General features: G+C 38.4%; 5 protein-coding genes and 1 pseudogene across 7 annotated transcripts; 3 read left to right on the top strand and 3 right to left on the bottom strand.

Moving 5' to 3' along the window:
- Positions 1-1,073: 1,073 nt before the first annotated feature.
- LOC111799138 lies at positions 1,074-8,116 on the bottom strand. Its single transcript, XM_023682553.1, has 3 exons — positions 7,940-8,116; positions 6,145-6,303; positions 1,074-1,513 (listed from the first exon to the last, which is right to left on the bottom strand). The coding sequence occupies exons 2-3, from the start codon at positions 6,290-6,292 to the stop codon at positions 1,362-1,364; spliced, it is 300 nt and encodes a 99-aa protein (XP_023538321.1). The 5' UTR covers positions 6,293-6,303; positions 7,940-8,116; the 3' UTR covers positions 1,074-1,361.
- A 24,569-nt stretch (positions 8,117-32,685) lies between these two features.
- LOC111799226 lies at positions 32,686-38,755 on the top strand (annotated as a pseudogene).
- Positions 38,756-42,664: 3,909 nt separating this feature from the next.
- On the top strand, positions 42,665-43,945 carry LOC111798973 (transcription factor MYB86-like). Its single transcript, XM_023682336.1, has 3 exons — positions 42,665-42,828; positions 42,969-43,098; positions 43,173-43,945. Exons 1-3 carry the CDS (start codon positions 42,696-42,698, stop codon positions 43,675-43,677), a joined length of 768 nt encoding a protein of 255 aa, XP_023538104.1. The 5' UTR covers positions 42,665-42,695; the 3' UTR covers positions 43,678-43,945.
- Positions 43,946-45,387: 1,442 nt separating this feature from the next.
- LOC111798842 (protein NRT1/ PTR FAMILY 4.5-like) lies at positions 45,388-51,938 on the bottom strand. The gene is made up of 6 exons (XM_023682187.1): positions 51,851-51,938; positions 51,231-51,448; positions 50,137-50,559; positions 48,869-48,996; positions 46,880-47,243; positions 45,388-46,044 (listed from the first exon to the last, which is right to left on the bottom strand). Exons 1-6 carry the CDS (start codon positions 51,936-51,938, stop codon positions 45,388-45,390), a joined length of 1,878 nt encoding a protein of 625 aa, XP_023537955.1.
- Positions 51,939-57,321: 5,383 nt separating this feature from the next.
- LOC111797968 (germin-like protein 5-1) lies at positions 57,322-59,907 on the top strand. Its single transcript, XM_023680888.1, has 2 exons — positions 57,322-58,024; positions 59,148-59,907. The coding sequence occupies exons 1-2, from the start codon at positions 57,913-57,915 to the stop codon at positions 59,681-59,683; spliced, it is 648 nt and encodes a 215-aa protein (XP_023536656.1). The 5' UTR covers positions 57,322-57,912; the 3' UTR covers positions 59,684-59,907.
- A 7,783-nt stretch (positions 59,908-67,690) lies between these two features.
- On the bottom strand, positions 67,691-70,538 carry LOC111798795. Of its 3 annotated transcripts, XR_002815736.1 has the most exons (4): positions 70,060-70,532; positions 69,753-69,866; positions 69,613-69,669; positions 67,691-68,331 (listed from the first exon to the last, which is right to left on the bottom strand). XR_002815736.1 is itself a non-coding variant. In XM_023682129.1 (3 exons), exons 1-2 carry the CDS (start codon positions 70,258-70,260, stop codon positions 69,614-69,616), a joined length of 564 nt encoding a protein of 187 aa, XP_023537897.1. In that variant the 5' UTR covers positions 70,261-70,537; the 3' UTR covers positions 67,691-68,331; position 69,613. The 3 variants fall into 3 exon arrangements, 2 of the variants coding, with proteins under 2 accessions (XP_023537897.1, XP_023537898.1); XM_023682129.1 differs by having other exon boundaries at positions 69,753-70,537; XM_023682130.1 differs by lacking the exon at positions 67,691-68,331 and adding an exon at positions 69,314-69,445 and having other exon boundaries at positions 69,753-70,538.
- Positions 70,539-71,899: the final 1,361 nt, after the last annotated feature.

Below are 71,899 nucleotides of genomic sequence, written 5' to 3'. Positions count from 1 at the left end.
TCTAACCTCTTTCACAAAGTTGTGTGAAATCCCTCCAATATCAACGTACGAAAATTCATAACTTAATTCCAAGAACAGCTTTTGAATTTAAAAAAAAACCAAAATCAAGAACTTTTACCTTCGGTTCTTCCTCGATTATTAAAATGGTTCTCCCAATGCTTCCGAGCATTTCTTGTGAAGGAACTTTGGTGAAATTCTAACCCTAAACGGTTTCCGAGTAGATTTCCACTTTCTCTCTTTAGAAACCCTAAAACCTTTCTTTTCCTTTCTCTCTCTTCTCTTTTTCTTTTCCCTCTTTATTAACTCTCTAAGTAGGGTTCATAGTCACCTAATTAGGTAAGGTGGGTCAAAATGACCAATTTATCCTTTCGGGTTGACTGGACAGATTTTTTCCATTTTTCATTTTTCTATCTCATATTAAAATTTAGCATATAAGACGCTCAGTAAAATTTTAGAGTTTAATAGGAAAAAATTAGGTATTTAATACCTCGTTAGAACTCAAGTCTATAGGAACAAAGTTCTAACTTTCTCCAAATTATAAGTGTGAGGACCCGACTTTTTCTTTTAAAACAAGACCTTACTACGTGCATGATAACAGTGTACATGTCCGTACGTAACATACTAAAGAAGTAATCCAATGTTGTGTGACACGCAACATATGTTATATTTCGTATTAAAAATCATGATTTAGTGGAATGATGCACATAGTACTTTTATACTCATCATGACCAAGAAAACCCTATAAGACGAGCATATATATACACATAGCGTTTCATACCTGCTTATCACATATGATAATTATAATGTCTCACATGACAACAACGATAACCGTATCGTATATTTTTATAGTTCTAACAAATATAAAATAAAAATGAATATACTTGAATTGAGATCATAATCATCAAATGAAAACAATTTAGGTCAATTCCGGTTTGGTAAGAGAAAGTGTATGGACTATGATTCTTATTGGACAAAATAAAAGGGACATGTACCTACATCATGTATGAGTTGAAAAAAACAGTTAATTATACTTTCGAAACCACCCCCAACAAGCAACTAATGGGGTCGGAATATATAAAGCTCGATACGACATCTAAAATTAAGTTACCAATTTAGTCCCTATGAAAATACATTTCGCAAAGCCATTGTCACATTGTAACATACTCCGTCCAATAATTTCTCCTTAGCTATGACAAGAGTCGAGAAACTTAACAATAACAACGTAATTGAATACATGGTTGTATGGAGTCATGAACGAACCGAGTGCGTGGCAAGATAGTTAACTATCACGTACTCAACCATAAACACAAAATTGTAACTTCAAAAGCAATACACTATGATCATTGCGGTTTGAATGTCAATTACCTTGCAGCTTTCCCTTTGTCATATGCAGCAATGTTCTGAGGTTCACATTCTGGACTAAACAATCGAACAAGCAAAGCCGAGGTCGCACTCATTGATGCTGCTCCACAAGCTGCCCAACGCAGACTCCTAGGAACTGTAATTCTTGGACCTATCACACAACAGAATCCAGAAGCCCACAAGCTTAATAAGTGCAATATTAAAACCCTCTGAGATCACAGGCAATCTACTTCAATACTGTAAAGGCGCCACCACAACTGATGCTTTGCATTGGATTTGAATCTAACCTTGAATATTGTTCTTGATTTAATCAAAGTTACATGAAAAAGTGCTTCAATTTGCTTCTACGACATCCAGAAAGTCATAGAAGAAAGGCAACAAATGTAACGAATCCGGCAGAGAAATGTCATGTGTGCATACTATGTTTGAAAGTAACTTAAAAGTATTCTTTTATAAAAAAAAAAACTGTTCAAAACACTTGAATGATTCGTAAGAAAACGCTGATAAAGTGCATTTTCCCCATTGGCTCAAGTGCTTGATGAGAAAGAACCTAAAGAAAAGTATTCTTAAAATGTTGGACCAAACACGAATATGATCCGTCATTAAGCACTTCTTTTCGAAGGTGCTCGTGATTAAAGACTTTTTGTGAAATCCCACATCGGTTGGAGAGGGGAACGAAGCCTTCCTTACAAGGGTGTAAAAACCTCTCCCTAGTAGATGCGTTTTAAAAATCTTGAGGGGAAGCCCGAAAGGGAAAGGCGGAAGGAAAAACCCAAAGAGGACAATATCTACTAGCGGTGGGCTTAGACCGTTACAAATGGTATCAGAGTCAGTCACCGGGTGGGGACGTTGGCCCCCCAAGGGAGGTGGATTGTGAGATCCCACATCAGTTGGAGAGGGGAACGAAGCCTTCCTTACAAGGGTGTGGAAACCTCTCCCTAGTAGACGCGTTTTAAAAACCTTAAGGGGAAGCCCGAAAGGGAAAACCCAAAGAGGACAATATCTGCTAGCGGTGGGCTTAGGCCGTTACAAATGGTATCAGAGTCAGTCACCGAGCAGGGACGTTGGCCCCCCAAGGGAGGTGGATTGTGAGATCCCAACGAAGCCTTCCTTACAAGGTTGTGAAAACCTCTCCCTAGTAGACGCGTTTTAAAAACCTTGAGGGGAAGTGTTAGTGAAAGAGGGATTGATTGAATAATTGATGAGAAGATTGAATTTTGGAGAGCAAGAATGCTCCATATTTATACAGAGAATACAAAAGATATTCAGAAAATCTACCTAAAATATCGGGAGAAAATCTGGTAACAAACCAGTAAACAAATCAAAATCAAATCAAATCAAAACTAAATCAAATCAAAAACTAAATCTAACTCCTAACACAGAGATTTAGTTAGATACTAACTGACAGCAATCTAAACAAATACGTGATCTTTAACACTCCTCCTTGTTTAGATGCTGTGAACTCCAAGCTTTTTTCTAAACACCTATCTTGCTCCAATTATCTTTCTGTTCAGAGGTCGATCAACCAAACTCCAGATTTTGTTTTTCTCGATCACGAAAAGCTCCTCCTCGGACAGGTGCATCATCAACCAAAGCATCTTGTCGTTCATCTTTAGACTCTTCTAACATGCTACCAAAGATTAAATTGTTTGGTGCATTAGAAATCTGATTCACCTTCGTCAGTTCTTCCCAATTCCATTGCTCATTTCCAGCAAAATGAACATCTCGGTTCACAATAACATGACTAGTGTGTGGTTGAAAAACTTTATAAGCTTTGGATACAGTGCTATACCCAACAAAGATGCCAACTTCTGACTTTTTGTCAAGATGCCAACTTCTGACTTTTTGTCAAGCTTATCACGCTTGACCTGTGGAATGTGAGTGAAGCAAAGACACCTAAATACTCTAAGGAACTTTAAAGAACGTTTGTAACCATACCAAACTTCAAATGGTGTCAGATCCTTCACAGCTTTTGTTGAAATTCGATTTTGCAAGCACACAACAGTGTTTGCTGCTTTTCCCCAAAAACGTTTTGGAAGATCCTTCTCATGAAGCATGCATCTCATCATCTCCATTATGAATTTATTCCTCCTTTCAGTGACGTCATTCTGTTGAGGAGTGTATGGTGTTGTCAATTGATGTTCAATTCCAGCCTCTTCACAAAACCGGTTAAAAGTTTCTGAAGTGTACTCCTTGCTATTATCTGATCTTATAGTCTGAATCAAGCATGCACCTTCATTCTCAACTTTGGCTTTGAATTTCCAAAATACACCCGCAACTTCTGACTTTTGCTTCAGCAAGAATATCCAACACATTCTTGTTAGATCATTAATAAAAGCAATGTAATAAAGATTACCATTTAATGATGGTGTTCGCTGAGGACCACAAAGATCAATATGAACCAGCTGCAGTTTTTTCGAGACTCTCCATGCCTGTTTAGGAAAGGGTTGCCTATGTTGCTTCCCAAAAATACAAGCACGGTAAGGAGGCATGTCATCATCAATGTTAGTGAGTTCTTCTACCAACTTCTTTGACTGCATCTGAAGCAAACCTCGATGATGAAAATGTCTAAGTCTTTTGTGCCAAATCTCAGTGGCACTAACTCTGGATATAAAGGCCGTCGGATTTAGAGCAAAGCTTTTTCCTTCCATTTTGACATGGAACAAGTCTTTGCCACTAGCATCTTTGATCAAGCACGGCTTATTCTCAAACAACACTTTATAGCCTTTATCAAGTAACTGACCAACACTTAAGATATTTTGATCAATTTTAGGCACAAATAAAACATCTGGAATAAATTTTGTACCTTCATAACTTGTTATAGCTACTGTGCCTTTACCCTTGACTTCCAAGTGTTCACCATTGCCAATGCTCACTCTCTTATCTTCTTCGGTGTCTCTTAATTCCTCAAAAGACTCCTTGTCATATGTCATGTGATTTGTGCACCCACTGTTAATCAACTAGCTCTCGCTTGATTCTTTGCTTGAGGAAGAAGTGACCATACACAATTGATCTTCTTCTTCTTCTTCTTGATCAACGACCTGTGCATCTACTTCTTTCACCAGACCTTTGGCTTTGCAGATCACAGCTTCATGTCCAAGTTGATTGCATTTGAAGCAGAAGGCGTCAGGTCTTCTCCAACACTTGTATGGTGGATGACCTTTCTTCTCACAATGGCGGCAAGGTGGATAGGATTTTTTGAAACCTCCTCCTTTCGTCTTCTGATAATTGGCAGATGAATCTCCATACGTCAATTGATTTTTGAAATTTTTATTGTTTTTATACCTGCTGCTGTCTTGATGCTTAACACGTAAGGCACCTTCAATCACCCCTTCTTGCCTCATCGACCTCCTTTGCTCTTGTGCTTGTAAAGCATTCAAGAGCTCTGTAAGAGAAATCTTTGACAAGTCTTTGGTGTTCTCCAGAGTAGTAATGGTGGCTTCAAACTTCTCTGGAATAGTGACTAGCAGCTTTTCAACGATCCTTGAATCATTTAAAACAGAACCAAGCAATCTCACCTTGTTGGCAATGCTGAGAAGTCTGTCAGAGTACTCTTTCACCGACTCTGACTCCTTCATCTTCTGCAACTCGAAATCCCTAATCAAATTTAGGGCTTTCATTCCACGAATCCTCTCATCTCCTTCATATTCGGCCTTGAGATAATCCCAGATTTCCTTTGCTGTTTTGAGGGACATTATTCGCATGAAGATCATTTGTGATACAGCGGCAAATAGGCAAGCTTTCGCCTTTGATTTCCTTGTCTTCTTTTCCTTCTGTAATTTGATTTGTGCTACAGTAGGATTTGCTGGAAGCGGAGGGACCTCGTAATCCTCTTCTATTGCTTCCCAAAGATCCAAGGCCTCCAAATAAGTCTCCATACGAACTGCCCACATTTGATAATTGTCTCCATCGAAAACTGGTGGTGCAACAGCGGAAAAACTGGATTCTCCTCCCATTTTGATCTCACAGATCCCTTAAGAAGATAGCTCTGATACCAATTGTTAGTGAAAGAGGGATTGATTGAATAATTGATGAGAAGATTGAATTTTGGAGAGCAAGAATGCTCCATATTTATACAGAGAATACAAAAGATATTCAGAAAATCTACCTAAAATATCGGGAGAAAATCTGGTAGCAAACCAGTAAACAAATCAAAATCAAATCAAATCAAATCAAAACTAAATCAAATCAAAAACTAAATCTAACTCCTAACACAGAGATTTAGTTAGATACTAACTGACAGCAATCTAAACAAATACGTGATCTTTAACAGGAAGCCCGAAAGGGAAAACCCAAAGAGGACAATATCTGCTAGCGGTGGGCTTAGGCCGTTACAAATGGTATCAAAGCCAGTCACCGGGCGGTGTGCCAGCAGAGACGTTGGCCCCCAAGGGGGGTGGATTGTAAGATCCCACATCGGTTGGAGAGGGAACAAAGCCTTCCTTACAAGGGTGTGGAAACCTCTCCCTAAACGACACGTTTTAAAAATCTTGAGGAGGACAATATATGCTAGCGGTGGGCTTGGGCCGTTACACTTTTGTTATAAGCATTTATTTTAGAAGTTTATAAGTACTCCCAAACATACTCGTATTTAGGCAACTTAACCTGATACCTATTCGAACTTCAGATTCAGAATACTATAGCTTCCATTTATATGGTAACTAAATAGATTAGAATCAATAAGGAAACTCATTAATCTTCACTAAGAGATGAACTGGAAAAGGGAAAAACATGCAACTTCATTATGCATTTAAAACCAGATGAGAAGAATACTTAACAGACCATAGTGTAATCTGCAAAGAATCCAGAATGCAAGTCCTCCTCCAACAGTACATAATCCAGCAGTCTGTTTCATCAACTGTGAACACGGTTTAGCGTCCGATCTCATTAGATCACCATCAGAAAAACCAAAGAACCGTCTAAGCGCCATCTGCTAAATTCCTGGACCAAATCAAAATTGATAGCTTCATAAATTGAGTTTAAAATCTTTGCAGAAACCATAATTCAGTCAGTAGAATAAAAAATGAGTATGGACCCTTTCTAAAACATCACTAGAGGCAATATCCCAATTTTCAATCAGGCATGGACCATTTAGGGGGTAATAACCCCCCGGCTTCATGCACACACCTGCTGTATTCAGCACAAATTTGACCAAGTCAGGCGTCGGACGCTGTTGAAGAAAGAGTTTCATAGGTAGCTAAGGAAGGGAAGGAAGTCAAATCTGTATTCATCATAAGGTGTAGTTAAGCGTTGGATTATCATTTAGTATGAGCTCTGTGCTATTCCTTTGTTTTGAAACTTTTCTTTGACTGCTCTGCTCCCGCAAAAAACGGGAAAATACGTTTTGAAAATCTCCGGCGGTTAGTCCGGACATGGGACTTTTTGGGCGTCAAAGTTTTTTCTGATGAGAAACTGAGCTTTCAATCACAAAAATTAAGTAATGTACAAGAGCATATTCAAAAATCAACCCAATAAAAGGAGTTTTTGGTCAGTTTGATTTGAGAACACAAACACATCTAGAGCTTTAGGCTACTTATCCAACAGGCTAGAATGCAGAGGCTTAGGATTAGCCAGGAGATTAGAAAGAGTTCAAAGTTGATTGTGATTCTGGTTTGAATCTTTAAACAAATCATATGAAAAATTGGAGCCTGATGGAACCTGAGCAGAGGGAAAATGAACCAACAAGCCAACCAATACAAGATTTCTTCTCTCTTATCCTATATAGGAAATGTTAATCCATCCATTTTAGATGCAATTTGTTGTACCGTAATGCCACAACCTTCAATGCTCTGAGATACCACTTGTTGTGTTGTAATGCCACAACAAAAAATGTTATGATACCAAATTGTTGCAGCAGAAGTGGAAGCAAGATCGATCGCACTCACACACTCACAAACAGAAATTAAACAAAGAGACACAAAAATTTACGTGGTTCGGAGAGAAGAAATTCTCCTACATCCACATGTGGTAGCCAATCACTATAACCAAAGTGTTTACAAGCCTCTCAACAAAAGTTCCTCCCAATTGCTTTTAGGCAAATACAAAATGATAATGATTCCACTCGACTCCACGCCTCAAAACAATGCTAGACAAGCATTTATATAAACATAATAATACTAATTCTCAGACATAAACCAAATAAATGAGAATACGAAACAAAATGGTTATAAACTAAATGAAAGTTAATAACCAAAATAAATGAGAATATGAACGTTATGAACTAAATGAGCAACACAATCATGTTCGAGGTTGAATTCGTTACTGAGAACAGAAGAACACAAGTTAAGTTTTGTTTAAGAACCTAATCACAGAGGACTGGAAGACGAAGAACCCAAAGACAAAGGCCTAGGAATGAGCACAGAGGCGGCTACGGTTAGGATCAAATGCCAGAATCGCCAATCACCAAAATGAATAAAGGAGGCAAGGGATTAAATCAAAGGGGTTTCGATTCGGTTTTCTGGGTTCAATATTTCGGGTTGTAACAAATTGCAAGCACTCACATAGAGAGTTTACCAGTAATGAATCATGAGACAGAGAAATTGAAATCAAAAGAAAGATAAACGAAGCGATATAATACCTGAAGAACAACGGCGAATGCAATTTGGGCGTAGCCGGTGCTTCTGCCGCCGCCGGTCCCAGACTCTGAGCTTCGGAATTACAGAGAGGACTGAAATCGAACGCGTAATGGACTAGCGAAGAAGAAGATACTAGCGCAGAATTTGGGGGCTGCGCTGATGAACTAAATATTTTTTTTACAATTTTTTTTTCTCCCTTATTATTATTTTTAGGGCTTATACAAATGACTCGAATACAAAGATAGACTGATGCTGTGGAACGACCCTCTTGTAACTGAATAACTCTCGAACGCTCCTCCAACTCGACTGACAGCCTGTGAACACCTGAAAGAAGAAAGGAGAAATGGGTGAGTATATAAATATAGCGAGTAAGCAACCTACTTGAAGATTCTCATTGCATCCTTAACTTAGTAGTTATCCACGAGCATTACTTTGGGCTCTAGGAAGTTCAGGCCTAGTCTCTACTGCTATCTGAGCATTTGGGGTGCCTCGAAATTCTGGGCGGTCCTTTAGCAACTCATGGACCCACTATGGGTATGAAAGGGGTGGTTCACCCATTTATGGGCGATAAATATCTCGGGAGTGAATTACTTTTCTATTCTTAAACTTAGGTAGTGTGTAACCGATGTCTTGGGTTAAAGCGCGACCTCATAAAACTCTCTCTCTTTAGTGGAGACAACATGGTGTGTGCTAGTTTGCTCTCGTCGTCTAAGGGAGGTTAGTTTTGCAAAGCATACCCACAGGACCATATAATCACCCAAGGTTAGAGGAGCGACCCCCGGTGCTTGTCAGCTACTAAGATTACCTGTGTAATCCTACATCCCCTCTCAAGATAGATCTGTTGTGCAGGATAATCCAACTAAACTATAAGTCACACAACCCTAACTGACCTAGGCCTGGCTCGACGGTAATGGTATCAGAGTGGAAAGGGAAGTGGAAACTTTGTTGACACCATACCAATTGCTAACGACATGGAGGCTACATTTAACTTGCTGAATTGCTACAATCTTTCTGCTCTTTCACCTTGGCAGCCTACTTTGATTACATAGTGAATGATCGGTAACTTAGGTTGAGGTGTGACCTCGTACACTCTGTAGGGACATATGGTGTATGCTAGTCTGAACATCATCCATAAAAGGGACCATAAAGTCACCAAAGTTTGTTGGGAGCGACCTCCCATGTGTCAACAAGCTAATAGGTTAACGTATGTAGTCTCACGCCCTCTCCTCTCAGGAATGGGTTTACAGCACATATGCTATGTCAAGAGATTGTTGGCCATTTCCACATGGTTGAGGCACCTAATCTTCTTGACACACCTTTCCTATCCAACCTATGCCTACCTCGACAATATGGGTACTAAAGTGGAACTTCGACGGAATGTGTACCGAAGTAGATAGGTAGCAAAGATTCTAATGATGCTATCACATTGCTATCAGCCTGAAGAGCTACCTTGGATGTCGTGGAGGTCTACTACGTTCTTAAGGTCTTATAAGTGGTTTAAATCTCATCTCTCGTTTCCAAGATATTCAAAGTTAGCTCCTCGGGGCTAATCCAAATCTTTGGGTGCACTTAAGTCTAGACCTTTAATTGCCGCTCACATTTGGTGGTGCAGGGTCTACATGGAACGTTTTGACCTAGGTCAATGTGTACACTGCACTAGTTGTAACACTATAATCTTAACTCAGTTCTCTCATGCATGCTTTGTTGGGGAGATATACCTAACGATTACCTAAGCCCTTAATCCATAATTTAAACTTCACCTTAGACCCTGCTCACAACAGACCTCTGGGAGCTGAGGAGGTCTGTTGGATTTCTAGGGCAGCTAAGTGGCTTAACACAGACTTTTAGCTCAATACTACTCTGTGCTGACTCATTGAGTCTTTCTTCGTCTAGAAGCACTAGGGGACTCACTGACTTTTGCTCACTCTGTGCATATAAACAAGATCTATAGGGAGACTACACAGTCAAATACTGAAGTGAAAACATACTATATCATGCAAACATACAAGAAAACTAGATCAACAGGGAGGTAATATTCATAAATCATTCGGAGCACATATCACAATAACCATCCTCTTTCCTAACACAACAAAAAGTACACAAAACAACGTATATCACAAATCTCATCACAGAGGTATTTTGATAATTTTTTACCTAATGAGCATACTCATCCATACTGCTAAACTCATACTCTAGTCATGTCTCGGAAATCTCAATCTAGGGGCATAATGGTAATTTTATCATAACACACATGCAATACATATTCATCCAAAAACGCTCTGTCAAAGTCCGTAACATGCATTTTCTAACCATCTAAAGTAAGGAACGCTCATGCTATTACGTCCTAATGATCCCTAAAATCTTAGTCGTTACTTGGATGACGGGTGTCTTCTCGAGTTAGTTTTTTCACATTTTAAGAGCTCAAATTTCAAAAATGTCTTAAAAAGGTTCTAATTCAAGTCAAAATAGTGTTAGTATCGAAATTGAAACGAGAAACAGTCGAACAGAGGTGTGGGATAGAGAAAAAAGAAGCACCACGCATGCTAACATGCGCCGTCACACGCGAATGTCTTGGTTCCACGCGCGTAGCCCACGAGTGGATACAGCACGCGCTACGAAGGAATAGGCGCGCCCGTTGCATGACATGTGGCGCCTCCTAATTGGCACTTCTGTGCCTCCGATCTCAGGTTCGATTCTTGAAAGTGTTTCTTCTGCGCTTCATTTTTCTCCGTACACCGTGTGTCCACCATTTCTACCTGACGCGCGTCTTGTATATACATTTTTTTCGTAATGTTATATAATCTTATAATAAAATAAACATGTCTAAATCTCGGCAAATTTTTTATATTTATCGAAACACCACCTTTCAGTCCAAAACAATTCCGACTTCTATCACAAAACGTACGTGGAATCCTTCGAATATCAACGTACCGAAAATTTAGAACTTAATTTCAAGAAAAAACTCTCGTAGTTGAACGAAAATCAGAACTAAGATCTCGAAACACTTAGTTTCAATTTTTCCTCAATTCTTGATGGATCTGAACGAATCAAGTCTCTAATTGTTCTCCCAAAGTCACTGAGCTTCTTAGGACGATTTTGACTATAGACCAATATTTGGAGCGATTTTCCGTCGGTTTGACTTTGACTTTTTTTTTTTTTTCTTTTCCTTAGATTTTTCTAAGCAATTTTGTCATGTACCTCATTTTCAAATTCGACCTCTAAGATCCTCAATAAAATTCTGGAGGTTCCATTTTTAAAAGAAAAAATCATATATTAATACCTTCGGACTCACACACACTACTACACTCTATAGTTTTCTTGAAATATTGTCATAATTATGTTTTTTTTAACCAAAACGTAACTTGTAAGTGCGAGTGTAACGGTCCAGACCCACTAGTAGATATTGTCCTCTTTGGGTTTTCTCTTTCGAACTTGAGCTCAAGGCTTTAAAACACGTATGCTATGGGAGGTTTTCACACCCTTATAGAGGTATTTCATTTTCCTCCCGAACCGATGTGGGACATTACAATGAGAACTAAAATAGACAATAACGAACCCAGATCAAAATAAGATATAAACTCGAGTATAAAAGAATATTACATTTTCAAACGAGAAGGAATCGAATTAAATATCTTTGAAAAGTAGGACAAAATAGGTTACTATTTGGGAGACCAATTGGAAAGACAAAAAAAATAGTGAAGACCAACCTATAGATTCCCCATAAGTTCATATGAATCACTAACAACATTTAAATTGGAGGATGCAAATTAAAAGAGGAAAAAAAAAAAAGTGAAAGAGTTGTAGGGCATAAATTCAAATATGACCGTGTTTCTCGAGCGCACGTTTTAATTTAGGTCTTGTAGTCGTCGTTTTTTAAGTTTTAGTTTTGATCGGTGTGGTTTGGTTAAGTTTTATTTTTAACCCACCTCAAAAAATGTTCATTTTCTTCGATTTTTGCTCTCAATCGATAGCGTTCTGATTCAGTCAATCAGATGAAAAAAATATAATATCAAGTAGAAGATGATGTGTTCAAGTTTCGATATGTGAAAAGTTATTTAATAAAGCTGCTATAATGTTGTTGCGTTATAAGAACTCCCAGATATAAATTCAAAAATCTCGGTGATACTAATAATCGTTAGATACAAATTGAAGTACTTTGAAAGTTTCTTCAAACGTGCCCACTAGAATGTGTTGGTCTCTACTTGTTAACCACTGGACATTGTGCGAATATTCGACCCCATAAGAGTTGTCAATTTTTCCTACCCTAAGTTATATGTTATTTAAGTCGTGATGTTTTTTCTTTGCTTATAGTTAGATGATTATTGGTTAAGGACGCAAGGTGCCCCTGTTTTCTCAGGGTAAGAAGGGTAGAGAAAATACCTCGAGCCAATGTTCGAGTACCAGACGCTACGACGCTGAAGTAACCCAAGCCATACTCCCAGGAAAAGCTCGAACGACCTTCAACAAAAGGGTACTTGTACCCAAAACTGACACAGGTGGGTAGGTAAAGAATACCTAGGGGTGCGAGACAACTCTCTTTAAGGAACTCGGCAAAATAACCCCGTAACTTCGGAAGAAGGGGTGCCTCCTCACAAAGGGGGTCGCAGTGACCAGGCCCAGGCGACTGTTTACCAAAAACACAGGTCTCCGCAAAGTCGTAAGACCATGTATGGGTCGACACCTGCCCAATGTCGGAAGGTCAAAGAAGTTGGTGACTTGATGATAGGGGAGCCGGCGACCGAAGCCCCAGTGAACGGCGACCGTAACTATAACGGTCCTAAGATAGCAAAATTCCTTGTCGGGTAAGTTTTGACCTGCACGAAAGGCGTAACGATCTGGGTACTATCTCAGAGAGAGGCTCGGTGAAATAGACATATCTTTGCTTTCTTCAAACTCTCTTTCTAAATTCTCTCTGTCCCATTTTTTAAAACTTTCTTTTTAAAGCAGGGCTATAGGCTTGGGTATACGTCGCCAGGTCGAGGGCAACACGATTTCGAGTTAGCTAATTCATGCAGTGGTGAGAGTGAGTATCGCATAATCACTCACAAACGTCCTGTAAGCACACGATTGTGACAAAGGGGAGTGAACGTAAAACTCCTTCCTAAAAGAGAACAATAGTGTCAATTCCTATAGGTTTTCACAATTTCAATTGTACTTTTTGTTAGGTTTTCAAAGCACCCTTTTAGATTCTAAGCTTCCTTTACAAGAAACCACACCAAAATTCCTTCTTTTTTTCTCTCTCCAAACTCTATAAAATGCCTCATCACAACCAAACAACAACCAACAAATTCACTTGTAGCTGTTCTAGCCATGGCCTCAGCCACCAACAAGAGACAAAAGCCGAAGTCGCCCTCGTGCTTCTTTTCGATCTTCAGCTTATTTAGATCCCGAGATGGTAGAAAGAGACGAGATGAAACGATAGACGATACGAGAAAGGTGTGGCCGAGCGACGAAGACAAAGGCCGATATTGGGTGGCTGAGCCTGGCATTGATAGGAAAGCTAAGGCTTACATCGACAAGATCCATACCCAAATCCGCTCATCTGGAACTGAATGAAGAACTCACTCCTTGCCTATATCTTGTTAAACTAATTAGTGAATATTTTGAAGTCTTGTTAACTATAATCTTGTATTGATGTCTTTGCTTACAAGTTTTTATTTATACTTTTGATCATTATGTTCATGTAATAGTTTTAATGAAGTTTTTTAAATGTGAATAATTATGATCTTGGGATGTTTAGATAATCATGGTTTATTAATATGATTAAGTTTATATTAAGCTATTACATGTCCTTGGATCTCCCCAAATGAAATGTAAAAAATATGATAAGTTTGTGTTTGATTTGTATTTGGTTCATGAGTTTATGATAAGTTAGTGTGCAATATAAAAGTGATACCCGAGTACATGAGGAGCATTGTAACCGCTCAAACCCACTGCTAGCAGATATTAACCTTTTTCGGCTTTTCTTTTCGGATTTTCCGTCAAGGTTTTAAAACGCGTCTGCTAGGAAGAGGTTTCCACACCCTTATAAAGAATGTTTCATTCTCTTTTCAACCGATGTGGGATCTCACAATCCACCTCTCTTTGGGGTTTAGCGTCCTCGTTGACACTCGTTCCTCTCTCCAATTGATGTGGAATCTCACAATCCACCCCCCCTTCGGGGCTCAATGTCCTCTCTAGCACTCCACTCGGTGTCCACCCCCCTTTGAGACTCAATGTCTTCACTGGCACATCGCTCGGTGTCTCACTCTGAATTTGTAACAACCCAAGCCCACCGTTAGCAGATATTGTCTTGTTTGAGATTTCCCTTTTAGACTTCCCCTGGAAGTTTTTAAAACACGTATGCTAGGGAGAGATTTCCACACCATTATAATGAATGTTTCGTTCTACTCTTCAACGGATGTGAGATCTCAAAAGTATATGAATAAACTGATACCACATCTGAATGAAAGTGATACTAAGAACCGGATAGTTGAGAAAAACTTAAAAGAATTGAAGTTGCTTATACTAATAGGGCAAACTTTTGTTTTCGGTGGCTCAATTATAAAAGCTTAAAAGTTATTTTGCTTGATGTAATTTTATGGTGGACGACCTTCTCAATTTTTCTTAAGAAACATGTGAGTGAGTACAAAACATGTTGAAACGATCCGTGTTAGTTTTTGGAGATAATCTTCCCTCTTAGAAGCACCTCACCGAGATTTTTTTCTCTCTCTCTTTTAACTCTTGAAGTTTCTCTCTTAGTGAATTTTGGTTGTGTCGTTCTTTATCGATCGCTAGAAGTGTTCTCATCATGGCCTCACGCCACGGTAACCGTCGGCCAATGTGTAGTAGTTTTGAGCAGGTTTATATCTTCAATGATTTGTTACACTCGTGATTACAGTCAACGTGGGGCATCAGTTTAAATTGAATTTAAGCGGGTTGTCAATTATACTCATTTGGTATCCAATCCCCATTCTCGTTCCCTGTTTGTCAATAACTTGAACAATACCTATTTTGTATTATTTTCGATTATGGTGTTGTGTAATTATTTTTTTTCGTGTCCAACTTTACCATATTTTTATACTGTTACGTTTATTTCCTTTCGTCATGTCTTTTAGTCACGGTCTAAGATTCGAACCCAAAAAAATCAGGTCATGACTTCTTTTCCGTTTCAAATTACAAAAATCCCGAATTTAAATAACACCTCTGATTCATACCTAACAGAAATCTAGTCGTTACATTAAAATTCAATATTAAAAATTCAACAACGAATCATATCTTATTCTTATCATTAGGTTCCTAAATATTCAATACATGAACGAACAAGTCGAAATATAACGAACTTCTAATTCGATTCCTAATTCTTTTCGCCTTAAAAAAAACAAATTAAAAACTAACTAAATGCACATATACAATGTACAAGTACTTAGTTTATACATTATCAATCCCTTGATCGTTAAAAGTGACCGACAAATTTGTGGTTGAATCCTACCCGACAAAGACCAAACACATTTTAATAAACACAAAGTCATTACAAGACATTAATTTGACAAGACTAATGAGACATGTCCTAATTCTAATAGGGAATATTTTCAACACATTTATAATAATATATGAATTTTGATTCTTATATTAAAAAAAATATTCTCTGATTTTTATATTATTTGGGGTCTTAAGTTTAATTTTATGATTTGAGTGTGACTAATTGTACCTTTGTTCTATTTCAAATCATTTAAATTAATGGTGTATAGGCTAAGATTCTTAATTAATTATATACTCCTTTATTCCTTCAATGTTCTTAGTTTTATTCTAATTATATATTATTGATGTGTTTATTTGACCATCACTTTTTCAAATTATAATATTCTTTTCTTTTGTTTTTGTTTTTAAATTTTGACTAGAATATATTTTTTATATTGATAAAAATATTGTCGTTTTACTTCCACGAGTATATAGTAAAATATGATAACGTGTAACGCCTATTAAATTGGATTTCATTAGACGGGTTAGGAAGCGAGTTTTGAGGTTTGGGTGTAAAGGCAAGTTAAGTTCACGCATCATCGGAAAAGCATGCACAAATTCTAGCTCGAGAAATAAAGATCTTATGTTTTTGCTCAAGCAATTTGGACTTCCAAACGTTCTAGTGCGAGCAGTTGCCACACTATTAGGAATCATGGATCTCCACAAGAGATAGTGTTATTTACTTATAAACCCATTATTTTTCTCGTAATTAGCCAATGTGGGACTACTTAAAATAATCCTCAACAATCCTCTTCTCGAACAAAATATATCATAGAGCCTCCCCTTTAAGGCCTATTTCTCTAGAGCCTTCGAACAAAGTACACCATTTGTTACACCTTCGAGGCTCACAATTTCTTTGTTCGACACTCGAGGATGTTAGGAATCACGACTCTCCATAATGGTATGATATTGTTCACTTTGAGCATAAACTCTCATGGCTTTGCTTTGGGTTTCCCTAGAAGCTTCATACCAATGGAGATGTATCTCATCCATGATCATTTTCTAAGTTAGCCAATGTGGGACTCCCTCCTTGACTCAACAGAGGATTCATTGGCATGACAAAGTTAATGACATCTCTAATACCATGTTAGAAATTATGGACCTCCTCAATGATATGATATTGTTCACTTTGAGCATAAAACTCTCTAGTTTTGCTTTTAGTTTCCCGAAAATGACTCATACTAATAGAGATAGTATTCCGTACTTATAAACTCATTATCTTCCTCCGGGCTCAATTCATCCATTATCATAATCTTCTATACGTGATAATCTACCTTTTATGGAACTTTTGGCCATTGATCAACCACTAGAAACACCAAAATTTGTAACTTTTGGGTGAAAAAGAACAAGCTCATGGGTCACCGGATTAGATCAAGACTTGAGTTGCGTCAAGCCTTTGGAACCAGCAGCCACTGATATACAGCCGATAGCCCCAGCCACGTGAACCCCACCAAGCCCAAACAAGGTATCCCATCCACGCAGACGCATCCTCAGCCCAAACGAAGGCGTTCTTGGCCCAACCCACAAGCTCATGCAGTTCACCAGCCCTGCAAGTTTCCATGCTAATGTCAATGCATAAGCTTGGAGCGATTTAAGCTAGAACGCCCTATGATAAACTTGCAGCAATAAAGTTGTCCCGATTCGACATAGAAACGACTGAATGGTTAAGAAGATTCGTTCGAAGTGGACAATACCCTGATATTGTGGAGGTATATGTGATTCCTAACAAGGTATGAGAGTGATGTCTTTAACTTATTTTATGTCAATAAAATCCTAAAGTGAGTAGGTTAAACATTTGTATCGTCTAAGACAGAATCTTGAAGTGTTGAACAAAGGGTGAGTAGGTTAAACATTTGTATCGTGTAAGATACACCACAACTAGGTTGTGGAATTGTGAAATTAGTTAAGATGGGTGACCTGATTTCATTATAACATGTTTACCCTAATTTCATTCGGAAGCTTTCGATATTTGTGAGATTCCACATCGATTGGAGAGAGGACGCTGAGCCCCAAAGGGAGGTGGATTATGAGATCCACATCGGTTGAAGAGGGGAACAAAACATTCTTTATAAAGACGTGGAAACCTCTTCTTAGCATACGTGTTGTAAATCTTTGAGAAGAAGCCTAGAAGGGAAAGTCTAAAGAGAACAATATATGCTAACGGCGGGCTTGGATTGTTACAATATATCTCTCGTTTTCTCCTAGCAAATCCCTTGTCGTGATGTTTAGTTATTTGTAGTTTTTGGCTGTCATTTGTGCAACCATTCTATAGCACCAAAAGGGTTAGAAGGTGTGAAAATCTCAACTAGAACAAGTTGTATTTTGTGCCCGAGTATTTTCCACTTAACCTAAGTTCACTATTGTACATATATAATGAGCATTTAGAGCATAAATAACTCAATTGAAAAGGTAATTGAATTTTCACATTAAATTTTCATGATATGTGTACAGTAGCGAATTTAGGTTAATAGAAAATTTAGGGTCGTTACAAATAGTATCAGATTCAGAAACCGAACGGTGTGCCAACGAGGATGTTGTGCCCCAAGGGGGTAGATTGTGAAATCTCACGTCGGTTGGAGAAAGGTATGAAACATACCTTATAAGGATGTAGAAAGCTCTTCTTACCAGATGCGTTTTAAAAATCTTGAAGGGAACCCTGAAAAGAAAGCCCAAAAAAAATACAATATCGGCTAGCGATGAGCTTGGGCTATTAACTTAAACAATCATAAGTCAGTTCGATTGTTAATAAATTTGGTATAAAAATATAAGAGTTCGTAGAGCTTAATACTCTTCTCGAAAGAATTACGAATGGACTAAGGATTGGGAAGGTAGAACAGTAATAGCACCAACTAGACACAGGTAAGTTGGCCTTTTATATCCTATGCCCTAGTAACAACTAATGAACTTTGAATGAGGCCACAAATAATAAAAACCAAGATTAGTGGTAGGCCGCATCGATAGGAGTATGATTCCTTGACAAAGAATCAAACTTGGGTTCATCTTGATAAAAAAACTAACTTAATATTTATATCATGATCCCTAGTGGTTCTACCAGATATCTTCTCTTCGAAAAACCTCCACAATCAATGATTGCAGCTTGGATTCTGATGTCTTAAGCAACAATTCATGTGATTCAACAACTACATGACCTACGACATGTGACGTCTTCATCCACGAGCCTCACGACATTGATTTTTTTGACAGTTTGTGTGAAAAATAGACGTCGATGACCATTGTTAAAGCACCCACGCATCGGCGATGCTCTTACGAGTAGTATTTTTTGAAATATCATCACTAGCCCAATAGAGTCAATCATTAGCCCAATAGAGTTAAGCCCAATAATAGTACGAGCGCATTGTATATTTATTTTAGTAGAGATTTTAGAAAAGATACGATATTTTTAGGAAAAAGATTTAGATTTGTTAGGTTTAGATTTAGATTTGTTAGGTCTGTATTGGGTAGGGTCTAGTATAAATACCCCTCCACCCTACCTAGGTTATTCATCCAAGAAATCCAAAAACAATAAAAAGCAGTTGTATTCTAGAGAGTGTCTTGTATTCTCTTCTCGATTGGTCTTAATAAAGAGTGCGAGTGTTTCCCAGAGAGTTGTGTTCAACATTTGGTATCAGAGCGAGCTTAATGTAGGTTATCTGATCTCTTGGTATTCTTAGTATGCTGGTTGCAGCTTTGTCTGATCTTCCACATCAGAAACGATTTCTTGAGATTAGTAGTGAGTGAGTTTCTTTTGTGTCGTGAGTAGTCTGTGACTCTGCAAGTCTTGTGTCGAAAGAGCTTGTTTGATATTACTGAGGTAAGACCAACACGATGGGTGATTTCCAAATCGTTGGAGGAATCAAGAAACTCAACAACAACCACCACAACATGTGGGCAACATGCATGATGTCCTATTTACAAGGACAGGATCTTTGGGAGATTGTTGGCGGGTGTGAAACTACGCCGCCAGAGGAGGATTCTAACGGCGCCTTGCGCAAATGGAGAATCAAAGCAGACAAAGCAATGTTTGCCTTGAAGACCACAATCGGAGAAGAGATGTTAGAACATATTTGGGATGACAAGACACCGAAAGAAGCATGGGATACGTTCGTGATGTTGTTCTCAAAGAAGAACGATACGAGGCTACAACTTCTGGAGAATGAGTTGTTGTCAATTTCACAACGTGACATGACGATTGCTCAGTACTTCCACAAGGTCAAATCAATCTGTCGGGAGATTACTGAACTAGACCCAAAGTCCGCCATTGTAGAATCTCGAATGAAGAGGATTATACCACGGATTGCGACTGGAATATCGAAGCTTCATTACTGCTGTACAAGGATGGCCCACTCAACCATCACCTGTAGAATTCGAAAATTTGTTAGCCAGCCATGAAGCCATGGCTAAACAAATGGGAGACATCACATTGAAGGGTGAAGAAGAAGCACTCTACACAAGTGAAAGTCGGAGCAATAATAGACCGTCTACCAAACGTGGATACAATGGTGACAAAAGAAGAAGCCACCAAGGAACTACACAACCTGAGAGAGCTCAGAAGAACGACAATAAGAGTTTCCAAGAAAAGAGATTTGGAGGTATTTGCTATAATTGCGGGAAAAATGGCCACATGTCTAGAGATTGTTGGTCCAAGAAAAAGTCTATTGAAAGCAATGTGGCAATATCCAAAAAGAAGATAGAGGATGAATGGGATGCAGAGGTACTATGTCCCATAGAAGAAAACGAGCTAGCACTCATGGCGACAATGGAAGACCATATCAATTATGAGAATGACTGGATTGTTGATTCAGGATGTTCAAACCACATGACGAGCGATCAGAGAAAATTGCAAGACAAGAAAGAGTTCAAAAGGAAGTCATATGGTACACACAGCAAATAACACACAGTTATCAATTNAGTCAAATTTTTACTAAATATCTACAATATATATATATGACAGATTCTTACAAAATATCTCCTACATGTATCTCTACCAGATTTTTACTATATATAGACATCAGACTCTATATCCACATGTGAATAATTGTGTGCAAAGCTAATGATGATGTTGTTATAACACATGCGTAAGCAATTTGAATCTTAGGTACTCTAAGTACATCAATTATAATAAATTAGCTAGCATGTTCTTAAGCATTAAAACTCAAGGAGTTTGAGTACTTACCTTTTGTAGTTCAAATTCCTTTTTCCTCACGAACCGGTTTTGAACCACCATTAGTGTCTTCCCTACTATTCTCTGGCCTTAGAATGAGATTGTGGAATCTGGTGAGTGACTAAACTTGGGAGGGATTTTGTATATATGAAGAGAGTGTTTGTGAGAGGTTTTTCTCAAGGTTTTTCTCCAAGAAGACCTTTCATGTTGCATGATCACTCTCTTTATAGAGTTATGTTTGCATGTTCATGCAAATTTGAGATCTCCAAATTTTGACACTCAAAATTCCACCCAAATGCTTGGGATTATGTGGCAAACATGCATTTTTGAGTTAACCAAATTTTGACACTCAAAATTCCACTCAAACTTGTGGGGTTTATTTGGCAAGCATGCAAGTTTGGTTAAACCAAATGTTGACACCTCAAAATTCCACTAACATGGATTTTTCCATTAAATGAAGTCAACATTTTGACTTTCTTCATTTTAATTCAACAATTAATTTGAATAATTAATTTCAAATTAAAGTAATATTAAATGATTAATTAAACTATTTAATTAATATTTAATATTAATTCAAATGCCGATCCTAATCAATTCCGACATATAATTGATTAAGATATTTAAATCTTATTTAAATATCTTAGATTCTCTCTTTTTGTTTAATTTGTAAATAAAACAAAAATGCGGTTAAATATATCGTATATATGTAGCGCATACTCCCTAATTTGAATTCGAACACTTCGAACTCACTCGTCACACTGTTCTATGGTTTAGTCCGATATGAGCTAGCAGAGGGACCTAATGGACCTATAGATCATGGGCTCCAACGATCCAAGATTAACCGGTTAAACTCATTAACCTTGTTAACCAACATTCGTTAACTACTAGGACACTCCACTATAGCCTAGTAGTTGCACTCCCCTCACTATAGATATATTTCTGTCCATTTGATATAACCATGATTAGTAAGTCGATCCTTCACAGGTTGTTCGTAACTAGAGCTGGGTCAATTTACCGTTTTACCCCTAAAGTTACTTCTTGTTCCTTATGTCTCACTGATCCTCTAATGAACAATTGGTTTGTGGTCCAACCAGTAAACCGAATCCCTCTCAGGCCAATGAGAGGGTGGGGCCCCTTGTTCAAGACCTGGAGTCAGTGCTTAAGGGAACTACCTTTCTTCTATCCCTAAAAGTGGGTAGGAGTGAATTCCGTCTTGCACCCCACGTCCCCAGCCATTCACCCAGTCTTACCCCTGAAATGGGAGGCCTATTGAGTCGGCGAACTAGAGCCACTCTCACCCATGCAAATCTAAGGATAATTCCGAATAAACAGGAGTTCATGGTTAGCTCAGGATTAAAACCGAGTTACCTAGGTTATCGAATGAAAAGAAAATCAGTCTCAACAGTAAACGACTTTATAAAGTGAGAGTGGTTTTCTTCATGGTCCGATCTTATGCAATACTCATTGCATAGGACGCCCCCACTCACATGTCTCCACATGCACAATTTAGTGATCACATTGTTTATATCATATACAAAAGTGGGCCGCATCCATAGTGTCCCCAGAATAAGGTACTCAGCCTTATCCTTATACTATAGATCATTTTAACTATATACTTGAACTTGATCCACTCTTATGTCTCTACATATAGTTCAAGTAATCATACTATAGCTAGAGTGTTCTTAGTTTATTGGATTTAGATTAATGATCGTAAAGTTCACTTTATTCAATAACAATATTTACTGAATAAACAACAATAATAACTTTATTGAAAATAGCATATGTTTTTGTTTACAATCTATGAGTTTTAGGATATAAAACCCAACAATATTAGCTACCATAAGTTGATGCTGATTATGGGGAAATCCATGCTCAAAGGTCTACCTCAACTTGAAGTCAAAACAGACGTTGTCTGCTCTGGATGTCAATATGGTAAAGCTCATCAATTACCATACAAAGAGTCAAGTTTCAAAGCAAAGAAACCATTAGAGTTAATTCACTCTGATTTGTTTGGCCCAGTCAAACAAGCATCGATCAGCGGAATGCAGTATATGGTGACATTTATTGACGACTACTCAAGATATGTGTGGATTTTCTTTATGAAAGCAAAGTCTGACACGTTCTCAAAGTTTCAAGAATTCAAGATGATGGTTGAAGGAGAAGTAGGAGTGAAGATTCGTTGCCTACGTTCAAACAATGGTAAAGAATACACGTCAGATGAGTTCGATCAATATTTACACGAGTGTGGGATACGACATCAATTTACATGTGCCAACACTCCACAACAAAATGGTGTAGCAGAAAGAAAGAATCGACACCTTGCAGAAATCTGTCGAAGCATGTGACATGCAAAGAACGTTCCAGGAAGATTTTGGGCTGAAGCTATGTGAACTGCTGCCCATATGATCAACAAACTTCCTCAACCAAAGCTAGGATTCGTCTCACTATTTGAGATACTATGGGATATGAAACCTACCGTTTAGTTACTTCCGAGTATTGGGTTGTGTTTGCTATGTATTTGTGCCTAACCATCTACGTAGCAAGTTTGACAAGTAAGCAGTCAAGTGTGTATTTGTTGGATACGACAATCAAAGAAAAGGATGGAGGTACTGTGATCCAACAAGTGGAAAATACTATACATCAAGAGATGTAGTTTTCGATGAAGCATCTTCATGGTGGTCCTCGGAGAAGAAAGTCTTACCAGATTCAAACATCGAAGAAATTCTAGAACAGAAGATGGGGGAGCAAACTACACAAATTCAATCAATTGTTGATGCACCTGAAAATCCAAGTGACATTGATATTGACAAGCAAGAGGTGACTCAATCAAGCGAATCTGATAAAAATGAAACGACACATCAACAACTTAGACGATCAAATAGAATCCGAAGGACAAATCCTAAGTATGCAAATACAACTATTGTAGAAGATAGAGTTTACGAACCAGATACATATGAAGAAGCATCACAAAACTCGGTTTGGCAGAAAGCGATGGAGGAAGAAATTATAGCCCTGGAGCAGAATCAAACTTGGGAACTAGTGTCAAGACTAGGAGATGTCAAACCCATCTCTTGCAAGTGGGTCTACAAATAAAGCGTCGACCGGATGGATCAATTGAGAGATACAAGGCTCGATTCGTGCTGAGGGAGAGTGTTGAAATATCATCACTAGTCCAATAGAGTCAAGCCCAATAATAGTACGAGCCCATTGTATATTTATTTTAGTAGAGACTTTAGGAAAGATACGATATTTTTAGGAAAAAGATTCAGATTTGTTAGGTCTAGATTTAGATTTGTTAGGTCTAGATTGGGTAGGCTCTAGTACCCTTCCACCCTACCTAGTTATTCATCCAAGAAATCCAAAAACAATAAAAAGCAGTTGTATTCTAGAGAGTGTCTTATATTCTCTTCTCGATTGGTCTTAATAAAGAGTGCGAGTGTTTCCCAGAGAGTTGTGTTCAATATGTCTTGTATTCTCTTCTCGATTGGTCTTAATAAAAAATGCGAGTGTTTCTCAGAGAGTTGTGTTCAATAATATTGACGCTCTTGAATTTTCCATGAAATATAAGAATTGTTGAAAGGAAAGGTATAAAAAAATATGTGTTGGCAATATGATGAAGATGAAGGGTGACAATATGGTCCCAACTGAAGATTTCATGGTGATATGTCTTTTTCTCTTTTCAAATCTAACCTTATTTTATTGTATCTTCTTCGTAAAATCTTCGATCTTCAAGCGCCTTGTATAGGTTGGACAAGGTTGGAGATCCTTACTCCCAACAAATTTCTGGTTGGGATCGTGAAACTCTCGCTCGAAAAGTAAGTAAGTTGATCTTATTAAGTCAGGGGCAGTCGATTCAGGGGCTACTCACAATTGATAATAACATAACGAGAAGAGAGGTAGAGAATTAACATGCATGTAGTAACATCCTAGGTGATTGAAGTCAAAAGTGTTGGGTTGTTACATTTCTTATTCACCAAATGATGTTATTTATGTTCATTTACATTAAAAAAAAAACGCCATCTGTAATGTCTAAGTAAAGGAGTACATAAATAAACTGATACCATATTTGAATGAGAGTGATCCTGAAGTGATGATAGTTGATAAAGCTTAAAAGAATTTAAGTTATGACATATACCAACAATGTGCAACGTTCTTTGGTGGCTCACTGATAGAAACTTACATGTTTAGCTTGGAACAATTCTCAGGCGACCTCTTAGAAAATTTTCTAAGAATCATATGAGTGAAGAAAAAGTAAGGGGAAAGGATACGTGTTACTCTTAGAAGAACTTTAAAACAAAAAGGTAATTTGACCACATCGCAGGGGATGCATAGACTGTAACAGCCGAAGCCCACCGCTAGTAGATATTGTCCTCTTTTGAGCTTTTCTTTTCGGGCTTCCCCTCAAAATGTGTCTGTTAGGGAGAGATCTCCACATCCTTGTAATAAGAAATGTTTCGTTCCCCTCTCCAACCAATGTGGGATCTCACAATCCACCTTCTTGGGGACCCAACGTCCTCGCTAGCACATCGCCCGATGTTTGGCTTTGATACCATTTATAACTGCCCAAGACCACAACTAGCAAATATTTTCTTCTTTGAGCTTTTCATTCGGGGCTTCCCCCAAAGTTTTTAAAACAAGTCTACTATGGAGAGGGTCTAGCCCTATTTGGATAAGTGCCACGCATCGTCGTCCAGTATTTGACTCTGATACTATTTGTAATATCTCAAGCCCACCACTAATACATATTGTCATCTTTGGGTTTTCCCTTTTGCGCTTCCCTTGGAGGTTTTTAAAACGCGTCGATTAGGGAGAGGTTTCAACACCCTTATAATAAAGAATGTTTCATTCACATCTCCAACCGACGTGGAATCTCACAAAGGCAATCAAATGCCGAATCCAGATTCCGATTCCTAATATGAATTCTAGGCATGAGTCATTACACCATCTTCCTCAACATGTTTAAAATGATCTTGTTTGCCATTAAAACTAAACGTTACAACATGGCCTTTGAACAAGCAAAAGATTTTCTAACCTCATACATGTTCTATTATTTCAAAAGAAGACCGATAATATCTCATTTGCTCGAACCAATTTCGTCACAAAAAAAAGCCGAATTCTATCCTAACGCCTACCTGTTTAGCTATATCTTTAGTCGTGGGTTGTGATCCTTTTAAGTACAAAGTTCCTTTCATTTTTTCGCATATTAGTTGCACATTTTTGTGGCTTTGATCATCCAAAAATTTCAACCAAGTTTGATGATGCTCAACTAAGACCAAGAAAAAGAAAAACTTAAAAGTGTTAGATGAACACGACTCTGATACCATGTTTGAAGAACACGACTCTCCACAATGGTATAATATTGTCCACTTTGAGCATAAGCTCTCATTGCTTTGCTTTGTGCTTCCCAAAAAAGCCTCAAACCAATGGAGAGAATATTATTTGATTATAAACGCATGAACCTTTTTTAAATTAGTTGAGGTGGGACTTTTCATCCAACCATAGGTACATGATAATGGATTACGTCAATAGAAAAAGAAGAATGAAGAATGAAAGCTAATCCATTCTTTGTCAAAGGAATCTATAAGCACAAAATGGACAGACTTAGAAATTTTAGAACATAGATGGGCCATCATTTATGGTGAAGTCGAGTCAAATAAGTGGACAATCAACATCCAAAAGACTTATATTGGGTGGACACTAGACATTGCTCATGTCACCTTGAGAGAGACCACAAGAGTGATGATAATATGGGTATCAAATTGTGATGTTTATGAGACGAGTATAAGGTTTCGAAATGTCGATGTTGATATAAATTTCAACGTTCTAATTTTAGGTAAAACGTCGATAAAGTAACGACTCTAATTGGAATTATAAGTTTCGGGTTGAGATGGAGAAAGGGAGTTATGGAAAGAGAGGAAGTTGGCCGAGTGAGAGAGGAAGTGTAACGACCCTACTTCGTTTTTTAAAAAAACGAGACTGCCACTACATGCATGTGATGTTTACTATATACAAAAATCATTTAAAAGAATTTCATTTTAAATGTTATCATGGAGCTAAACGTTAAGTTTATTAGTAGTTTCATATAAATAGAATAATTGAAAATTGGCTACGTTTAAATGCATAAATTTAACGGTCGTGATTGGATTTTCATGAGCTCTTCAAAAGTTGTCATCCATACACGGGAGTAGCCTTTACCTAGAAAATAATAAATATGGTTTGAGTAGTTAAAAATACTCACCCGTATTTAAAAATATACAATCATATGGACCTAACTTTTTCTGACCCTAACAATATTTTATCTTTACCTAAAAAAAAAATTAGAGAAAATCATAGCCAGACACATTGGTGTACACTCAACCCGACAATCTGATAACCCGAACTATAAGGGTTGGGTTGGATTGGCAATTCAGGTCGGGTTGGATTCATTTTTCTGAACTTGAACTGATTCGGTTCAGTTTCGGGTTCATGGGACGAAACCTTCGGGTTGACCCGAGCCAAACAAAAAATATATAAAACCCAAAAATAGAGGGTGGGATTAGGTAAAAAAAATCCGTCAACCCAACCCAACCCGGACCATGTACACGCCTAGCCAGGCATTTGATTGCATTCAAGGAAGGAAACATGTCCAAAAGGGCTTATGTTAATGACTTTCTCTAAACGATGTTCTCTTCTCCATGCAAGGTCGGGTCTGAGGATGTAGTTCGAGATATTTGTTTTAGAATCAATGGAGATCCAAGGATTTGGAGAGATAAATGAACGTTTAAGATAAGATCTATTAAGAGAGTTATAAAAATCGAGATATTTAAGAAGGTTCAAGAGTTTATTTTTTCTTACTCGAATTGTAGAGATTACCAATATTTCTCAATATTTTCTCGACATATTTGAAAAAGACCAAAGTATCCTCAACAATTTAAACAAGATAATATCAATGAATTTCAAAATTTTTAGAACTATTACCGATCGATAAATCTCTAACTTTAGATAGAATATATTAGCGGACTCGAGCCTCTAGGGCATCACAAGTCTAAAGGAGACCTTGAGTTTTCAGAGTCCCAAGCTGTTTCTTGATGGCATGGAAATAGGGTTAGCCGTGCTCTTCTTCACACGAGCGAGTCTAGGTTTAGAACCCTACTACTATGGAAGGTGTTTCTTTTTAGGTTCGAGTGTTTTTTCAAAAGTTTTAACGCATTTTCTTATGTTTCAAGATTTTTCAATCATACCCTTCAATGATGAATGTTGAAATTAGTTGATCGTGATACGGTATAAACTGGTACAAGTTTAGACGAGAAAAATAAAAATTTATGGTAAATTCTTAGTTCAAAAACTTCCTATCAATCATTCAATTTCTCGTCTAAAATTTATAATAACTCTTCGACTATCATATTAAAAATTATCTAAATTTTAAAAATAGTATTAACACACTCACTTTAAAAAAAAAAAAAAAAAAAAAAAAAAAAAATTTAAAAATTTCCTACCATTGATATATGCACGAAAACGGTCTATCGCTGCTTCATAGATTATCTACCAAGATTAAATGTTACTTTAGAGACACATTATTTTTTTTTTAATGGGTTGAAGATTGCATCTAAAAAGCAGTTGAATTTAACAAAAGGTTTATCGAATAGGTATCTTGATTTTTTTAATTGAGTTCTTAACATTAAAAGTGTGACACCCGAGTAAAAGATAGATAAATTAATAATCCGAGACCATATCCAAATAAGAGCAATTCTGAGAATAAAATGACTAAAAACAAAGTTAAGAGCTAGGTGGACCTTTCTTTTCGGTGGCTTAATTATAAGAACTTCATAGTCTTGAAGTCGTTTTATGTTAAGTGACCTTCACGATGAATAAGTAACGTGGTCGTATCACAAAGAAATATCGAGGCCATCAAATATTATTGAAAATTTCAAAACTTAATAAATATTTTTAAATTAAATACGAAGTCTATGAATATTTTAATGAGTTTGACATTCATAGATCTGCATAGGTCATGCGCATGGGGCTTTCTTACGAGAATAAATAATGTGAAAGTTATCTATTTATAATCAAATAAATTACAAGTATATGAAAATAGTAATAAATGGAAAGATACCTAAGGTAAAAAAGTAAAAAAGACAAATATGTAGATATTTATCTTATAATAAAATATCAAATATGATATATATGGTAAACTATAATATTAATATTAGTATATTTGAAACGAATATAATATTATTTAATAATTTGTTGAAAAATTTTCTCAACTTGTAGAGGAAGCTAGTTTCAGTGGTTATGGGCACAACTATAATACAATATAAATTATACCCCACATTATATATTATATTATTCATAACCTTCATATATGGAATATATATATATTCCATATAATGTCGGGTGTCGGGGTGACGGTGACTTTCCTAGCTCGAGACATGTCTGGTTGGTGATCCAAAAATAGAAAATTTAAAATATTATAGATTTAATGAGCACATAACCTTTTTTTTTACGGTATTTAAATGAAACTGGTAGTAGATTTACCATTTGAAAATATCTAATGTAAAGGCAAAGAGTTAATGTAACGACTTATGCATGGGATTCGGATCAGAATTCAAAATCCAGATTCAACACCTAATGACCCTGACATGCCTCTATATCCCTGCAACATGTCACATTACTTGTTTCTCGTGTCTAAGAGTGAAAACTATCCCTACAAACCAACACGAGTCCTTCCAACATGTCTTGTCCTTATTCACATGCATCCTAAGAAAATTCTCAGGAAACCGAGTTTCTATGATTGATATAAGTAGTCACTTTCAATTCTGGTAAACTTTTCTCAGCTATCCTATTTTTAGGGTTCTTTTCGTTCTGATATGGGCTCGGTTCATTCATGTGCCTCTGCTTTACTCGAGTGTCGCAGTTAATATGCATAAGAGAGTTCTCCGATCGGTCCAAACCTTCGACTAACGACTTAATGCAACCCACCAATAATAGCTATACATATTATGACCTAACATCTCGATCTAGTGGTGGGGGAGAGAGTTCTTTCTTTATGTTATCTTTACATGTTTCCCCATACCCTTGACATCTTACACCATTATTTATAATATTTATATGGGATCCAAACATATTACATTAATTTGAATCATACTATATTGTATTATTGTTAGTTAGAAAATTAAATTCATGTAGGTGCATTCAACACTATTTATTAAAGTGCTTCAAAAGTCGCTCGATAATAATTCATCTCGTCATTATATTCGTTTTTATTCTGATACCAATCATCATTAATTAAGACTTTGCTAATGTTAATATTAGATTCTTCTATCGCTGTAATTAAACATGTAAAGAAATGTAGCATCTTCATTTTCTATGACTTATTATTTTCTTTATTGGATACACGCTAAGGACGTTTTTGGATTGAGTTTTGAGATATTTTAAACGTAGCTTAAATATAACTATTGTTATGCAGTAAACTCAACTTAAATCAATCTGAAAATAATTAAATTTGGTCGAGTAAACTTAATTATAGAGGTGTTCAATTCAATGACCAAAAAAATCGATGAACAGAACCTAGACTAGTTATGAAATTATTTGTGTTAAATTTAGTTCAAATAATGAAAAATTAAATTTGGTCGAGTAAACTTAATTATAGAGGTGTTCAAAAAACCCAATGACCCAAAAGATCGATGAACCGAACCTAAACTAGTTATGAAATTATTGAGTCAAAAGGGTGGAGCTGAAAAGTAATCAATCGGCTCCGCCTATGGCAGCCATGGAGACTGTTCCTGGGGCGTCAAAGCCAACCGTGGTAGTGGGGAAGAACAATAGAGGATTCAAAAGCCATTGAAAAGAAAGAATTTGGGTTGTTAAATCGAAAGGGCTTTAACAAATAAATTACAGACAATTGGGAGTAACTTTGTAAGTGAGTGTAATAGCCCAAGCCAAGCCCACTGCTAACAATATTGTCCGCTTTTGCCCGTTACATATCGCCGTCAATCTCATAGTTTTAAAACACATCTGTTAGGGAGAGGTTCCACACCCTTATAAGACATGTTTTGTTTCTCTCTACAACCGATGTGGGATCTCACATCCACCCCCTTTAGGGACCCAGCGTCCCTGCTGACACACTGCTCGGTGTCTGACTCCACTTTGGACTATATCGACTAACGGTAGACTTGGACTATTACAATGAGACTTTGTAGCATGAGAGTGAGAGATACACTTGTAAACACTTTGATTATAGTAATTATCTACCACCCGTGAATGTAGGAGAATTTCTTCTCTTTAAACCACGTAAATCGTTGTATCTCTTTGTTCATTTATGTTCGTGGGTATGTGAATGCAATCAATCTTGCTTCCTCTTATGCTACAACAATAACAATAATTTCTATTTAAGAAAAGAGACGACGAAAATAAACAAGTTCGAAAAAATAATAAAAACAATAACATTTAAACCTAAAACAAATTTCGTGTTAGAAAAGAAATTGAAGTGGACGTACATCTTAGGTAAACAATAAGTATATCTATTATCGTGTGGTGGGTTAATTTAACTGAGTGCACTCAATACACTCGGTGCACCTGATACAAGAAGCAACCAGAAACCTTTAACCTAACCCTTAGATTTTCAAGTAGTCAGTTTTTCGAAACTGAATTATACTCCACCACGTAAAAAACATAAAGCTCTAAACGAACCACATCAGATCCCACGTTCGTTCGTGACGTACGAGAAGTAAAAAAAGTAAATAGTTGTAGGTAAAAGGACAAAGCTTATTAAATTGGTTGGAAGGAAGATGTGTGGTAGTGGCAAAAGAAAAAATAAGGCCAAAAAAGGAGAGAGGCCCCCAATGTCTAGAAATGAATGAATGCGACGTGTCGTCCATAGGTGTTGAGTCTACACAAAGACACATACCCCAAACCAACAAAGCCTTCCCACGTGAACTTCATCACCCCATACACCATTTTCCACTTGTTTCTTAATGTGTGAATCCCCACTCGCCACACCCTCAAACCTCGAGCCTACGTAGCTTTCATCTATAAAGACAAATCATCCGTTACTGTCTCAAACAAAAACATATATTTCGTCTATCTTCGTTCCATTTCGGTCTCACGATTTGATAAAATTTTATAAATAGTTGTCGTCAGAAGCTGCTAATAGATTGTCGTAGTGGTAGGTTGAGTAATTGCAGGTATTCATGGCTATAACAACGAGTGGAGTGTATAAGTCATTTTAGAGATAGGGGCGAGTGTTACACGAGCTTGTAAGTCAAGTACAGAACGAGTCCTGTTTACGAAGTTTAGAGATAGGAGTGACCCTCGTATTGCTTGCTTCTGGTGAAGTTTGATGCATTAGATAGTCGATATTATTTAATGGTAGGAATACGACTTTTTAAGCCGACCACAATGAAACCAAGTCGTACAAAGGCGAGCAGCTCAACTCCTCTATGGAATCTTCGGATGACTCTTGTTTAAACTTTTGTTGGGAGAAGATGCCTCTAATCTAGCCCTTAGGTCGTTATGTAACGGGAAGTTTCTTATAAAAATGAATATTTATTAAATCAACACTGTAACGGTCCAAGCCTACCGCTAGAGATATTTTCCTCTCTGGGCTTTCCTTTCTAAGTTTCCACTCGAGATTTCCATTCTTTACCCTCTCTAACCAATATGAGATCTCACAATTCACCGAATTCGAAGCCTAGCGTCCTCGTTGGCACATCGCTTGATGTCTGACTTTTATACCATTTGATATCATATTGTTCTTTTTGGACTTTCCCTTCTAGATTTTTTTCTCAACGTTTTTAAAATGGGTCTGTTGCGAAGAGGTCTCCACACCTTTATATTAAAAAGAATGGTTCGTTTCATTCTCCAACCAGAGATCTCACAATCCACCCTCTCTAAGAGCCCAATGTTCTCATTGACCCTTATTCTTTTCTCCAACCGATGTGAGATCTCGGAAACACAGTGTTTGATGCTTTAATTTGAATATATATTCATGTCAATATATTGATACACATACTCGAGTCTCGAGACTAGCTAATTCAACAAATATTCAAATATGAGTAGAGATTTTGAGAGTTGGAAGAAAAAGGGGATATATAAATTGATATTGAAGAGCACCCAATGCATGCATTGCACCCAAATCAAAGAGCTAGGTATCAGATTCAAACAACAAACGGACCAAAAAAGATGCCACCCAGATAAGAATATCAAACGGGGGGCAGCTTTATTTCATTGATATTGAATTTATGGGTATCAATTTCATTCAAAACAATCGGGTTTTGCCTCAATCTCAGGGAGCAATCTGGAGGAACAAGAACAAGAACAAGACCCTTCTTCTAATCATTGATGAATGTCACACTCACTGGACTCTAGCCGCCGGCTCACGGCGGCGATGACGGTGGTGGTACTGACCCAGTTCATCTTATTCAGAGCTTTCACGGTGGACCCACTTCAACCTAATTTGAGACTACGATTAAGAAGGTGCCACCGTCCATTTCTCTCTCTTTCACGTTCCATTGGGATCTTCATTCGATTTATCCCCATTTTGCATTTTCTTTCTTGTTCGTCAGAATCTAACGATTAAAGAAATATTTCATCTGGGATCTGTTGTTTTTGCCTCTTTTTCTTGAATCGAGCATGATTTTGGATTTGGGTGTCTCTGAAATTCATTAAACAATTGGATATTACCCTTTTGAGTTGTTAAAATATATTTTCCCCCAAAACTCTGTTTGACTCCCCTGATAGGGACATTGGTTTCATTCTAAGCCACTTTGATGTTCTAAACATGATAAATCCACTTTAAATTCATCTGGGATCTGTTGTTTTTGCCTCTTTTTCTTGAATTCTTTACTACAACGAGCATGATTTTGGATTTGGGTGTCTCTTAGATTCATTAAACAATTAGATATTACCCATTTGAGTTGTTAAAATATATTTCCCCCAAAACTCTGTTTATGATAGGGACATTGGTTTCATTCTAAGCCACTTTAATGTTCTAAACATGACAAATCCCCTTTAAATTCATCTGGGTTCTTCTTATTTTAGTGTTTAAACGTGGCTTATTCTCCTGTAAAGAGGCAAATCCATGCCTCTATCTGAGCTTTATCGTGTGGCCAGAGGAAAGAGCAACATGGTTTCTGCAGATTCATCTCTAAAGTAAGCAAAAAATTGACTTATGGATCATAACAATCGTTGTTTCTTTGTTTATTGTTTGTGAAATTCATTTATTCTTTCTGGGTTTTGTTCTAAATCTTAGCTTCTTGTTCCTTGTGGCTTTTTAATGAAGCTCTGAAAATGATGTTTATGAACTTGTGTGGGAGAATGGCCAAATTTTGCTGCAAGGACAGTCCAGTAAAGCCAGGAAGAACTCATGTGTACCATTTCATAGTCCCAAGGGTACTGATTCTGTAATCAGAGATGTATTGGGACATGATCATGATGATGATGATATGGTGCCTTGGCTTAATTATCCTCTTGATGAACATTCTTCTGAATTCTTACTTGAATTATCTGGGGTCACTGTTAATGATCCCCTCTCGCGCAATAGTAGCAGTAAGCAGGTCGATGGCGATGCGCAGCTCAATCATTTGCACGGTGCTCGTCTTGAAGATGGCAATATTTCCCAGGTTTCTTCGATGGATGTTTCGAGCGCTCGAGCTAGAAGTTGCACGAATCAATTACATTCATCAGCATCCCAGCAAAGCCAGATATCACTTCCACATCTCAGTTCTTCAAGCACAGCAAGGCATAATTCATCGAATATCATGAATTTTTCCCATTTTCTGCGACCTGCTGTTCTTAAATCCAATGATCAGAACCGTGACGTGAATAAAGCTGTCGGTTTTTCGAGTATGCGCTGTGTAGGCAGCGTGGATAAGAATTGTTCAGCAGGTAATACTCAACCTTATGAATCATTGTTTTTTAAACTCGTGGTAGTATAAGAAATGAATCGAAATCATGCTGTGAAAATGCAGTAGTGCCTTCCATAGATGATAGCAATCCATCAGATGTCAAGGCTCCTGAGACACTGGAGGTTGTTGAACAGCCAGAGGTTGCTTGTTTGGGAGATTCAGCCAAAAACGATGACCGTCCTGAACCGTGTCTTGAAGCAGGTGCAAGTAAAGGATTGTCAGATAGTGAGAAGGTTGTTGAATCTGTAATAGCTGCTTCTGTTTGTTCACGCACTAGCATGAAACGAGCTTTGGATGATACGACCATCGTTAGGAAGAGAAAATGTCACGACATCGAGGATTCCGAATGGCACAGTGATGTGAGTACCAAATTGTATACTCGTGTCTTGCTTTGTGTACCTCGGTCACTTTCCGAATCGATAAATGAAAAGAATTCATCAAGTGCAGGATGTAGAAGAAGAAAGCAATGACGTGAACAGAGCGACTCCTGTTCGAGGAAACGGTTCGAAACGAAGCAGGGCAGCAGAAGTGCATAATTTATCAGAAAGAGTGAGTCTTGTTGCTATGAAAGTTTCTTTTTTTTGCTTCAAATACAACATTGAGCCTTTTTAGTGAACTCATTCTTAAATTTATGCCACAGCGACGTAGAGATAGGATCAACGAGAAGATGCGTGCGTTGCAAGAACTCATACCGAATTGTAATAAGGTTCGGCTATTAATACTCTCTTGTTCGGGTTCATTTATTGGTCGATCAATTGAATATTTTAAACATCTTGAAAGTAGTCTGACTTGAATTTTATTAGCTATATTCTTGAGCTGAATTCTGTAATGGAACTATTAGGTTGACAAAGCTTCCATGCTCGATGAAGCGATCGAGTACTTGAAAACGCTTCAACTTCAGGTTCAGGTGATGCTCTTTTCCCTGAGGCAGAGAAAATGTATTTCTTTTATGTGAGATCCCACATTGGTTGGGGAGGAAAACGAAACACCCTTTAGAAGGTTGTGGAAACCTCTCCCTAGCAAACGCGTTTTAAAAACCATGAGGCTAATAGCGATACGTAGCAGGTCAAAACGGATAATTTCTGTTAGTGGTGGATTTTGTCTGTTACAAAGGGTATCACAGCTAGACACCGGACGATGTGCCAACGAGAGGAGGCTGAGCCCCGAAGGAGGAGGGATGAGGCGGTGTGCCAGCAAGGACGCGGGGCTTCGAAGGGGGGGGTGGATTGTGAGATCCCACATTGGTTGGGGAGGAGAACGAAACACTCTTTATAAGGGTGTGGAAACCTCTTTCTAGCAAACGCGTTTTAGAAACCATGAGGCTAACAGCGATACGTAACGGGCCAAAACGGACAATATCTGTTAGCTGTGGATTTTGTCTATTACAAATGGTATCAGAGCCAGACACGGGACGATGTGCCAGTGAGGAGGCTAATCCCTGAAGGGGGGTGGCATGAGGCGATGTGCCAGTTAGGACATTGGGCTTCGAAGGGGGGTGGATTGTGAGATCTTACATTGGTTAGGGAGAAAAACGAAACACCCTTTATAAGGGGTGTGGAAACCTCTCCCTAGAAGACGCGTTTTAAAAACTATGAGGCTGACAGTGATACGTAACGGGCCAAAACGGACAATATCTGTTAGCTTTGAATTTTGTCTGTTACAAATGGTATTAGAGCTAGACACTGGGTGATGTATCAGCGAGGAGGCTAAGTCCTGAAATGGGGCGGCATGAGGCGATGTGCCAGTAAGGACACTGGGCCCCGAAGGGGGGTGAATTGTGAGATCCACATTGGTTGGGGAGGAGAACGAAACACCCTTTATAAGGGTGTGGAAACCTCTCCGTAGTAGTCGCGTTTTAAAAATCTTGAAGGAAAGCCCGAAAGGGAAAGTCCAAAGAGGACAATATCTACTAGCGGTGGGTCGGGGCCTGGGCCGTTACATTTTATCTCTCCACCCCCATAATTCAGAAGTGATCCTTGTTTACAACATTCAAGTAATCTGTCCATGTTTTTCACATATTATGCAGATTATGTCCATGGGAGCTGGTTTGTTCATGCCTCCCATGATGTTCCCTGGAGGAATGCCACCCATGAGTGCACCTCATATTTATTCACCCATGGGCGTAGGAATAGGAATGGGATATGGGATAGCTATGCCTGACATGAATGGTGGTTCTCCTGGCTATCCCATGGCTCAAATGCCACACCTGCAAGGAACGCATTTCCCGAGCCCATCGATACCAGCTCAAACTGTAATGCATGGAATGCCAGGTTCTAACTTTCATGTCCTTGGACTTCCTGGTCAAGGACTCCCCGTGTCCATGCCACATGGCCCGATTGCTCCGTTTCCTGGACGACCTTTTATGACTAAGTCCAGTGTGGCAGTAGCTCCTGTAGAGAGTTTCGGTTTAGCAGCAGCTTGTAGCTCGAAAGATTCGCCTCCGAAGATGAATTCACCGACCGTGCGAAATGGTGGCAACGACCCTTTAAGAACAGCTCCTAGACAGGTGTGTAGATTTAAATTTTAAAAGCATGTGATATTATGTTATGTTACGTGAGAAGAGACAAATGCTCGGAAATACAAACTTCAAATGGGAGAGGGTTTTTATCATTGTTGATATGGACGGTGTTGGCAAGAAGATGATGAGATGGTTAAAAAAAGGCGGGTGTGTGGCTACCATTTGTAACAGTCTAAGCCCACCGCTAGAAGATTTTGTCTAGCCTATTACGTATTCTCGTCAGTCTCACGATTTTAAAACGTGTCTCTTAGGGAGAGTTTTCCACACCCTTATAAGGAATGCTTCGTTCCACTCTCCATCTGATGTGCGATCTCACAATTCACCCCTCTTGGAGGCCAATGTTCTCACTGACCCATCGCTTGGTGTCTGACTCTGATACCATTTGTAACAGCCTAAGCCCCCTGTTAGTAGATATTGTCTGTTTTGGCCTGTTACGTATCGTCGTCAGTCTCATGATTTTAAAACGCGTTTACTAGGGAGAGGTTTCCACACCCTTATAAGGAATGATTTATTCCCCTCTCCATCAATGTGGGATCTCACAATTCACCCCTCTTGAGGGTCCAGCATCCAGCTTAAGCCCACTACTAGCAAATGTTGTCCGTTTTGCCCTGTTACATATCGTCGTCAGTTTCACAGTTTTAAAACGTGTTTGTTAGGGAGAGTTTCCACACCCTTATAAGGAATGTTTCGTTGACCCTCCAACCGACGTGGGGTCTCACAATTCACCCCTCTTGGGGGCCAACGTCCTCGCTGGCATATTGCCCGGTGTCTGGCTCTAATACCATTTGTAACAGCCTAAACTCACTACTAGCGGATATTGTCCGTTTTGACTTGTTACATATCGTCGTCAGTCTCACGGTTTTAAAACACGTTTGTTAGGGAGAGTTTTGCACACTCTTACAAGGAATGTTTCGTTTCTCTCTTCAATCGACGTGGGATCTCACAATTCGCCCCTCTTGGGGGCCAACGTCCTCGTTGGCACATCGCCCGGTGTCTGGCTCTGATACCGTTTGTAACAGTCTAAGCCTACTACTAGTACATATTGTTCGTTTTGGCCCATTACATATCATCGTCAATCTCATGGTAGGAAGAGGTTTCCACACCTTTATGAAGAAGGTTTCATTTCCCTCTCTAACCGATATGAGATCTCACATGTAAATATTGAATTATCTTGTTGTTGCAGGGTAACGAACAAGCTTCCGGTGTTAATGGCAGTGGTACGAACCCGACCAACAATAACAAAACGACGTTATAACTAGCCATATTAATAACATTATTGGTCAGGGGTCATGGCATTGGTTCATGAACTTCACTTGATATCAGCAAATATAGATTAAGCAAGAGATCATCCCGCTTTGGACATGGACATACGCAATTCTTGCTACCACTTGGAGAGGACCTGGCAGGATGATCTTTCAATGGAATTAGCTGATTGATCAATTATCTTGAGGGGACTTATGATGAAAATTTGTAAGAACAAGAAAGGGCGTTGAGTTATATGATATCGAGACTGAACTAAGATTATAAAGTTCGATGATATTTTATACGATGCGTCCTATCGAGTTTATTGAATTTGTTACGAGAACTTGCTAACTTAGTTGGGTTACGATCTGTTTGGGTACTTCTAGTCTCATATCGGCTATAGCCCACGTGATCTCACCTAGACGAGCAATGACCCACTTGACTATGTTCTTCATCTTAGGGATTTGTATATTGGTTGTGGTCTAGTTTGACCATCTTAGTTTCTATTTCGAAAGCCTCACTCAAAACAAATAACTTTTCGTTGAACCATAACGTAGCTAAATATTTGCTACTCACATCTTAGTCTATTTGTATTCAAGAGACAAATAATCGAGGCAAATTTAGCTCTCGAGATCGCTCAGGTCAGTGAGGAATAACTCACTTACTCCACTGAATGCTCCTACCTCTCGTCAAAGATCGTGCGAGTGTGCAAACAAAATCGATCATATTTCATATATTAGAAAGAAAAAAAAAAAACGATTCGTGCATACGTTCTTCAAATGTTTCATCTTTTGAATTCGAATTGTGACAATTAGAAGGCTCGTTTGATTTGTACTTGGTACACGATTGTTGTATATAGGAAACATAGCAATTATTTGTACTTAATTGTCAAAACTACGGAGTCATATGATCGTTCGTCAAAATCATGTCTATTTCAAAAAAATTAGAAATGTCAAAAATTAGAAATGTCTAAAAAACTGCTGTAGGGGGAGATATGGTGATATGAACCAAGATATCCCAATCATGTTATATGAACATCAAGGAAGATTTTTGGATGATTACAAATCTGGGGTGGATGATAATTTAGAGTTACGGTGTTTCTTTAATGTATTTTCGGACTTTTATTTACTTTAAGATTACATTTATGTAGGACTAATTATGGTCATAAAAATAACTCATGGAAAGTGGCGGAAGGTCAAAGGTTTTCATTTTGAGGCTATAAAAATAAAATTTGTGTTCTCTTTCGCGAATGACTAAGTTTCTTGGCATTCTACGTAGTTTAGGTTGCATATTTGGAATAATTCAAGTTTAACATAATCGATCTTACTTGTGTAATGATTCGAATCTCAACAAGTGTTCTTGCTTTGAAATATTTCATTAACGGGGTAATCCAAATTTAATTTTCACTTGAAGTGATTCCTTTATCATTAGGGCTATGTTTATGTATAATTTTATGTAGTTTTGATTGCATGTTTAGAATAATTCAAACTTAACGTGATTGATCTTACTTGTGGAGTAATTTGAATCTTAAACAAGTGTCATTGCCTTCAGATATTCGATCAACAAATCCAAAATTTATTTCCCTAACAGTGATTCCATACACATGGTGTCAGCTCTATGTTACAACCATACTATGAAAGAGAGTAGGTTGTGACTCTCACGTGCAAACACGACAAAATAGCGATACGGAAGTGGCGTCCAATCAACTACTCGAAGTCGAGACAGACAATATATATGCGTGTAAGAGATAACTCCGAGTTAAGACAAATATAATCATTTTAAAAGTTCAAAAAGATCGTGTTTATTAAGGTAGATGATACAAACATTGACAAGATGATTTGGTAGTGATTTATGAAATAATTAGGGGAAATGCATGTGCTTATGTTCCCAACTAATGTTAATGGCCCATTTGGATTAGATATATTGAGGTCAAATCAAAGGGACAAAAAGCAAAACAATGTGAAAATGTTCCCCACAAATTGCTATTCCTTTTAAGGACACCTACTAGACTTAGCTAGCTAGCTACCACTCACCTTATCCCTTTTGCCTCTTCCCGAACATCGTATTAATTAACATGTTGTTGTGTTTAGTTAGTCGTAATGTTATCGGTGTTACTTAAATCTTGACGTAACAGTTTTTTCTTGTATTCAATTAATACGTGAAGGTAGGGGAATTTAGATATAGATTTTTCGATTCTCAGTATGTACCTTAATCAATTGAATTGTGTTAAGTTGAGTTGACATAAGGTAATGATTTGACACATTATGATATATGTAATCTAGTTGAATAAAATAAAGGAAAAAAAGTGTATTCTAGAGGTGTTCGTGGATTGAGTTGGGTCGTGTTGAGATATTGTTTTAGACCCAACCCAATTTTAAGTTATAAACTCTTTTCGACTCAAACGAACTTTGTTAAATACTGAACCCAACACAACTCATTCATAAATTTTGGTTTGGGTTGATTCAGGTTGTTCGGAGTTGGCGTGACATGAACTTGAGCCTATAGTGAAACGAAGAGTTTGAAAGTACTTTGTATTTTTTGTTTCGATTGCTTCTTTGAGAAAGAAATCTTTACTTGTTGCTTTCTACCGTGGATGTAGGCCTTCCTTGAGCGTTTTTCCTCTATCTATTATCAGAGAATTGATAGCTATGCTCAGGTTGACGTTCACGGCAGCAACGACATCCTTTCAGTGGCAGCTCATCCTCTTTCAGGGTTCTAATGATCAATTTGTGACACCCATCCTCCGATTTAATTCAATTTCAAATTGTTCAAACAAGTCTTAAAGGTTATTTGAAGGACTGCTAGTGTGACGATCCTACTTCTAAGACATGATTGAACTTGGAAGCTAGCTACTTTGGACTTTTCCATGACGTCCACAGGATACGCCGTCAACCATTCAAGATTCCTTTGTTCTTACCTAAACAACATAGTAAGAAAAAAAAAAAAAAAGTTGAGTATTGAAAAATATCCAATAAATAACTTAATTGTTGGGATGAAAAATGCAAACACATACTACATGTCTATGAAATTGGATATGTATTACTCCTTTACGTATGACTCTATGCACATGTGAACTCACTAAATAATCATCTATATCAGACTTTTTAGGCTTGTCTATGAGCAGATATATGCTCAAACAACAAAAACTACCGGAAACGAAAAGAACGCGAAATGTAAGATATAATTGAATGTGTACACATAAATTATCGAACAAAATAACTCGATTCAATTTAAGCTTGAAAAGGTGTTTAATTTTTACTTCGGGACTTGGAGTGATTTTGACTTAAAAAGGAAAAATGAAAAAAATGAAAGAAAAGGGATAGATTTTGCTTCATTAGAACTCAAAGCAAAAGGTACAAGTTTAAATTTGGCACAAGATTACATGGTTTTATTGAATATAAAAAATCACACATGGTTGTTTAAATGAGCTGATTTGATTCAAAATCCATCTCTTTCTCTTCACTTAAACCAGTCATCGATTATCCCACATTTACATTTTCATGTAATAACTCTACTAAAGACGACTTTATTATTAAAATAGAGGTAAGGAATGATTAACGGATTGTATTAATTAGTAAATATTGTCCGTTTTGGCCCATTGTGTTTCGCCGTTGTCAGTCTCGTAGTTTTAAAAAGTATCTGCTACGAAGAAGTTTCAATACTCTTATAAAGAATAATTCGTTCTCCTCTCCAACCGATGTGGGATCTCACAATCTACCCCCTTGAGAACCCAACATCCTTGCTGGCCCACCGCCCAGTGTCCGGCTCTAATATCATTTGTAAAAACCCACCGCTAGCAGATATTGTTTGCTTTGGCTCGTTACCTATCGTTATCATGTCGAAATACGTGCAGGATCATGATTAAGCCATCATACATGCCGACATTTATGAACCGGGTAGATAAATTAGCATATATTGTTCATTTTGACTCTTTACGTATCGTTGTCAGCCTCACGGTTTTAAAATGCGTCTACTAGGCAGAAGTTTCAACACCCTTATAAGAAATGTTTTGTTCTCATCTCCAACGGACGTGGGATCTCACAATCCACCTCTCTTGAGGGCCCAACATCCTCGCTGGCACCCTGCTTAGTGTCGGGCTTTAATATCATTTGTAAAAACCCATAACTAGTAGATATTGTTTGTTTTGGCCCGTTACATATAGTTGTCAGCCTCACGATTTTAAGAAGCGTTTACTAAAGAAAGGTTTCCACATCACTGTAAGAAAAGTTTCGTTTCCCACTCTAACTGACCTCGAATCTCACATTAATCCATCAAATTTTTATAGCTATCTTCTCTCCTCTCTTTTGAAATAGACATTTCCATTTGGAACTTAGCAATTTATTAATTAGATCCCCACATATATATATATATATATATATATATATATATATATATATATATATATATATTTGCCCATAAAAATTAAAGGTTGGAGTTGAAGAAAGGGAGTTCATATGGGAAGGCACTCTTGCTGTTACAAGCAGAAGCTTAGGAAAGGGCTTTGGTCACCTGAAGAAGATGAGAAGCTTCTTAACCATATCACCAAACATGGCCATGGCTGTTGGAGTTCGGTCCCTAAACTCGCAGGTAATTAACTTTTCATCCTCTTCCCTTTAACGGGTTCAAAAAAGTTACAAGATTCGAGATTCCGTTCTCTAATTTCGAGAAAGAAAAGAAAGAAAGTAAGAAAAGGTTAACTTTTTAACACGACCCGTATGGATCTCTAGGCTTACAAAGGTGCGGGAAGAGTTGTAGATTGAGATGGATCAATTATCTTAAGCCAGATTTGAAGAGAGGCCCGTTCTCGCAACAAGAAGAAGATTTAATCATTGAGCTTCATTCCGTTTTAGGCAACAGGTTTGTTTTCCGTTCTCGGTTCTTCCCTTTCGTTTTTGGTTTGTAACTTGTTTTATAACATATTATTCATTTAGATGGTCACAAATTGCTGCTCAGCTACCTGGACGAACCGACAATGAAATAAAGAACTTATGGAACTCGTGCATAAAAAAGAAGCTAAAGCAAAAAGGCATCGACCCGAACACTCACCAGCCTTTCGTAGACAAAGAAATCAGCAATGAAAACAACAACATTACCATATTAGATGATAAAAAAATCCATGAAAAGGCTTCATCCATTGAAGTAGTTCCAAACCATTCAAGTTCCGACATGTCGACCACTACTACTTACTTGAACGACAAATCGGAGCACATGGGTATCCCTATAACTATTCCAAATAATAACACCAACCCTTTTGAAGCCATTTCAAATTTGCTTTTCCCCACTCCCAATTCATGTGAAAATCCTCCTATTGTAAGTTCGAACGCCTTCTCGTGGCAGCCCGATGAGTTGCTTCAAACTGCCTCCGATCTCATGAGAAGTGATTGGCGTCACCCGACCCTCCAACCCGAACTATTAGGGCAACCGACTTACCCGTAATTCTATCATAGCAAGGTACGTGTTATGTTACTGTATCTGTTTTAGATCTAAACTTTCGTAATTTTTCCCCACCAGTGAGCCAAAGTTACGTGACTTATATATATATCAGAGATTCGAGGTTATGTGACATAGTTCGTATTCTTGTAAAAGAACCCTTTAATTAATTAGGGTTTCAAGAAACGAGACACTCGTATCACGGTCAAATATGTATTTTGTAATGGGTTTTTGAGAGTGATAATATAAAGTCCACATATTGTGAAATTATTAATGGACCATGGTTCTTTAAATGGCTGTCCATCACTGTCTCCTGAAGATGGGGACTTTTTTCACTTTTTGATGTGGCCATCCATCCATCCTTTTCTAAATTACTACTTTGAATCAACGTGCCAAACCCGTGTTTAGTAACGCTTATAAATATCGATTCATAAACAAATTTAATTAATAATTGTAGAAGTTGATATTATCAATATCGTTGTTGCTTAGATGTTTGAATTTTTGTTAAGATATAAATAATTTCACGATGGCGACAGTTATCGAGACTAGTTACTGGATCAATGAATTCTCGAATAGTTGGCCTAGATTGACTATTGATTTGTGTTTTAATAATGAAATGCTTAGATTAACGAATATCGTACAACTAATAATGAGGATGTGATTATAGTGAAAAGTTGGGAAATTAAAAAGGTATAGGTTGGTAGGATTTATAGCAAGACTCGGGAGGTGTAGAACGTGTTAAAAGATCATTACTAACCTAATAGGGTTGAGCTCGATGTAAGGACCCTATTTTTACTAATGAAATAAAGTCGCTACTATATGCATGACTTAATTACGAAATATGAAAAATCTTTTAAAACGTTTCAAAACGATGCCAGAGACTTATACGTTCACAATAAAATTGTTAAAACAATTACAACATAAAACAAATAACTTGAAATTGAAGTAAATAATAATAATAATAATAATAATGTTCTGACCTAGGTGAAGGGCTACAACGACATGAGTGTATCTACGCCTATCTTTAGTCTCATGACCATCATCGTTACGTCGTCAACTATGCAGAGATGCCTTACTTTTACCTGAAAAATAAGAGTAGTATGTAGCTTAGTATTTTAAGAAACACTCAGTAAGCAACCCTAGTCATGCAATCACATGCAATCATGTCTAGGACCTATCATTTCATGACCTTGGTCTTAACTTTCAGTTCGGAAGAATTAAATGTGTAGTACTTCTCTACACACGGCCTACACATGCGCATATGAACCCCCAGGCGAGCTCATATACGTACCTTTTGAACCTGGCCTTCGACTAGCAACACTCGTGTTGTCGATATACTACAGAAGGAAGGGAGCACGCATATAGTATCATGGTGTACATAAAACCATATCATAACATCTAGTGTACGCGTCCATACTATTATAACAGGGAAGTATCTTGATGCACGTGAACATATAATAGACTAATTCAATTTTTTTTTTTTTTTGAAGAACTTGAAGGCTTTAGCTAGTAGAGAGAGTGTATCAATAGCCCTTAAACATAAAAAAGTTATCAACATTCAATAATTGTACGAACCTTTTAAATCATCAAAACCAAATCGAAAATTTCGAAATAGTAACACGTATTAATCTACGGAAACTAAACGCCTTAATAGATGAGGAAATTTCATTCCATGTGTAATAGAGCCATCAACAAACTCGGTACCCACTCACCTCACTAATTTTTCACTTCTTTTTCTTCACTCTGACGACCCTTTACGTCGATTTCGCTCCTCTCTTCCTCCTCGTGAAAAATTGGAGCATCTTCTTTTCCTTCACTATGGTGACACTTTATGTCACCTCCGCTCCTCTCCTCCTCACGGAGGATAGGAACACCTTCTTCTCGTTCTCGTTCTCCTCCTCCTCCATTGTCTAACTTTACGATCGTCTCCTCCGTCTTATACTTATACCACGACGCCCAATACAAGTAATGAAAAAAGTTCAAAAGGCTAAGAATGGCCAAAAACCAATAAAAGAGATTGAGATTGTTGTAGTTCAAGTCCTCAGGAATGAGGCCTTCAACCCATCCCTTCTTGCTTGGGGATACCTTTCTAGTGACTTTGTTGATAACATTCACAAAGATGCTACTCAAGTAGTAGCCAAAGGAGAGGGAGAGCCATGTGAAGGAAGTGGAGAGGGACCTCATTCCCACAGGAGCCTCCTTGTAGAAGAACTCCAATAGCCCCACAAGGGTGAACATGTCTGCTATCCCAAATATACCATATTGGAATGATAGCCAGAATAGGCTCATCGGCTCGTTCGGGTGCTTCGTTGCTCGGTGTCGTCTCTTCACCTCCACGAGCCCTGCCACGGCCATCGATACGGCCGAGAGTACCTATTACAAAATATGTATAAAAGATTAAACGTACCCACAAATTATCGTAGGAAGAACAGAAGGTAGCATATAGAAAAGTGTTTCTAGCTCATTAAAAATATTTTTCGAAGTCGTTTTTGAGTTTTCAAAATTGTTTAAAACCATTAGAAAGTACTAGGAGAGGTTTCCACACTCTTATAAAGAATCTGGGATCTCACGATCCATTGTCCGCTTTGCTGGCCCATTACGTATCATCGTCAGCCTCACGATTTTAAAATACGTGGGATCTCACAATCCATTGTTCGCTTTGACCCGTTACATATTCTCTCTCCAATTAACGTGTGATCTCACAATTCATTGTCTGTAGGGAGAAGTTTTCACACCCTTATGAGAAATGCTTCATTCTCCTCTCCAACCGAGGTAAGATCTCACAATCCATCCCCTTTAGGGGTCCAACGTTCTTGCTGGCACACCGCCCACTGTCTTACTCTTATACCATTTGTAACAGTCCAGGCCCACCACCAGTAGATATTGTCTGTTTTAGCTTACTATGTATTGTCGTTGGCCTCACGGTTTTAAAACGCGTTAACTAGGGAGAGATTTTCACACCCTTACAAGGAATGTTTTGTTCCCCTCTCCGACCAATGTGAATATCACAGAAATGCTTCCAGAAAAAGCATTTAATACCTGTTTTCTTAGAATCTGCCTTAAAAGTACTTTTTTCAAAAGTCATCTCAAACTCGATCTAAAATTTAAATTATATATTTTCTATACTTTTCAAAAAATTATTTTAAGTATATGGATTAACATGTTGACGTGAGAATCATTGTATAAATACGAGTAGTTTAAATCATACCAGTCCGACCCCAACCCGTTGGAGCTGGGTGATGCCCGATGGGTGGTGCGTGATCTTTCGAGCGAAGGGGACGAAGACGAACTCGTAGAGGGGAATGAGAAATGCCATGAAGACCAATGGGATAACAGGGATGGAAGGAGCTGGGAACTGAAGATGGCCAAGGCTTTTGTCCATGATTTGGGTATTTCCTTGTTCTACTGAAAATGTTTGAAGCTGTGCTAAACAAGTGTTCATGATGATGGTGCTGATGAAGATGGGCAGCATTCTTGTTATGATCTTCACTTCCTCTACTTGTGTTACACTGCAAACTTTCCATGGTTGTGGCTCTACGTCCTTCGGGAGAATCGAAGCTTTGTCGAGACACCTGAACGACACGACCAAACAATCAATGAAAATAGTATCTATTACTGATATCTTCCCAAGTTCGTGAAGATCGATTAAAAATTATAGTTCTTCTAGTTTGAACTTAGTGTCTACGCTTAATTTTAATTTGATCTTTATAGTTTTAAAAGTTTCGGTTCTTTCTTGTTTCTTGGGCTCATTTATAACATTTCTTGTCCAAGATTTAGAATCTGGATTCGGCACTGGATGGTCCTAACATTGTCCTGCATTCACTATGAGATGATCACGTTACCTACTTGTCTGGAGTTGTTTCTAAAAGTGAAGACTATTATCACATACTAACATAAGTTTTTTTAGCATGTATTGTACTTACTTACCTTTTTCCTATAAAATTTCAAGAGGTCACCTAAGCGTACGATTACTTCAAGCTAAGCACACTTGTTGGTATAGATAGCAACTACCAATTTGAAGATTGCATTCATTCAAATGTGGTCTCAATTCATTCATGTGTCTCTCATTTACTCAGGCATCACATGTCTGTGTGTGAGATCCCACGTCGGTTGGAGAGAAGAATGAAACATTTTTTACAAGAGTGTGGAAACCTCTCCTTAGCATACGCGTTTTAAAAACCTTGATGGGAAGCCTGAAATGGAAACCATAAAGAGGAAAATATCTGCTAACGGTGGGTTGAGCTGTTACAAATGGTATCAGAACCAGACACCAAGCGATGTGACAGTAAGGACGTTGGGTCTTGAAAGTGAGTGGATTGGGGGTCCCACATCGATTGGAAAAGGGAGCGAGATCCCATATCAGTTGGGAGGAATACAAAGCATTCTTTACAAGGGTATGGAAACCTCTACTAGAAGACGTGTTTTAAAAATCTTGAGGGGAAGCGTGAAAGGGAAAACCCAAAAAGAACCCAAGAAGAAAATATACATTAGTAGTGGGCTTGGTCGTTACACCACGAACTTCTACTTTCCATCATTCCCAAATCACATCTTTCTAGGTGATGTTTTGCTTCGGTATCATCAGTAATAACTTATACCTAGATTCAAATTTTGATTTAAAATCTTAACTCGACACCTAAAGACTCAGATATTCCCATATGTGACATGGTCATGGTACTTACTTGTCTCGAGTTACTTCTAAAACAGAAGACTATCTTCACAAACCAACACGAGTTTTCTTAGTGTGTTTTGTCCTTACTCACGTGCTTGTTAGGAAAGTTTCTAAGAGTTCACCTAACCTAAGATAGCTCTAAGTCAAACATAAATGTTGATATAGATCCATGCTTTTAAACTTTTTTTAACCATAATTTCATATCATCACCATCACTTTCATTTAGATATGATATCAGTTCATTCACGTACGCTTCTTTTACTCAAGTATCACATCATCATTCCAAAAGGTAAATCTATCGATTTAGTAAATATAATCGTGTTTATAATTTAGCTAAGAGCCTCAAAATTTGTCTCTAAACTCATTTTTAACCACGAAAACTCCATCTTTTCTCGTATTTTCGACACGATAATCTAAATACAAAATACTAATATAATCAATATTGAATGCATGGAGACTAAGTTGATTATTTAGCATTAATATGGAAATTAAACTAAGCAATATAATGGAAAAAAAAAATCAATTGACCTGAGCTGATTGGTATGAGCAATCTTAGAGTCAATGGAATCCATATAATACTTGTTGCTAAGCTCATACAGTTCACTTGGCGTGTCGGGTAATGCCAATCCTCGGTTTTTAATAGCCACAACGATAACCTGTCAACGAATTTCAATCCATTCTATTCAATTCGAGCATAATCAATTATTAAAACATTAATTATCATCTTTTATCAACTCAAATATAGATCAATAGATAAAAGACATTAATTATTATCTCAGGTCAACTTGAACATAGCTCAATTGATAAGGCTGATACTACCATCTTACAAATCGACTATTCAATCTTTTACCTTCAGTCGTTTAACTCGGAGGAAAAAAAAAACCCTCGTAGAAAGTTTGAATCCTAGTGAGTTTTCATTTAAGATAAATTACTAAAATTCCAATTTTGAGTTTTTTTATTTTTTTTTATTTTTTTATTTTTTATTTTTTATTTAGAAGTGTTCATCGGTCGGGTAAGAGATATTTTTTTTTAGATCAAATCAATTGTTACGATAAAATTTTTCAACCCGAACAACCTTTATTAAATAGTTAACCTAACCTAATGGAACCATAAAAAAAATTNTTTTTTTTTTTTTTTTTTTTTTTTTTTTTTTAAATAAAAGTAAAATGGTAGTTAATAAAATATCTATTTTATTTTTAAACATTTAATTAAGAACTTAACTCAATTTCAATATATATTTTAAAAATTATCTTCCAAAATAGTTTTTAAAAAAAATATTTGTAAGAGTTTAATAAATAATTATAAAATAAAATAAAATAAGTAAAATTATTTTTTTAATTATTATTATTTTATTTTTTTTGGTTTAGGGTTCCCTTAAATTTTTGTTTAATGGAACCATCACAATCCACACTCAATCCAAACCGTACGGTTTGAGCTAAATTGATCAGATTTTTCAAGTCATCGACCCTTAATTATATTATCTACTTTCTATACATGCATTTAATATCGAACTCAACATTTAAAAACAATAACAAAAAAAAAAACAAAAAAAAAAAGGTTTGTACTCGTAGTAAAGCTATTGCAAAGAATTAGTCGAGAAAAAAATTCAAATACCTATAAACTTAAGTAAAAAACACTCGATTACTAACATTAAAATTTTTAATTTTACATGTCTAATAGATCCTTAAACTTTAAATAATTTATAACGAGTCGTTAAAATTTCAATATTTTTTAAAGTTGGATAATATATGAAATTCAAAATAAATAATTTTTTCCAAAAAAAAAAAGAAAAAAACCTGAATAATCCTCAAGAGTGGGCTTTGACCAGGCACATGAAGGCGATAAAATGGCTTCCCAAGGGCAAACACAATGAACCCAACAGCAGTAGCCAAAGCTGAGATGAAGAACCCCCAATACCATGCCTTGTTCACAGCTACCCACACAATCAAGGTCACTCCCACGGCTGCCCCAATTACTACACTAAGCAACAAACAGTTGAAAAATGTGGCTAGTGCCTTGGCCTCCTTTGGATCCTTTTGGTTGAATTGGTCCGCCCCGAGCGCTGGCAAGGCCCCTCGCACCCCGCCCGACCCGATCGCTAGTAGGTACAGCGAAGTGTAGAATACGAACGCGATCCGACCTCGGACACAGTCCTTTGGACAATCGGCCTTTGGTAAGAGATCGTGAGAGTAGGCTTGGACTGTCACTATCACCAACGCCTGTATCGTGGAAGTTGTCACAATTTGACGGATAAATACAAACTAATCTAACTAAAATGGTCACGTTTAAATTGTAATTTTTATTCGAGCTTCCCCCTCTCCAACCAATGTGTCGGGCTCTGATACCATTTATAACAGGGAGTCCAATGTTCTCGTTAAGACACATTTATAAGAAATGTTTCGTTCCCCTCAACAATCGATCTTAGAAAAGAGTGTTTCATTCTCCTCCCCAACTAATGTGGGATATCACAATCCACCCCTCTTCAGGGTTCAGCGTCCTCGCAGACACTCGTTCCTTAGCTTTCTCCAATCGATGTGGGGCCAACGTCTTTACTGGCACACCGCCTCGTGTCTACCCTCTTAAGGGAAGCGTCTCCTCGCTGACACATAGTCTGGTGTCTGCCTCTGATACAATTTGTAACCGTCTAAGCCCACAGCTAGCAGATATTGTCCTCTTTAGGGTTTTCCTTCCGGATTTCCCCTCAAGCGTTTAAAACACGTCTGCTAGGGGAAGGTTTTCACACTCTTATAAACATGTTTCGTTCTCCTCCCCAATCAATGTGGGATATCACAATAAATTATCAAATTTTATAACATTGAACAAAAATAATTGTTTCTAAAATTTGACTGAAAATACATTCGTAAATTTTTTTTAAAAGAATAAAACTTACAAGAACTTCGAGCACGCCGAAAATAAGACAGGTGGTGAGTCGATTGATATACGTATCGGAAAGGAAGCCACCAAGAAGAGAGAGCAAGAAAGCAGAGCCCAAGAAGTTGGTGAGTGTATTTGCAGCCGTTTGAAGATCAAAGTGCAGCACCAAAAGAAAGTATTGAACCAAGCTCACCATGTTTGCCACAAACCCCATGCTCTCAAACGTCAGCAGGGCTACCAAAATTCACACGTTATTAGGGCGATCGAACGATTTAAATTTTTGACCTCAAGAAAATGAGTATATATCATTACTGGTGTGGTACTCGTGTTGATCATTGTGATAGACGTTTATCTCCTAAAACTTGAATGTTTTTTTTACGTTTAGAAACGGTTTTGGTAAGATGTGGCATAGATTAGGTCAACCAAGTAAAATAAACGAGAAATTGTATGGGACGGGTGAGTTGGATATTGTTTTGAATATCAAATTTTTTACTCATTTACCTTCATTACTCTATGTCGATATTTTCATCTTTAGTTTAAAAACGGAGCCTAATTGTTATCAACGTCGATAAACCTATCATTAGCAACGTCGATATTTCCATCTTTAGTTTAACTTATTTGAACTTAATGACTTACCGAAAATGAACATGGTAGCTCGAAATCCACCTTTTCCTTCATTTGTTGGATCAACCACATTGATCTCCTTCTCCTCGGATCCCTGCATGTGATCTACGTCAAACCAACTATGCCCAAATCGACAAACACGAACGAATATCAACGGTCATCTACGCTACAAATTAACATGACGAAGCATAATCAAAAAGCGTAAAAATGTGAGATCAGAATCCAAACGTACCATTATCGAGCTCACAAAATAAGGTCGGAAACTTATGGGCAAGAACAACATAAAAGGGTTGCATTATTGTATATAGCCTAAGGAGCATTGTATATAACGTTCATCTCATAAGTTTAATCGCCATTCATTAATGAAATCTCCAAGTTTTTGTCTTGAAAATTTTAGGGTTTTTTATTTTGTTGTGAGATAAAGACAATTAGGGCAAAAACAAAGAACTTGGACAGCTTTAATTATGATCATATCAAAGTTCATATCATCATTATTGTTGTCGACATATGTTTACAAACAAGGGACGGGAACGAGATACAAAAGGAATACAATTGACAACCTACTAAAATACAATTTAAACTGATGTCCCGGGTTGATATCACTTTGTGACAATACAGCTCCCGAGCAGCTTTCCACCTCGAATGGTACCTAAAAAAAGAATAGGAAAAATGGGTGAGTATAAAAATAGTCAGCAAGCAACCTACTTGTAGGTCCTTATCGCATCCGATTCCTAGTAGATTCACATGGGCTTTTTTCTAGGCTTTAGAAAGTTCCTTTGCATGTTGCAGACCCTTTCGAGGTCTGGGGCCGTTACCACATTCACCAAGAGCAACCATCACAAATCTTTTACCCGTGTAGTCCCAAATCTCTCTCTGAGACCGGTTTACGAAACTGTGACATTAGGCTTAACCCGTTTCTACACTGAATAGAAGTACTCACCTTTAGCCACTACCCGTGTAGTCCCTAATTTCTTTCAAAACCAGTTTACAGAGTCGAGCGCTTCTATCTTAACTCATTTCTACACTCAATAGGGGTTCTCGTCTTGAACTAACTATATGTGTAGTCCCAAGTCCCTTCTTATAATCGGTTTAATGGGATCGCGATGTCAGCCTTGTCCCGACTCTACACTCATAGTTACTCAAGTGACCTCAGAGTTCTGTTAAGTTTCCTTAATCTTACTTAGATGTCGTGGAGGTTTACTGGATCCTTAGGGGCGTCTAAGCAATTTAGCCTACATCTCATGTTTTCAGAACACTTGGCGTTAGCCCCTCAAACTAATATGATCTCTAGGTGCACACATGTTTTGGAACTCTAATTGCCACTCACGATCTAAGGGTGATAGGTCTACTGAAAATGTTCTGGCCTAGACAAACGTGTAAACCGCTCTAGCTCTAGCGCCCTAATCTTAGCTCGGTTCACCCATGCATGCTTTACTAGGGAGATATTCCTATCGATCACCTAAAGCACGGAAAACATATTATATTCATTCATACATGTCTATCAAGGAGATATTCCTATCAATCACCTAATACACGAAAATCATAAATCATAAATCATACATTCAAACAAGCTCAACGAAAAGATAATATCCATCAATCACCCCGAAGCACAGATCAAAATATCACATTCTCTATGGCGTGCATTCGAAACTCTAGGAGCATTGATTTTTTTATGGTGACACGTGACACACACAGACAAGTGAGTCCAGTCGGTTCGGAGCAAAGCGATCGGATGCAGGGGGTGGATCGGATTGGATGCGATCAAATGGTTCAAGTAATGAAAAATAGTGTTAAACAGAAATGCAACTATCTTAGTTTTGGTTCCATGACCTTCATAGCCACAATGTCATTCATATAGGGGTATCTTACGTTTACGTTAAAAAAAAAAAACTCCCAACTTTCCAATACGAGTGAAAATTGAATTTGTAGTACTGTTCTACACACGGCTCACACACGCGCACATAGATCCACCAGACGAGTGTATACGTACCTCCTGGCATGCCCTTCAGCTAGTGCATGTTCATACTAAAGTGGTGGCCTTGTAGTTTCTAATAATGTCAATGTCACACGGGTAACATTGGCAAAGGCTTTGTTGAAGACAATTGATAGACGAACTACTCACGCCTTTTGTTTTTGTTTGAGAGAACTTTTCCAACGCTTTTTGTCATAAAGAATTGATGCAATGCTAGAAAAGAATCAAGTTTGATTAGCGTTTAGTCCAAACATCACGAAGAACTCTTTAAGAGACGAACTTTAAATTTTTAACTCTTCAAACTCAAACCGAGCCAAATTTAGTTAAATTTTAGTCCAAAAGTCAAAAATAACTCTCTAGAACACAAATCCAACATAGCTTGAGAATGTGTGGAGGGCACATAGCAAAATGTTAGGTTGTATTTGGACTTTAAAAACTTTGATTTTTATTTAAAATATATATTTTTAAATTTTTAAGACAAAAATATTTTTTTTATTTTCTCTCTTTTTTTCTTCTTTCTCCTCCGATCCGGCCCCTTCGACGAACGATCAACGACCCCTTGGTAGCAGCAGACAGAGAGACAAGCACTCGAAGCCCATCGCGAGCATGGCTACAAGCTTTTGACACAGCAACCTCCAAATCATAACCTTCGATAATGTGAGCTAATAAACTCGACTTAGTCAAAAAATTGATTTACAAAATTATATAATTGTAATCTAATTTAAAATGAATTATTGACTTAATATTTTAATCCATGTGGAAATTGAAAGTAAACTATTATTCTAATCGATATGACTACGAACTAAAATTGATTTAATATTACATGATCCAAATCAAAACATCCCACCTATGTTTATGTTAGTAGACACGGTTTCCTCGTCGTGAAAGAAGTAAAGAAATGGAAACCCTTAGTTTAATCGCTTTTTGTTGTTGCCTACATAGCTTTTAGAGCATCGATCTAACACTGCATTGTAGGCATAGATTATTGGTATTGGATGCTTCGTTAGGTCATGTCGAGTCAAATCAGCTTGGTTCTTTTTGTAGCTCACTTCCGAAAATGATGAATATGAAATCCATACAGCTACGAATACTATGGACCCACCGACTCCAAATCGAGTTGGCTCTCCGATTAGTCTCTTCCTTCTTATTACGCGATAATTAATACAAGTTGATGTGAGATTGTCGAGAGATGAAAAAAAAAACACTAAATTTAAAAATAAAATTTTAATAAAAGATATAAAATTCAAATAATTTTGTGGAATGAAGGAATAGTCAACTAAAAGTAGTTGACTTTACTAATTGTGTTATTTATTAAAGCTAGGTAGAAGTGATGATAGCATCTTAGTCTAAAAATAATATAAATCAAAAAATGTAATTTACAAATATTTAAATTAAATATTATTTAAGAATAAAATGATAGCTCTTCGTGAAGCCTACCAGTTAAATCATATTAATAATTGTGAGGACTCATCTATCGGTTACGGTGTAGTGTTATCTCACCAACGCAATTACTCGTACCCTCTATAGCAATCACGTTATAATGTGTTCTGGCCTATAAGCAGAATCAGAATACCATTCTATATGCTTCGGAGGCCTCACTTTCCTTTTAGCTCAATACATACGTGTTATTTCATATCGAGCATACTCATCTTGAATTTTTGAATGGGTAATTATGTCTTACCATATACACTGAGCCCCACTCTCGACCCTTTACAACTCATCTATTAGTGTAACGACCTAGATATTGTCATTTTTGGGATTTTCCTCTCAGGCGTCCCCTCAAGGCTTTAAAACGTGTCTGCTAGGGGAAGGTTTCCACACTCAAGGGTGTTTTGTTCTCCTCCCCAACCAATGTGGGACATCACAATCCACCCCCCTTAGGGGATCTTGCGTCCTTGCGGGCACTCGTTCCTTTCTCCAATCAATGTGGGACCCCCATCAAATCCACTTCCCTTTGGGGTCCAACGTCCTTACTGGCACATCGCCTCATGTCTAACCCCCTTCGAGGAATAGCCTCCTCGCTGGCACATAATCCGGTGTCTGGCTCTGATACCATTTGTAACGACCAGGATCCACCGCTAGTAGATATTGTCCTCTTTGGGCTTTTCCTATCGAGCCTACCCTTATAAAAGTGTTTTGTTCTCCTCCCGTCCTATGGGACATCACAACTAAAAACCCTAAAATAGTATCGAATAAGTAGAAATTGAAAAAGGGAATAAAGGAATGCTTAAATTTTATTTTTGATTTTGAGCTAGTTGACTATAATTAAACAAGAATTTTACTATTTTTAAATAAACTTACATTTTTTAATTATTAATGTTAGATCTATATTAATTACAATTTGATTATAATATAGTCAATTATTTTATAATATAATAGAAGTATCGATTTTCACGAAAATTTAAAAACTTAATAATAATTACAACTGAATTATAGAATTTTAAAGAGAATTTAATCATGAACTAAAAAAATGGAAACTTAATCTTTAGTTTGATTACTTTTATAAAAAATAAAAACTTAAATAAATTATATGGTTACATAGTCTTAAATTAATTATATTAAATTGACATTCTAGGCNTTTTTTTTTTTTTTTTTTTTTTTTCTTTTTTTTAACCGTTACTGTTAACAAATCATTTCAAACATATTCTTAATCATTGAATCAGCGCATAGAGCTATAATCGGACAATTTCATCGTGCTAATGATGAGACAATTCCAAAGAAATGGTAAAATATGTATTAGTGTTTGGGTGGATCTAAGTTAATTTCTTCCCCTAAAAATAGATCTTTCATATAAAAAGAAGGGTCTAATGGTTGAAGGACATCAAATGCACTTTCCACCTATATTCAGATTGATTGTGCATCTAACTTAGCCTAACTTAATATAATAATTTTTTCTGAAACAATTTTCTCTAATATATATATAATAGAGAAATTCTCGATAAGAAACTTGATCCTTGCAAAAATAAATGAAAATTTTCACATGAATGATGATAATAACAGGCGGTAGGGACGAAGACAAAGAAGATTTCTTCCCTACCATATCCTATGAACATCTCTATACGAGATTAACATATTTAAAAGTATCATAGTAGAATCAAAACATGAAAAGCTAAAATAAGGTAAAAAAAGACGATCATATATAGCCAACGACCCCTTTTCCTTTTTTTTTTCTTCCGGTTCATAATTCTAGCAAAACCGATCAAAATCATAATTCTAGATTTGGCTATCCATTTTCCTACTCAATTCATCCTTAAATCATACTAACAAACCATATGCCCGAATCCTAGTCGATTTCACTTGTCGAGGTCAGTTTGGTTCTCATCAAAAATTCCAAATTTCCTATAATTCCACAACTATATCATAAATCGAGTGAAAAAAATACAATAAAACTCGTAAAAACAGCTCGAAAAACAAACTCTAAGAAGTTTAAAACCATAAAAAGAAACTAATCATTGATTGTACGGTCACGATGACGTCATGCTAACCCTCTACTAACGTCGCTAACTCTCTTTTTCCTCCTTTTTTTTTTTTTTTTTTCTTCTACAAATCTGAATATTACATGCTTTCTAGAATTTCGAGTTTAAATTTTGAAGTAACAGCTCCAACAGCTCCAACTAGTACATGTGCGACTCGTTACAATGTTGCTCAATCCTAGCCAAATAGTATTTTTATAATGAGTTATCCTTATCAACTCCATGGTCGAACATTCCTTGCCTCCATTAATTCAACAACACTCAAGTCAACAGATAGACAAAATATCAAGTAGGTGAAACCTTTTTTCTCTATTGTTTTTGGTCAATGAATGCTTCCAAGAGACGTAAAAGAAAAGGGATGTGACTCTCTAGGTTGATGTGTCCAAAATTTCCACAAGAAAACAAGATGAGGACAAAGCCCATTGCCTTGCCTCAAGGCATTGACTTCCCATTCATCTCTAAGAAGTGGCATATTTCTTGCCTTTCCCTCCCCTTTGCTCATACAATGCTGTCACACCATTATTCTATTCATATTCATTTCTTGGCTTCAATTATATATTAACTTCCCCATCCACCACCTACCATACCCATCACTTCCTCCATTTTCTCATACTATTCTCTTCTCAACCATGAAGCTACCTCTCCCTGCTCTGTTTGCTGCACCTCTTGCCTTCTTATTCGCTGTCGCCGTTGCCGATCCCGACTTGCTTCAAGACGTTTGTGTCGCTGATCTTGCTTCAGGTACCTACTTCAAGTGTTCTAGCTCTGTTCTTTCAAGTTCTTAGGTCTCCCCCAATTCTCTAACGGTTGCATAATCATTGGTTTCTAATTTGGGGTTCTGGGTTAAGGTTGTGTGGTTCTAGAGTTGTTTTTTGTTTTCGTTCAAAATGTCTCGTACTAATAGAAATGTTGTCATGTTAGAAATGTGAACGATATTTCACAAGAAAGAACGAGACGTTGCCGTCTCTTCGAATCGAAGGTGAATTCGAACTACATTTCTAAGTTTGACAACATTGATATTGGAAAGTAAACAGAGGACGAACGCAAGATTCAATGATTCTTCTATGTTCTAATCCATGTGGAACAGTTTTTGCACCCCTAACCTAACAATATCAAGCAAAATCTGCAAGATTCAAAGATTCTCCTGTGTTCTAATCCATGTGGAACAGTTTTTGCACCCCTAACCTAACAATATCAAGCAAAATCTGCAAGATTCAAAGATTCTCCTGTGTTCTAATCCATGTGGAACAGTTTTCACATCCCTAAGCTAACAAGATCAAGCAAAATCTGCAAGATTCAAAGATTCTCCTGTGTTCTAATCCATGTGGAACAGTTTTCACACCCCTAAGCTAACAATATCAAGCAAAATCTGCAAGATTCAATGATTCTCCTATGTTCTAATCCATGTGGAACAGTTTTCACATCCCTAAGCTAACAATATCAAGCAAAATCTGCAAGATTCAATTATTCTCCTATGTTCTAATCCATGTGGAACAGTTTTCACATCCCTAAGCTAACAATATCAAGCAAAATCTGCAAGATTCAATTATTCTCCTATGTTCTAATCCATGTGGAACAGTTTTCACATCCCTAAGCTAACAATATCAAGCAAAATCTGCAAGATTCAATTATTCTCCTATGTTCTAATCCATGTGGAACAGTTTTCACATCCCTAAGCTAACAATATCAAGCAAAATCTGCAAGATTCAATTATTCTCCTATGTTCTAATCCATGTGGAACAGTTTTCACATCCGTAACCTAACAATATCAAGCAAAATCATCAAGTTTAAGCTCAAACTAGGCAAGATCATAGCATTTCCAAACAGTTTATTTTTTCAGATGTTGACATTTGAATCAAAACAGGAATCAAAGTAAACGGATTCACCTGCAAGTCAAATTTCTCAGCGGAGGATTTCTTCTTCAATGGATTGGCCAAACCAGGGCTAACAAACAACACCCAAGGCTCGCGAGTAACTGCCGCTAATGTCCAATTTATCCCCGGCCTGAACACGCTCGGCGTTTCCCTCGCGCGGATCGACTATGCCCCCGGTGGCTTGAATCCACCGCACACACACCCGCGCGCCACCGAGATTGTGTTCGTCATCGAAGGCCAACTCGACGTCGGCTTCATAACCACCGCGAATGTCCTCGTCTCGAAGACGATCAAGATGGGCGAGATCTTCGTGTTCCCCAAGGGATTGGTCCACTTCCAGAAGAACAATGGAAAGGTTCCAGCGGCGGTGATTGCAGCATTCAACAGCCAGTTGCCTGGTACTCAATCGATTGCGGCAACGCTTTTCGCCGCATCTCCGCCGGTGCCGGACAATGTGTTGACGAAGGCGTTTCAAATAGGGACTAAAGAGGTTAAGAAGATCAAATCGAGACTTGCGCCAAAATAAGAGAGGCAAATCAATGGCGGTTTCCGTGAATCGAAATCGAAATCGAAGATTGTGTTTGGATTTTGATTTTGATTTGATTTGATTTTGATTTGGTTGTTGTGTTGTGTTTGTATTGTGATTTGTATTATTGCATTTCTGGGTTCCTTTGTTTCACTCATAATTTGAATAAGAATTGAGATTTGGGGATTTGTTCTTCATTTCTCTCTCCCTTCATTATTTTGGAATCATTTTTTTCTTATAATGTAGATTTTGTATAATATTTTTTATTAGAATCAATTTTCTTTTTTGAGCAAGAGTAATTTCCTTGCAATGTGATGCATCGTTCTTCAGCTGCATTAAGACGTGTGTTTCGGCCCTCACATGAGAGTCATAGTCTACTGTCTTCTTTCGGTCCTCACATGGGAGTCATAGCCTACTGTCTTCCTTCTTTCGGTCCTCACGTGGGAGTCATAGCCTACTGTCTTCCTTCTTTCGGTCCTCACGTAGGAGTCATAGCCTACTGTCTTCTCTCCGCCCTCACATGGTCCTTTTACGTGATAGTTACAACCTACTCTCTTCTTCTCGAGCCTCACGTTGTCCCTTCAAGTGGGAGTCACGGGAGTCACAACCTACTCTCTTCTATCAGCCCTCACACGGTCTCTTCACATGGGAGTCACGACTTAGTCTTTTCTCCAAGCCCTCACATGGTCTCTTCACATGGGAGTCACGACCTAGTCTCTTCTCCCGACCCTCACGTGACCCTTTCATGTAGAAGTTACAACCTACTCTCCTCTTGACCCTCACATGATCTCTACAAACGAGAGTCACAACCTACTCTTCTCTCGGTCATCATGTGGTTCATTACGCACCATGTCGCCTTCTTAAAAAAACCACATGCGGGTCACAATCTACTTTTTTTTTTCTTCTACAATTATAATACAATGCACGTGTCCATAAACTTTAGCATCAGCTAGTTCGAGTAACCAAAGTTTAGTTAACTTTCTATGAAAGGTTGCGTTCATACAAATATCTAAACTATTAGATTTTGACGTTTCACATTTATAGTCTCGATCACCTTCTTATGCAAACAAACAGATTGCTTCTGTCACCGAACACGTCAATTTAAAATTATTTAAGAACGGAACGTATTAGATTTATTAATTATCATGATTATTAAATTGAATTAAATAACATTATCTAATCATTTTTTGCCACTTGGATAAGAGCATTACGTCAAACGTCCATTTATGAAGCAATTTTTTTATTAAAAAAAATAATATATAATTTTCCCCATTCTCCGCGTGAAAATGGCATCTTAATCAGAAAATATATTTTATTTTATTCTTATTAATGAAATCAAGACCATTATTTTAATTTTTCTAAATAAGATAAGGACCATTGAATATCTTAATTATATGGATTTAAATACAATATTGACCACTATTTTTTAATTATTCTAAATAAGATAAGAAACCCTCACGTGTTTAAATTTAATACTGTAGTATCTCTATCTATAGATATCCATTTTACTCGTTTAATACTGTAGTATCTCTATCTACAGATATTCATTTTACTCGTTTAATACTGTAGTACCTCTATCTACAGATATCCATTTTACTCATAGAGATCAGTCTCGAATGAGAGGGAGGGACATATGAGAGGAAATGAAGAATTTTTCTTTCTATTAGATAAATGGGGTCGAGCATGGAATTATATTTAAATTAGATAGAAATAGAGAAAAAAATGTCGACTTTATTTAAAATATAAAAAAATTAGTTAATTTTAAGACTCGGTAATATTTAAACTCAGATTAGGTTGTAATATTAAAATTTAAATTTTTAAAAATTATATCGGTGATATCAAGTATATTTATTTATTAGGATTTTTTTAATAAAATTTATATTGAAAAATGAAAATTTTAAATAACTATACATTTAAAAACTAATAATAAATAAATAAAATTTCTTACTCATCCTCACAAAAATAAATAGAATGAAAAATGAAATAGGTGACAAGGATTGGGACAAGGAAAGCTTCCTCGTCCTGCGGGCCGCCCCGTGACACAATCGCACTTTCGAAGGCAGCGGACTAGCGATTGTGCGGCACTCACTTTCCAGCGACAAGTGAGTTAAGCCAATTTGTTCTTGCGTCGCCTACGGCCAAGCGACGTACGGTCGAGCCTCTAGCCTCGGTTTTAAAAGAAGGTTTTAGAAAACGAGGAGAGAGCGAGATTTTTGAAAGAGAGATTTTAGAAAGAGACGTTATATAAGCAAGCAAGAGAAAGATAACAACGGCTTAGCATATATAACCTTGGGTAGGGAGAAGTTGACGACTAGTCATATCCCCCTATAGTACATTCTGGGCCATTTTAGTTCTGGCAGGCCTAGACATGATTTTCTTGAGGTGTCATACGCTCTAGAATTACAAAGGGAAAAACACTAGAATGAAAAGACATGACAAGGGTTTGGCTTGTCATGGGCATGCGGCCATGGGCAACAGGCCCTGGACAGGCATGACCGTGACATCCTCCCCCACCTAATTGGTTGACGTCCCCGTCAACCGACTACTTTCATACCTTGCGATGTGGGTGGCGGCGGAGTTCAGATCTTCGGCGCGTTCCCAGCTTGTTTCCTCTGTAGGGAGATTCTTCCATTTGACAAGGAATTCACGAATCGTCCGTACAGGTCTTCCTATCTTCCTAACCCTGTCGGCTAGGATCTCTTCCACTTCCTTTGTCTCTTTTTGTTTCAGATCGATGCTCGGTCTTGTGGTTGTATTTCGATGGTCGTCGTCTGGATCAGGGTGATAGGGCTTCAAGTTGCTCACATGAATGACGGGGTGAATTTTCATCCATGCGGGGAGTGCAACTCGGTAGGAGGTAGCCCCAATCTTTTTAAGGACTTCAACCGGGCCTTCGTATTTACGAACTAATCTCTGGTCCTTTCGGCTACGAAATCTGATCTGTTCTGGTCTCAGCTTGATAAGGACTTGATCTCCTGCACGGAAATGAAGGGGGCGACGCTTCTTGTCCGCCCATTTCTTCATATGCTTGGAAGCCTTCTCTAAATATGCTCGGGCTATATCTGTCGTCTGCTTCCATTCTCTTGTAAAGTTGTGAGCTTGAGGGTTTTTTCCTGCATAAGGATGATCAATAATATGGGGTAAGGCCGGTTGTCGTCCACTTACAATTTCAAAGGGACTCTTCCCCGTAGACGAGCTTGTTTGACAATTGAAGCAAAATTGGGCGACATCTAACAATTGTATCCAGTTCTTTTGGCGAGCGTCGACGAAGTGACGTAAGTATTCTTCGAGCAAGCAGTTGAACCGTTCTGTCTGTCCATCGGTTTGAGGGTGATAACTCGAGGAGATGTTCAAGGTTGTTCCCAAGAAAGCGAATAACTCAGTCCAGAATGTCCCAATAAATCTGCCATCCCTGTCACTGATGATGCTCGACGGAATGCCCCATAACTTTACAACGTGTTTGAAAAACAGTTGGGCTGTGAGTTCCGCCGAACATAATTTGGGAGTGGGGATGAACGTCGCATATTTTGAGAACCGGTCCACAATAACCAAGATGGCGTCATATTCCCCGACTTTTGGGAGGTGTGTTATGAAGTCCAGAGATACACTTTCCCAGGGTCGTGTTGGCACAGGTAGAGGTTCCAAGAGTCCAGAGACTTTGGCTTTCTCGACCTTATCCTGTTGGCAGATGAGGCACGTCTTGGTGTATTGCATGATGTCGTCTCGCATGTTTGGCCAGAAGTACCCCTTCTTTATTAGGGCGTATGTTCTTTGCCATCCCGGGTGTCCGGCCCATAAGGTGTCGTGACATTCTTGAATGAGCTTCTTCCTCAGTTCTCCCGTTCTTGGGACGTACAATCTGTTTCCTTTGGTTATCAGGAGGTCCCCCTCAACCCAAAACTGCCGTGTCTTTCCAGCCTTAGCTAGTTCGACAACGGCTTTGGCCGATGGGTCTTTGTGTAAATGTTCCTTGATGATGTCGCGCATCGATCCATCGATCTTACTTGAATGAATATGGGCTAACATGCACAGGGCCGCATGTTCGCCCTTCCGACTCAGCGCGTCGGCTGCTTGATTACTCTTTCCCGCTTTGTGTTCGAACTTGAAGTCGAATTCAGCCAACGACTCCTGCCACCGGGCTTGTTTTGCTGTTAATTTTGGTTGATCAAAGAAGTGGCAAGTGGCGCTGTTATCCGTCTTCACTACGAACTGCGATCCTAAGAGGTACTGTCTCCAGACTCGAAGGCAATGGACTACAGCCAGCATTTCTTTCTCGGAGACAGTGTATCTTCGTTCGGCATCGTTGAGCTTTCGACTTTCGTAAGCGATGGGGTGGCCTTCTTGAATAAGGACCCCACCGAGAGCAAAGTCGGAAGCATCGGTTTCCACTTCAAATGGCTTTGTGACGTCAACCAACCCGAGGACAGGACCCCTCGTCATGGTTGTTTTCAGATTTTCAAAGGCCATTTGACAATCATTCGACCACGACCAAGGGTGGTCTTTCTTCAACAGCTCTGTCAATGGGGCGGCTCGTCGTGAAAACCCTTCGACGAACCGCCTATAGTAGTTGGCTAGTCCTAAGAAGGACCTCAACTCAGATACGGAAGTAGGAACCTTCCATTCTTGGATAGCTTTTATCTTGTCGCTATCCATACTGATTTGTCCACATCTGACGACATGTCCAAGGAAGTGGATGCATGTTTGTGCGAATGCACATTTCTCCTTCTTCACATACAGCTGGTTCTGCCGGAGCTTGTCAAACACTAACTTCAAGTGCACTTTGTGTTCCTCGAGGGTTGTGCTGTAAACAACAATGTCGTCGAGGTATACTATGACGAATTGATCCAGGTATTCGTAGAAAACCTGGTTCATCAACGTGCAGAACGTAGCTGGGGCGTTTGTCAAGCCAAAGGGCATTACTAGGAATTCGAAGGCCCCATATCTTGTTACGCACGTCGTCTTGGGTTCGTCCCCTTCGGCAATACGTACTTGATAATATCCCGATCGTAAGTCCAACTTCGTGAAGTACTTGGCCCCGTGAAGTTGGTCGAACAAGTCGGATATTATCGGCAGAGGATATTTGTTGCGTACTGTCACCTTGTTTAAGGCTCTATAGTCTATGCACAGACGCAACGTCCCATCCTTCTTCTTCTGGAATAGTACGGGGGCTCCATAAGGGGCCTTTGCCGGGCGAATGAATCCCGCCTTCAGCAATTCGTCTAGTTGTTTCCTCAATTCGGCTAGCTCGGGTGGAGCCATCCGATATGCATTCTTTGCGGGCGGCTTAACCCCGGGGAGGAGTTCGATTTCGTGGTCAATGCCTCGACGAGGTGGTAGTGTTTGTGGTAGACTCTCTGGCATTATGTCGGTATAACTGTCTAATACATCCTTGATTTCCTCTGGGACAGTCTCTTCGGTGGTTGCCTCTTCTATCAGTGGTATGGCCATGAAGGTAGGTTCCTCTCGTGCGAGTCCCCTTTTCAGCTGTATGGCCGAGATCATCCGAAGATTACCTGGTTGCTTGATGCTTGCAGGTATTACTGTGGGGTTACGGTCGGTGATCACTAAGCATTTTGCTAATGGCATTGGGATGACTTTGTGTTCTAGGAGGAACTCCATCCCAAGTACCACATCGAAGTCGTCCATGCGAACCACGACAAGGTCTAGCTCTCCAGTCCAATCCCCTATTTTGAAGGGGACTCCTTTGGAAACTCCCACAATAGGCAAGGCCTCGGAGTTGACAGCTTTCATTTTCCCCGGGTCCTTTCCTATGGTGAGTCCCAATCTTCTGGCTTCTTGATCAGCAATGAAGTTGTGGGTTGCTCCAGAGTCTATCAGAGTGCTCTTGCTCAGTCGAGAGTTTATGGTGGCATCTACGAACATAAGCCCTTTCTCTATTATCTCCTTCGGTTCGACTTTCCGTTGGAGGGCTGACAAGAATTTGAGTGCGCCCATTCGGGGGTTGTCGTGATCTTCTTTCTTGTCTAGCAAAGTCTCGACCCTTGCTTCATTGCTCTCTTGGATGGACACTTGGAGTGCAGTGAGAGAGGCCCGATGAGGACAGTAGGATACCTTGTGGGGGCCTTTACATAGCATGCATTGCAAAGGCGTCGTCGGGTGGTTCTTTTGGTGGTAAGGCCCTCGAGATGTCCCCGCTTGATTGTTCTGAGGAGGTCTATCCGTCCATCCATTCGATCTGTTGGGGCTTCCATTTCGATGGCCTGGTGGTCGGTATGGTTTGCCCCCATTGTTTGGGGCTGGTGTCGCTCTTCTTTGGGATCCTGCTTCGTTCCCACAGTCCACGAGTCTCTCGGCGCAGGCCATTGCGGCAGCTAGGGTTTGGACCCTGTTCTCATGTATCTTTGTTTTGGCCCACGGTTGTAGACCATTTATAAAGAAGAACACCTTGTCCTTCTCTGCTGTACCCCTGATATCCAGCATCAGGGTTGAGAATTGTCTGACGTAGTCCCGTATGTTTCCAGTGTGTTTCAGGGCTACTATTTTCTCCATTGCTATGTGTCCTGCGTTTTCGGGGAGGAATTGTTCCCTCAACTCTCTCTTGAGGTCCTCCCATGAGTCAATGGTGCACAATCCATCCTCGATGTCTTGCACCTTCGTACGCCACCACAGTTTGGCGTCGTCTACGAGATACATCGCAGCTACAGTCACCTTCTTGTCGTCAGTACAAGCCGTTGTGGCTTTGAAGTACTGTTCGACGTCGAAGATGAAGTTCTCCAACTCTTTGGCGTCCCGATTCCCTTTGAAGGCTCTAGGGTCTGGGAACCTTAGTTTGTTGGATCCTGTACTAGTTTGTCCAGCCGTGACACCTTCCACGGCTTTCATGGTAACTTCAATTCGAGTGCTCATGGCGGACATCCTTTCTTGGAGGTCGTCGACTGTTGATCTGAATTCATCAGCCAATCCATTGAACAAACTCATCATTGTGTTTTGTAGTATGTCGAACTCTTCGCCACGTCCCTCTTTGTGTGCGACAGAGCTATCCGGACTATCAGACGGTTTTGGGCTGCTCGTAGGAGCAACTCTTTCTTCGAGCGAGGTCACTCGAAACAGCAGTTCTGCGATTGGCAACCCATCTAGGCGGTTGCCCATTGCGTCGACTTGGACGACTTTCTCACTCAGTTCGGTCACCCGTGTTTCCAAGAAACGGAGGGTGTCAGGGACTTCTTTGAGGAACAGCATTTCCTCCTCTATTAGCGTAAGCCGATCGGCTTGTGCTTTGGGTGTCGACTTTGTCGTCGACATGATCTCGGTCTGTATGACGTTACGGAGCTAACAAAGCTCTGATACCCCGTGACACAATCGCACTTTCGAAGGCAGCGGACTAGCGATTGTGCGGCACTCACTTTCCAGCGACAAGTGAGTTAAGCCAATTTGTTCTTGCGTCGCCTACGGCCAAGCGACGTACGGTCGAGCCTCTAGCCTCGGTTTTAAAAGAAGGTTTTAGAAAACGAGGAGAGAGCGAGATTTTTGAAAGAGAGATTTTAGAAAGAGACGTTATATAAGCAAGCAAGAGAAAGATAACAACGGCTTAGCATATATAACCTTGGGTAGGGAGAAGTTGACGACTAGTCATATCCCCCTATAGTACATTCTGGGCCATTTTAGTTCTGGCAGGCCTAGACATGATTTTCTTGAGGTGTCATACGCTCAAGAATTACAAAGGGAAAAACACTAGAATGAAAAGACATGACAAGGGTTTGGCTTGTCATGGGCATGCGGCCATGGGCAACAGGCCCTGGACAGGCATGACCGTGACACCCCGCATACATCTCTATGTCTCGTGCAATTTCAAAACCTCTCATTCATTCTCATTATAGTAGAGTTAATTGTCAAGTCAACTTTCTCGACTCAACTTAGATTTAGTTGAGTCGAGAAAGTTGACTTGACTTAATTTAGTCAAGGAAAACTTGAAACTTAGAAATAGGTGATAGGGATAGGGGCAAGGAAAGCTTTCTCGTGTCCCCGCCCTGTAGACATCTCTATGTCTCGTGCAATTTCAAAACCTCTCATCCATTCTCATTATGTTAGAGTCAAGTTTTAAGTCAACTTTCTCGACTCAACTTAGCTTTAGTTGGATCGTGTTGACTATTTTGGATGTTCTATTAACTTGATGAAAATGTAGATATACAATACTCGAAGATACAAACTCGAAGAAAAGAACAAAATACACAACCGAACTAAAAATACAGAAAGAAAACCAGGTGAAGGAAGCAACCAAACACAGATGAAGAGAAATGGAAGAAGAAAACTCCACAAGCAAAGCCATGGCCGCTACCATCAAAGAGGAAACCATAGCCAAAACGCTCCAAACTGAAGAACCAACAATCAAAACTAGAAACTCCACCAAAAAAGGCTATCAAAACGAAACTCTAGCCAACAAAATAATCTCGGTTTCAGCTCCATATTGAACGAGGTCTTCCTCGGTGAAGGGGGAACGAAAGCAGGACGACGAACTCGACTCAGAGAGACTCAAACAAGGTCCTGCCTCTATAACAATGGCTTAGGGAAGAGGGATCATTTGGAGGGACCTCCAATCCAAGTTATCATCAAACAATGAACTAAGACCATCTTCCACACCTTAACATCAGTTAGACAGACACAAAGTGCAGCTTCAAGCAACTTTCAATCTGTAGTAGGAAAGGCAAACATTATTAACAATAATGAAGTAGTTGTGAGATCCCACCTCGATTGGAGAGAGGAACGAAGCATTCTTTATAAGGGTGTGGAAATCTCTCCCTAGCATACGCGTTTTAAAATCTTGAGGAGAAGTCTGAAAGGGAAAGCCCAAAGAGGACAATATCTGCTAGCGGTGGGCTTGGGTTGTTACAAATGATATCAGAGCTATGCACCAGGCGGTGTGCTAGGGAGGACGCTAAGCCCCGAAGGGGGATGGACACCAGACAATGTTCCAGCGAGGACGCTGGTCTCCGAAGGAGGGTGGATTGTGAGATCTCACATCGGTTTGAGAGGGGAACAAAACATTCTTTTAAGGGTGTGGAAATCTCCCCTTAGACGACACGTTTTAAAACCTTGAGGAGAAGCCTAAAAGGAAAAGTTCAAAGAGAACAATATCTGCTAGCGGTGGGCTTGGGCTGTTACAAATGATATCAGAGTCAGACACCGAGCGGTGTGCCAGCAAGGACGCTGAGCCACGAAAGGGGGTGGATACTAGGTAGTGTGCCAGAGAGGAGAACGAAACGAGGATGCTGGGTCCCGAAGGGGGGGTGGATTGTGAGATCCCACATCGATTAGAGAGGAGAACGAAGCATTCTTTATAAAGATGTGGAAACCTCCCCCTAGCAGACGCGTTTTAAAACCGTGAGAAGTTCTAAAACCTCTCCCTAGCAGATGCGTTAAACGAAACATTCTTTACAAGGTTTTTAAAACGCGTCTCCTAGGAATAAGTTTTCACACCCTTATAAAAATGTTTTGTTCTCCTCTCCAACTAGATCTCACAATTCACCCCCCCTTCAGGACCCAGCATCCTCGCTAACACTCGTTCCCCTCTCCAATCAATATGGAATCTCACAATCCACCCCCTTCGGAGCCTAGCATCCTCGTCGGCACTCGTTCCCTCTCCAATCAATATGGAATCTCACAAGTCACCCCTCTTAGGGGCCAGCGTTCTCGATGGCATTCATTCCTCTCTCCAATCAACGTGGAATCTTACAATCCACCCCTTCATAGCCCAGTGTCTTCGTTGACACTCATTCCTCTCTCCAATCAACGTGCGATGTCACACTATATTTTCAAATGCCAATAACTATGGAATGTCAATATATTCCTCCGGAGTATATATTCCAACTATGAACATACATCAACAGGCTACTTTCAGATCAACCAAACAGAATGCTAGTCTAACCCAATACTAAATTTCCATCAATATATGAACAACATTTGTTACATACCTCAACAAGCAAACCCCAATTGAATGTCTTCTTCCTGTTTAGTGTCCACTTGAAAATCTGTCAAAACAAAAACAATATGAACAAACTGCACACAAGCATCAACTATCAAGATATATGAACAAGAAGAACGAGGAATATACCCAAATGAGGATTGGATTCTTTGGAATAGAAATCATTCTTTTCAATAAGAACTTTCAACATTTCATCAGTGAACTTCGGATGATTCGGATCAGTCGGAGATCCATTCTTAGAATCTGAAATTGAATGTTTCGCAAAACAGAAACCACAGCCTTGATTTACACTCGCATCATAAACACTCTTATCCCAAGAATTTGTTCTTGTAATACTAAAAATCGAAGAAGAACAAGAAGAAGAACAAGAAGAGGTCCTCTTAATCCTACACCGAAGAATCTGTTTCTTCGCCTTTCGAAATGGATAGAACATCACCTGTTTCGCTTTTCCAAAGCCTTTTTTACCGATCTCCATTTTTCCATCGTTATCGTCGTCGTCGTCGTCGTCGTCGTCATCATCATCATCGCGCCTGATTTCGGCCGTCGCGATTCTTTTACGAGCCTCGTCGCCATCGCCATTAACGCTACTGCAATCAACAGCTGAGATTTGGTTTTCAATATGTTTTGATTCGAACATATATAAATGCGATTCAGAAATTGAAGAACAGAAACAAAGGGGTGAAATGGGATGGGATTGGATTGAAATGAAATTGTTCGAGTGGAGAAATTTGAAGGAAATTTGTTTGGAAACGATGTGGATCTGTTGGCGAGTGATTGGCAAATTGATTGTGTGATGAACTTTTTGGAAACGGAAGATAACAAATTTGAAACTCTTTTTTCTTGAAACAACTAAATTTGTATTTTAAAATTTTAAGATTTCAATTCTTATATTGTTTTATGGATTTGGAAGAAACTCGTCTTTTCACAACTCTCGATCAATTCTGATCCAGTTAATTCTTGTTTCATGGTTCCATATTTGTTCGGCTAAACAATGGGAAACTTTTCTCTAGTTACATGAATTCAGCTTTAGTTTCACTCGAAAAAAACCATCTTATTCTCGACAATGTTTTTGTCATTTGATTTGATAGTGTTCTGTTAGATAGGAACAGGTTTGGTAAATACCGAGAACTCTTGGATGGAATATTAGAACGGAAAAATCTATTAGATAATGAACTATTGGTTCTAAACTATTTCTCGCGATCGAATCAAGAAATTGAAGTGTTTTTCTTGCATATTCTTGATAAACCAGCGTTTATACATAGCTGTAGGAATATTTGTTCGGGAAGTAAACAACTCATTTGGCATCCCTTCGTCTTTGTGAAGAAATCTTAATGTGAACACACAGAGACAAAAGGCTAATCTTTGAATAGGAGTGGAACGGCAAGATTCCTAATGAATTAGCTTATTCGAAAAAAATCTTGTTCTTTGAAAGATCTATCTCGTGTCTAGTAGTGCACGGTTTCACGCTGCAAAAACTTCAAGTCATTCTCTTGAAGCTCACCCTCTTCCACATAAATGATCGGAAGATTTGTAGGTTTGGACTGAAGAAGTAATGTTACTAGATCATTATCAAATCGACTGCACTCTTTTTCTTTTTGTGAGAATCTCAATAGAGCGTCTTCTCTAACTACATTGCAATACCTTCAACTTTGGCTGAATATTTTATGTCCAAAAAAACAACACACTTCAATCATTTATGATGATCTATCCAAACTAACACAATCTTATCAACAATTGTCTCTTCTTTTACAAAGATCGTAGGATCGCAAAGCTTATCCAAGATATGTTTTTTATTTGCATTTACGCCTCTTGAAAAGAGCCGTTGAATCAAGTTGTACTTTAAATGAAGGAAGTGTGACTCTTTTACCCATAGTTGAGACCCAATCCGAAGATGTTTTAGTTTATGTTCCCACTAATGTAATTTCCATTGTCGATGGAGAAATATATACTTTGAGCACGATCTATTGTCATATATACTTTGAGCATGATCCTTCGTGAGGGTACTCCAAGTGGGGCGTGCTCCACTTCCCTCTTTTTCATGGAACATTATCAAAATCACTCATATCTTACACAACTTAAATCGTCTCAAGCCATTCATCTACCCATCACACTACCTTAACTAGAGTGAATATTTAATAGTAGGCTAGCTTCCTAGTTCCTCCTTCGCGGGCTCGAGACTTCATCATATGGTTTCCAAAATAGAAACATGTTCTAGCCAAACAACGGTCCTCATATTCCTCCCACAAAAGTCGACTTTAGACTCCACATGACTTAAG

Source organism: Cucurbita pepo, chromosome LG07 (genome assembly GCF_002806865.2).
Source record: "Cucurbita pepo subsp. pepo cultivar mu-cu-16 chromosome LG07, ASM280686v2, whole genome shotgun sequence".
Taxonomy (NCBI): Eukaryota; Viridiplantae; Streptophyta; class Magnoliopsida; order Cucurbitales; family Cucurbitaceae; genus Cucurbita; species Cucurbita pepo.
The sequence above is the reverse complement of the archived record's forward strand: the minus strand, read 5'-3'. Positions and strand labels throughout refer to the sequence as shown.

Excerpts from the sequence above, each read along its gene's own strand:
- LOC111797968 (XM_023680888.1), top strand. The coding sequence starts at position 57,913 with ATGAAGCTACCTCTCCCTGCTCTGTTTGCTGCACCTCTTGCCTTCTTA. Across the intron at positions 58,025-59,147 it reads TGTCGCTGATCTTGCTTCAG|GAATCAAAGTAAACGGATTC; the intron begins GTACCTACTTCA and ends GAATCAAAACAG.
- LOC111798795 (XM_023682130.1), bottom strand. The coding sequence starts at position 70,260 with ATGTTCGAATCAAAACATATTGAAAACCAAATCTCAGCTGTTGATTGC. Across the intron at positions 69,670-69,752 it reads AGAATCCAATCCTCATTTGG|ATTTTCAAGTGGACACTAAA; the intron begins GTATATTCCTCG and ends TTGTTTTGACAG.
- LOC111799138 (XM_023682553.1), bottom strand. The coding sequence starts at position 6,292 with ATGGCGCTTAGACGGTTCTTTGGTTTTTCTGATGGTGATCTAATGAGA. Across the intron at positions 1,514-6,144 it reads TCTTTGCAGATTACACTATG|GTCCAAGAATTACAGTTCCT; the intron begins GTCTGTTAAGTA and ends GTTGTGTGATAG.
- LOC111798973 (XM_023682336.1), top strand. The coding sequence starts at position 42,696 with ATGGGAAGGCACTCTTGCTGTTACAAGCAGAAGCTTAGGAAAGGGCTT. Across the intron at positions 42,829-42,968 it reads TTCGGTCCCTAAACTCGCAG|GCTTACAAAGGTGCGGGAAG; the intron begins GTAATTAACTTT and ends ATGGATCTCTAG. Across the intron at positions 43,099-43,172 it reads CATTCCGTTTTAGGCAACAG|ATGGTCACAAATTGCTGCTC; the intron begins GTTTGTTTTCCG and ends TTATTCATTTAG.
- LOC111798842 (XM_023682187.1), bottom strand. The coding sequence starts at position 51,938 with ATGCAGGGATCCGAGGAGAAGGAGATCAATGTGGTTGATCCAACAAAT. Across the intron at positions 47,244-48,868 it reads GCTCATACCAATCAGCTCAG|GTGTCTCGACAAAGCTTCGA; the intron begins GTCAATTGATTT and ends CGTGTCGTTCAG. Across the intron at positions 46,045-46,879 it reads AACGGGTTGGGGTCGGACTG|GTACTCTCGGCCGTATCGAT; the intron begins GTATGATTTAAA and ends ATTTTGTAATAG.